General features: G+C 37.0%; 2 protein-coding genes across 8 annotated transcripts in view; one reads left to right on the top strand and one right to left on the bottom strand.

Annotated features, from left to right (window-relative positions):
* Nucleotides 1–44,954: 44,954 nt before the first annotated feature.
* On the top strand, nucleotides 44,955–56,121 carry lgals8b (galectin 8b). Of its 3 annotated transcripts, XM_073927695.1 has the most exons (8): nucleotides 44,955–45,148; nucleotides 45,350–45,438; nucleotides 49,175–49,385; nucleotides 49,568–49,687; nucleotides 51,584–51,610; nucleotides 51,747–51,835; nucleotides 51,908–52,073; nucleotides 54,240–56,121. In XM_073927695.1, exons 1-8 carry the CDS (start codon nucleotides 45,110–45,112, stop codon nucleotides 54,387–54,389), a joined length of 891 nt encoding a protein of 296 aa, XP_073783796.1. In that variant the 5' UTR covers nucleotides 44,955–45,109; the 3' UTR covers nucleotides 54,390–56,121. The 3 variants fall into 3 exon arrangements, with proteins under 3 accessions (XP_073783796.1, XP_073783798.1, XP_073783797.1); XM_073927697.1 differs by lacking the exon at nucleotides 45,350–45,438; XM_073927696.1 differs by lacking the exon at nucleotides 49,568–49,687.
* A 7,444-nt stretch (nucleotides 56,122–63,565) lies between these two features.
* daam2 (dishevelled associated activator of morphogenesis 2) overlaps nucleotides 63,566–72,089 on the bottom strand; it is an 80,592-nt gene continuing 72,068 nt past the window's right edge. For 2 of the 5 annotated variants that reach the window (XR_012392912.1, XR_012392913.1), the window contains 3 exons: nucleotides 70,050–70,220; nucleotides 66,959–68,057; nucleotides 63,566–66,647 (listed from right to left, as the gene is read on the bottom strand). Coding sequence is in view for 2 of the 5 variants with exons in the window: in XM_073927663.1 (XP_073783764.1) it covers nucleotides 67,842–68,057; nucleotides 70,050–70,220 (387 nt within the window). In the remaining 3 variants the exon portion in view is untranslated. Of the gene's footprint in view, nucleotides 68,592–68,749; nucleotides 70,221–72,089 lie in introns of all 5 variants that reach the window. The other 3 variants (XM_073927663.1, XM_001338872.10, XR_012392914.1) reach the window with 2 other exon arrangements.

Below are 72,089 nucleotides of genomic sequence, written 5' to 3'. Positions count from 1 at the left end.
CATACATACACACACGATACAATCTATACACACACGATACAATCTACATTCCATATACATGCACATGATACAATCTACACACACTACACATATACACATATGATACAATCTATACACACACTATACTCCACGCCATATACATGATACAATCTATACACACACTACACACCATATATACACATGATACAATCTACACACACGACACAATTTACACACACTGCAGTCCATATAGATACATGATACAATCTACACACACACGCTACACATATGATACAATCTATACACACAGTACACTTCATTTACATACATACATACACATGATATCTATATACACACTACATAGTCCCTACATATACACTGTATACATACAGATTTCACCAGTGTCAATGTCCGAATGCTTTACCACCGAGCCACAGGAGATTGATGGCATAGGCAACTATACACACACTACATTCCATATACACACATGAAACAATCTATACACACACACAACACTTCATGCATATAAATACACACGCAACACTCTATACAGATACACACATGATAAAATCTATACACACATACAAACTCCATACATATACACACGTGAAACAATCTATACATACACACACAACACTCCATACACACATGATACAATCTATACACACAAAACAATCAATACACACACACTACACATATAATACACTATTCTCAATATCCATGAGATATCTACACACGCGCACACTTCATTCCATATATACACATGATACAATTTACACACAACATTCATGTGATATTTATTTATACATACACACATTACATTCTATATACACACATGATACCATCTCTACACAAACATTACAATCTATATATACACATAATACAATCTACACACACAAACAATTCAAACTATACAAACATTACATTTCATCTATGTATACATATGATACAATCTATACACTCAGTACATTCCATATACATATTATACAATCTATACACACAGCATACTTTATATACATACATGACATCTATATTCACACTACATAGTCCATACATATATATATATGTATACTGTCAGAGACGAGCCTTAAACCCAGATCTCTGGCGTCAGAATCTGAATGTTTTACCACAGAGCCACAGGAGACTGATGGCATAGGCTCTGTATATACACATATACACACACACACACACCATAAATATACACATGATGCAATCTATACACACACTACATCCATACATATACAAACATGATACAATCTATACACACACTAAACTCCATACATATACACACATAATACACTACACTCCATACATATACACACATGATGCAATCTATACACACACTTCACTCCATACATATACACAGATGATACAATCGATACACACAAACACTCCATACATATACACACGTTATAATCTATACACACACTACACTCACGATACAATCTATACACACATGATACAATTTACAAACACTGCAGTCCATATACACACGATAAAATCTACAAACACACACGATACAATCTACATCCCATATACACACACTACATTCCATATACACACACACTACACATATGATACAATCTATACACACACTATATTCCACATGATACAATTTATACACACTACACACGATACAATCTATACACACTGCAGTCCATATACATACATGATACAATCGATACACACTCTACACTTCATATAAACATGATACAATCGATACACACACTACACTCCATACATATACACACATGATATAATCTATACACACACTACACAATCTATATCCCATATACACACACACACTACAATCTATACATACACTATATTCCACATGATACAATTTATACACACGATACAATCTATACACACATGATACAATTTTCTCACACTGCAGTCCATACATATACACACATGCTATAATCTATACACACACGACACAATCAATACACACTACACTCACGATTCAGTTTATACACACATGATACAATTTACTCACAGTGCAGTCCATATACACACATGATACAATCTACAATCCATATACATACATGATACAATCTATACACATACTATATTCCACATGACACAATTTATAAACACACTACACACATGATACATTTACACACACTGCAGTCCACATACATATGATACAATCTATACACACAGTACACTTCATATACATACACATGATATCTATATACACACTACATAGTCCCTACATTTACACTGTAGACATGAGCTTTGAACCCGGATTTCCAGTGTCAGTATGGTTTACCACAGAGCCACAGGAGATTGATGGCATTGGCATCTATACACACACTACATTCCATACATATATACACATGATGCAATCTATACACTCCATACATATACACACATGATGCAATCTATACACACATGATATAATCTATACTCACACACTACATTCACGATGCAATTTATACACACATGATACAATTTACACACACTGCAGTCCATATACACACATGATACAATCTACAAACACACACGATACAATTTACATCCCATATACATATGATACAATCTATACACACAGTATAGTATACATACATACATACATTTACACTGTAGACATACACTGTCAGAGATGAGCTTTGAACCCGGGTCTCCAGTGTCAGAGTCCGAATGCTTTACCACAGAGCCACAGGAGATTGATGGCATAGGTATGTATACACACACTACATTCCATATACACACATGAAACAATCTATACATACACACACAACACTTCATGCATATACATACACACACAACACTCCATACAGATACACACAATACAATCTATACACACATTCTAAACTCCATACCTATACACACATGAAACAATCTATACATACACACACAACACTCCATACACATACACACATGATACAATCTATACACACACTACACTCCATACACATACACACATGATACACTACACTCCATACACACATGATGCAATCTATACACACACACTTCACTCCATACATATACACACATGATATAATCTATACACACATGATACAATTTACACTGCACTACAATCTACACATACGCTACACTCCATACAGATACAACCTATAGACACACTACACATATACACACAAAACAATCTATACCTACACAACACTCCATGCATATACACACAAACAACACTCCATACAAGATACACACATGATACAATCTATACACACACACTACACTCACAATTCAATCTATACACACATGATACAATTTACTCACAGTGCAGTCCATATACACACATGATACAATCTACAACCCATATACATATACATTACAATCTATATTCCACATGATACAATTTATAAACACACTACACACATGATACAATTTACACACACTGCAGTCCATATACGATACAATTTACACACATTGTAGTCCATATACATACATGATACAATCTATACACACACTACTTTTCATATACATATGATACAATCTATACACACAGTACACTTCATATACATACACACTACGTAATCCCTACATTTACACTGTAGACATACACTGTCAGAGATGAGCCTTGAACCAGGGTCTTCAGGGTCAGTGTCCATATGCATTACCACAGAGCCACAGGAGATTGATGGCATAGGCATCTATACACACACTACAATCCATACACACATGATGCAATCTATACACAGACTTCACTCCATACATATACACACATGATACAATCGATACACCCACTACACTCCATACATATACACACATGTTATAATCTATACACACACACTACACTCAAGATACAATCTATACACAAATGATACAATTTACACTGCACTACAATCTACACACGCTTCACTCCATACAGATACACACATGATACAACCTATAGACACACTACACATATACACACACGATACATATTCACACATGAAACAATCTATACCTACACAACACTCCATGTATATACACACAAACAACACTCCATACAGATACAATCTATACACACACACACACACTACAATCTATACACACGACACTCCATACAGATACACACACTACACAATTTATACAATTTACTCACAGTGCAGTCCATATACACATGATACAATTTACAACCCATATACACACACTACACATATGATACAATCTAAACACACACTATATTCCACATGATACAATTTATAAACACACTACACACATGATACAATTTACACACACTGCAGTCCATATACATACATGATACAATTTACATACACTGCAGTCCATCTACATGCATGATACAATCTATAGACACAATACATTTCATATACATATAATACAATCTATACACACAGTACACTTCATTTACATACATACATACACATGATATCTATATACACACTACATAGTCCCTACATTTACACTGTAGACATACACCGTCAGAGATGAGCCTTGAACCAGTGTCAGTGTCTGTATGCTTTACCACAGAGCCACAGGAGATTGATGGCATAGGCATCTATACACACACTACATTCTATACACACACTACATTCCATACACACACACTACATTCCATACACACACTACATACATATATATATATATATATATATATATATACACATGATGCAATCTATACACACACTTCACACATATACACACACACTACATTCCATACACACACTACATACATATATATATACACACATGATGCAATCTATACACACACTTCACACATATACACACATGATATAATCTATACACACACACACACACACACACACACACACACACTACACTCACGATACAATCTATACACACATGATACAATTTACACACACTGCAGTCCATATACACACACATGATACAATCTACAAACACACACGATACAATCTACATCCCATATACACACACACTACATTTCATATACACACACACTTCATTCCATATACATATAATATAATCTATACACACAGTATACTTCATATACATACATACATACATAAAATATCTATATACACACTACATAGTCCCTACGTTTACACTGTAGACATACACTGTCAGAGATGAGCTTTGAACCCGGGTCTCCAGTGTCAGAATCCGAATGCTGTACCACAGAGCCACAGGAGATTAATGGCAAAGGCAACTATACACACACTACACTCCATACACACACATGATGCAATCTATACACACACACACACACACACACTTCACTCCATACATATACACACACACACACACACACACACACACTTCACTCCATACACACACACACACACACACACACACACACACAATACAATCGATACACACACACACACTACACTCCATACATATACACACACACACATGATATAATCTATACACACACTACACTCACGATACAATCTATACACACATGATACAATTTACACTGCACTACAACCTACACATACACACACGCTACACTCCATACAGATACACACGATACAACCTATAGACACACTACACATATACACACATGAAACAATCTATACCTACACAACACTGCATGCATATACACACAAACAACACTCCATACAGATACACACATGATACAATCTATACACACATACTACATACACATAATACAATCTATACATACACACTGTCACGTTAGGCGTGATCAAAACAGCAACAAAACGGGAACAAAAGAAAGCGGATTCAAGTGCAGATTTTAATATATTAAAGTGCAAAAACAGTGAACAAAAATCCAAAAATATCAAAGTGCAAAGTAACAAATAAACAACAAAACAAGAAACTAAGACAGATAAACATGAACTAGACTAAAGCAAGATACGAGGCAGGATCAGGAACAACAACTAGGAAATACAGACTTACTGGTTACAAGAAAGACAAACGACGCGATGACAAACTGTGGTTGAATGACTGAATATATAGTCCTGGTAATCACGGAGAATGGAGACAGCTGTGGTTGTAATCAATGTAAATGACAGACCGGGTGTGTGCACGAAAGAATGTATGGAAATGTAGTCTTTATGGGCGCTGTAGTTTCACTCAGTGTCCACTGAACTACAGCGCCCTCAGGTGGTCACTGACAGATGTGACACACACAACACTTCATGCTTATACATACACACACACGCTATACAGATACACACATGATACAATCTATACACACATACTACATACACATAATACAATCTATACATACACACAACACTTCATGCTTATACATACACACACACGCTATACAGATACACACATGATACAATCTATACACACACATTATTCTCAATATCCATGTGATATCTATTTATAGATACACACACAATATCATTTCAACACACACTACATGATATATACATATGATACAATCTATACACACAAACAATATATTCCATAAATATACACATGATGCAATCTATACACACACTAACCTCCATACATATACACACATGTTACAATCGATACACTACATTCCATACATAAACACACATGATACAATCTATACACACACTAACCTCCATGCATATACACACATGATACAATCTATACACACACATCACTCCATACATATACACACACGATACAATCGATACAATTTAAACACACTCTACATTTCATACACATACGATACAATCTATACACACACTATTCTCAATATTCATGTGATATCTATCTATACACAAACACTACATTACATTACATATATGCACATGATACAATTAACACACACTACTCTCAATATCCATGTAATATCTATTTATATACACATACACATTACATTCTATATACACACACGATACCATTTCTACACACACACTACAATCCATATATACACATGATACAATCTACACACACGATACAAACTATACACACATTCCATTTCATCTATGGATAGATATGATACAATCCATACACACAGTACACATCATATACATACATATGATATCTATATACACACTACATAGTCCCTACACAAACACTGTCAGAGATGAACCTTGAACCCGGGTCTCCGGCGTCAGTGTCCGAATGCTTTACCACAGAGCCACAGGAGTATGATGGCATAGGCCTCTTTACACACACTACATCCCATATACACACACAAGAAACAGTCTATACACACACACACACAACCAAAACTCATGATACAATCTATACACACTACACTCCATACATATACACACATGATACACTACACTCCATACACACACATGATGCAATCTATACACAATCTAAACTCCATACATATACACACATGATACACTACACTCCATACACACATGATGCAATCTATACACACACACTTCACTCCATACATATACACACATGATATAATCTATACACACATGATACAATTTACACTGCACTACAATCTACACATACGCTACACTCCATACAGATACAACCTATAGACACACTACACATATACACACAAAACAATCTATACCTACACAACACTCCATGCATATACACACAAACAACACTCCATACAAGATACACATATGATACAATCTATACACACACTACACTCACAATTCAATCTATACACACATGATACAATTTACTCACAGTGCAGTCCATATACACACATGATACAATCTACAACCCATATACATATACATTACAATCTATACACAAACTATATTCCACATGATACAATTTATAAACACACTACACACATGATACAATTTACACACACTGCAGTCCATATACGATACAATTTACACACATTGTAGTCCATATACATACATGATACAATCTATACACACACTACTTTTCATATACATATGATACAATCTATACACACAGTACACTTCATATACATACACACTACGTAATCCCTACATTTACACTGTAGACATACACTGTCAGAGATGAGCCTTGAACCCGGGTCTTCAGGGTCAGTGTCCGTATGCATTACCACAGAGCCACAGGAGATTGATGGCATAGGCATCTATACACACACTACAATCCATACACACATGATGCAATCTATACACAGACTTCACTCCATACATATACACACACATGATACAATCAATACACCCACTACACTCCATACATATACACACACATGTTATAATCTATACACACACACTACACTCAAGATACAATCTATACACAAATGATACAATTTACACTGCACTACAATCTACACACGCTTCACTCCATACAGATACACACATGATACAACCTATAGACACACTACACATATACACACACGATACATATTCACACATGAAACAATCTATACCTACACAACACTCCATGTATATACACACAAACAACACTCCATACAGATACAATCTATACACACACACTACAATCTATACACACGACACTCCATACAGATACACACACTACACAATTTATACAATTTACTCACAGTGCAGTCCATATACACATGATACAATTTACAACCCATATACACACACACTACACATATGATACAATCTAAACACACACTATATTCCACATGATACAATTTATAAACACACTACACACATGATACAATTTACACACACTGCAGTCCATATACATACATGATACAATTTACATACACTGCAGTCCATCTACATGCATGATACAATCTATAGACACAATACATTTCATATACATATTATACAATCTATACACACACAGTACACTTCATTTACATACATACATACACATGATATCTATATACACACTACATAGTCCCTACATTTACACTGTAGACATACACCGTCAGAGATGAGCCTTGAACCAGTGTCAGTGTCTGTATGCTTTACCACAGAGCCACAGGAGATTGATGGCATAGGCATCTATACACACACTACATTCCATACACACACTACATTCCATACACACACTACATACATATATATATATACACACATGATGCAATCTATACACACACTTCACACATGATATAATCTATACACACACACACACACACTACACTCACGATACAATCTATACACACATGATACAATTTACACACACTGCAGTCCATATACACACACACGATACAATCTACAAACACACACGATACAATCTACATCCCATATACACACACACTACATTTCATATACACACACACACACACACACTTCATTCCATATACATATAATATAATCTATACACACAGTATACTTCATATACATACATACATAAAATATCTATATACACACTACATAGTCCCTACGTTTACACTGTAGACATACACTGTCAGAGATGAGCTTTGAACCCGGGTCTCCTGTGTCAGAATCCGAATGCTGTACCACAGAGCCACAGGAGATTAATGGCAAAGGCAACTATACACACACACTACATTGCATATATACACATGAAACAATCTATACATACACACACACACTCCATACAGATACACACAATACAATCTATACACACACACACTCTAAACTCCATACCTATACACACACACACACATGAAACAATCTATACATACACACACACACACACACACACACAACACTCCATACACATGATACAATCTATACACACACTACATACACACACACACTTCACTCCATACATATACACACGATACAATCGATACACACACACACACACACTACACTCCATACATATACACACATGATATAATCTATACACACACACTACACTCACGATATAATCTATACACACACATGATACAATTTACACTGCACTACAACCTACACATACACACACGCTACACTCCATACAGATACACACGATACAACCTATAGACACACGATACATATTCACACATGAAACAATCTATACCTACACAACACTGCATGCATATACACACAAACAACACTCCATACAGATACACACATAATACAATCTATACATACACACTGTCACGTTAGGCGTGATCAAAACAGCAACAAAACGGGAACAAAAGAAAGCGGATTCAAGTGCAGATTTTAATATATTAAAGTGCAAAAACAGTGAACAAAAATCCAAAAATATCAAAGTGCAAAGTAACAAATAAACAACAAAACAAGAAACTAAGACAGATAAACATGAACTAGACTAAAGCAAGATACGAGGCAGGATCAGGAACAACAACTAGGAAATACAGACTTACTGGTTACAAGAAAGACAAACGACGCGATGACAAACTGTGGTTGAATGACTGAATATATAGTCCTGGTAATCACGGAGAATGGAGACAGCTGTGGTTGTAATCAATGTAAATGACAGACCGGGTGTGTGCACGAAAGAATGTATGGAAATGTAGTCTTTATGGGCGCTGTAGTTTCACTCAGTGTCCACTGAACTACAGCGCCCTCAGGTGGTCACTGACAGATGTGACACACACAACACTTCATGCTTATACATACACACACGCTATACAGATACACACATGATACAATCTATACACACATACTACATACACATAATACAATCTATACATACACACAACACTTCATGCTTATACATACTCACACACGCTATACAGATACACACATGATACAATCTATACACACACATTATTCTCAATATCCATGTGATATCTATTTATAGATACACACACAATATCATTTCAACACACACTACATGATATATACATATGATACAATCTATACACACAAACAATATATTCCATAAACATACACATGATGCAATCTATACACACACTAACCTCCATACATATACACACATGTTACAATCGATACACTACATTCCATACATAAACACACATGATACAATCTATACACACACTAACCTCCATGCATATACACACATGATACAATCTATACACACACATCACTCCATACATATACACACACGATACAATCGATACAATTTAAACACACTCTACATTTCATACACATACGATACAATCTATACACACACTATTCTCATGTGCCATTCTCAAGTCCCATGTGATATCTATCTATACACAAACACTACATTACATTACATATATGCACATGATACAACTAACACACACTACTCTCAATATCCATGTAATATCTATTTATATACACATTACATTCTATATACACACGATACCATTTCTACACACACACTACAATCCATATATACACATGATACAATCTACACACACGATACAAACTATACACACATTCCATTTCATCTATGGATACATATGATACAATCCATACACACAGTACACATCATATACATACATACATACACATGATATCTATATACACACTACATAGTCCCTACACAAACACTGTCAGAGATGAACCTTGAACCCGGGTCTCCGGCGTGTCCGAATGCTTTACCACAGAGCCACAGGAGTATGATGGCATAGGCCTCTTTACACACACTACATCCGATACACACACACACAACCAAAACTCATGATACAATCTATACACACTACACTCCATTCATATACACACATGAAACAATCTATACATACACACAACACTTCATGCATACACACACACACACACACACACAACACTCCATACAGATACACACATGATACAATCTATACACACACTACACTCCACGCCATACACATGATACCATCTATACATACACACTCTGCATTCCATATACACACACGATACCATCTCTACACACAAACATACACACACACACACACACACACACTATGATACAATCTATACACACACTACACTCCATACATATACATACATGCCCTCATCCAAATGCCCTCATCTTTGACAGCTCGCGACTTCACCAGACGTTCTGAGTACATTTACTTAAGACACCAATACTCCGATTTTAATATGATTAAGATTATACTCTTATTAAAAGTCTACCGTGTAGCCTTAAAAATAACCTTACCTTAAAAGAACACCGAGTCACGAAATGCGGAGGATTTTCTTTCTGTTCGCCATGCGGTATCAACTTACAACAGAAGTCGAAAGTTAAAAATGAAACACCTGAAATTGCATGAAACTCTGGATAACTTGTGATGCAACTAATTGTTTTTTTTACTGGAACTTGCCTTCAAAAAGTGCTTCCTTGGTCTTATCCACATTTATTGCATGTTGAACACACGTCCACCACAACAGGAAGTAAAAAAACCCTGAACTGCGTTAATTTTTTTAACGCGTTATTTAAAATTAATCGCATTCGTTAACACGTTAATTTTGACAGCACTATATATATATATACATCCACTGTCAGAAACGAGCCTTGAACCCGGGTCTCTGGTGTCAGAGTCCGAATGTTTTACCACAGAGCCACAGGAGACTGATGGCATGAGCTCCGTATATACACATACACACACACACACACAATATACTCCATAAATATACACATGATGCAATCTATACACACACTACACTCCATACATATATACACACATGATGCAATCTATACACACACTTCATTCCATACATATACACACATGATACAATCGATACACACACTACACTCACGATACAATCTATACACACATGATACAATCTACAAACACACACGATACAATCTACATTCCATATACACACACACACTACATTCCATATATACACACATTACACATGATACAATCTATACACACTTTACTCCACATGATATCATTTATACACACACTACACAATCTATACACACACTGCAGTCCATACACATACATGATACAATCTATACACACTCTACACTTCATATGATACAAATTATACACACAGTACACTTCATATACATACATACACATGTTATCTATATACACACTACATAGTCCCTACATATACACTGTAGACATACTGTCAGAGATGAGCTTTGAACCCGGGTTTGCCACTGTCAGTGTCCGAATGCTTTACCACAGAGCCACAAGAGATTGATGGCATAGGTATCTATACACACACTACATTCCATATACACACATGAAACAATCTATACATACACACACAACACTCTATACACATACGATACAATCTATACACACACTACACTCCACACACATAAAACAATCAGTACACTGTATACACACAGTATTCTCAATATCTATCTATACACACACTACAATCCATATATACATATGATACAATCTATACACACAGTACATTCCATATACATATGATATAATCTATACACACATCATACACTTACATACACCCTGTATACATACACTGTCAGACGAGCCTTGAACCCGGGTCTCCACTGTCAGAGTCCGAACACTTTACCACAGAGCCACAGGAGACTTATGGCATAGGCTCCAATTATACACACACACACACACACACACAATATACTCTATAAATATACACATGATGCAATCTATACACACACTACACTCCATACATACACACACGATACAATCTATACACACACTACACTCCATACATATACACATTATATAATCTATACACACACTACACTCACGATACAATCTATACACACATGATACAATTTACACACACTGCAGTCCATATACACACACGATACAATCTACATTCCATATACATGCACTACATTCCATATACACACACATGATACAATCTACACACACTACACATATACACATATGATACAATCTATACACACACTATACTCCACGCCATATACATGATACAATCTATACACACACTACACACCATATATACACATGATACAATCTACACACACGACACAATTTACACACACTTCAGTCCATATAGATGCATGATACAATCTACACACACACGCTACACATATGATACAATCTATACACACAGTACACTTCATTTACATACATACATACACATGATATCTATATACACACTACATAGTCCCTACATATACACTGTATACATACAGATTTCACCAGTGTCAATGTCCGAATGCTTTACCACCGAGCCACAGGAGATTGATGGCATAGGCAACTATACACACACTACATTCCATATACACACATGAAACAATCTATACACACACACAACACTTCATGAATATAAATACACACGCAACACTCTATACAGATACACACATGATAAAATCTATACACACATACAAACTCCATACATATACACACATGAAACAATCTATACATACACACACAACACTCCATACACACTTGATACAATCTATACACACAAAACATTCAATACACACACACTACACATATAATACACTATTCTCAATATCCATGAGATATCTACAGACGCGCACACTTCATTCCATATATACACATGATACAATTTACACACAACATCCATGTGATATTTATTTATACATACACACATGATACCATCTCTACACAAACATTACAATCTATATATACACATAATACAATCTACACACACACACAAACAATTCAAACTATACAAACATTACATTTCATCTATGTATACATATGATACAATCTATACACTCAGTACATTCCATATACATATTATACAATCTATACACACAGCATACTTTATATACATACATGACATCTATATACACACTACATAGTCCATACATATATATATATGTAAACTGTCAGAGACGAGCCTTGAACCCAGATCTCTGGCGTCAGAATCTGAATGTTTTACCACAGAGCCACAGGAGACTGATGGCATAGGCTCTGTATATACACATATACACACACACACACACACCATAAATATACACATGATGCAATCTATACACACACTACATCCATACATATACAAACATGATACAATCTATACACACACTAAACTCCATACATATACACACATAATACACTACACTCCATACATATACACACATGATGCAATCTATACACACACTTCACTCCATACATATACACAGATGATACAATCGATACACACAAACACTCCATACATATACACGCGTTATAATCTATACACACACTACACTCACGATACAATCTATACACACATGATACAATTTACACACACTGCAGTCCATATACACACGATAAAATCTACAAACACACACGATACAATCTACATCCCATATACACACACTACATTCCATATACACACACACTACACATATGATACAATCTATACACACACTATATTCCACATGATACAATTTATACACACTACACACGATACAATCTATACACACTGCAGTCCATATACATACATGATACAATCGATACACACTCTACACTTCATATAAACATGATACAATCGATACACACACTACACTCCATACATATACACACATGATATAATCTATACACACACTACACAATCTATATCCCATATACACACACACACTACAATCTATACATACACTATATTCCACATGATACAATTATTCACACGATACAATCTATACACACATGATACAATTTTCTCACACTGCAGTCCATACATATACACACATGCTATAATCTATACACACACGACACAATCAATACACACTACACTCACGATTCAGTTTATACACACATGATACAATTTACTCACAGTGCAGTCCATATACACACATGATACAATCTACAATCCATATACATACATGATACAATCTATACACATACTATATTCCACATGACACAATTTATAAACACACTACACACATGATACATTTACATACACTGCAGTCCACATACATATGATACAATCTATACACACAGTACACTTCATGTACATACACATGATATCTATATACACACTACATAGTCCCTACATTTACACTGTAGACATACACTGTCAGAGATGAGCTTTGAACCCGGGTTTCCAGTGTCAGTGTCCGTATGGTTTACCACAGAGCCACAGGAGATTGATGGCATTGGCATCTATACACACACTACATTCCATACATACATACATACATACATACATACATACATACATACATACATACATACTGTAAGGTCCACCCAGTTGGCCCAATGCCGGTGTCCACTGGTGGATGAAGGTTCACTGCATGTTCGGTCTTTCCAGTGCACAATGTTGATTTATATTAAACTTAACTCATATCTGACTCCAATTTTAGTATGAGGTGGTTTAGAATATTAATATATTTATCCTCGTTTTATCTGACTCCAATTATAAAACATTAAGAAGATTATATCAATATGTAATTTAGATAAATGTTTGAACCGTTTGTCTTCACTAGTAACTATTACATCCGTTCATTCGGGTGCTCATGTCGCTCAGAGAAATCGCCTCGGCCGAAGGCGTCCCTCACGGTCACACTCCGGTCAGTCTTGAATATTAAACAGAGGTAAATTGACTAATACTTTAGATGGCCGCTACCAGCGCGCTCGTTCTAAAATACTTTAGTTAGTCCCGCTTAGATGTACACCTTTGAGTTAAGACAATCATCATTTCTAATTAGAGGTTAGGGCATTAATATAAATGTACCCGACTACTGGACTCTATAGTAACTTTGGTTTTCACCAAGCCCATGGTTTCCCATATGAACTTAATTTAGAATAATATTACCTTCAAACAAAGGTCGGGTACCCAATCTAGGTTAGTCGTGCAACACCTTGTTGACCTAGACGGAAGTTATCGCCCTTTCCACCTAAGTACACATGAATCAATATCAAGAGTCAGCCGGATCGCTAAAACACAATTAGTGTGCCAATGCTCCATCTCAATTGGATTTTAGTCCGTCTACTGACCTGACGCAAGACGTGCGGAAACAAGGATACAGCGTAATCTACTTGAATTAATAATTACAGAGTAAGCAAAATATGGTCAAACATTACAATTTATTAGTCAGGTAAATGTATTATGCCAATTCAATCAGTCAATTCATAAATGATCAATACAAAACATCAAATTATCAAAGATAAATCCAAGATGAAAAAGATGCATTCCTGACTTTGTAATATACATAACATGGGGCAGACCCCATGTTATGGGCTGATCTGGTTAGGCAGAATCGCCCTGAGTCCTTCTTAGGCCTTACCTTAAATAATCCAAGAATTCCCTCAAGGAAGGGGGTGTGAATAACAAAGAAGGCATTCACACTTAGTGTTACACCTCTCACAGTGGTTCAAAAGATGCCTGAAGTTATATATTTATTGTTCTGATTATGTCTATTTCTGAGAGAATGAGACCATTGTACCAATCGCACTGAGACATTTCAAATGATATCAAACATGATAGTTAAAGTCAGTTTGGTTAATTTAAAACATTCAAACATTGAAATGACCATATGCGTGAATTGGGGGGATGAAGCTGAGTCTCAGATGCAAATGCAGCAGGAACTGGTTTTTCCCGCATACCCCTTGCTGAGTTGTGAAGTTACCAGTCTCTGTTTTCAGCTCATGTTTTGAATTGTCAAAGATATCAGAATATTTGCAATATTTCAATTCTTACAATACATACATACATACATACATACATACATACATACATACACACTGTAGACATACACTGTCAGAGATGAGCTTTGAACCCGGGTCTACAGTGTCAGAGTCCGAATGCTTTACCACAGAGCCACAGGAGATTGATGGCATAGGTATCTATACACACACTACATTCCATATACACACATGAAACAATCTATACATACACACACAACACTTCATGCATATACATACACACACAACACTCCATACAGATACACACAATACAATCTATACACACATTCTAAACTCCATACCTATACACACATGAAACAATCTATACATACACACACAACACTCCATACACATACACACATGATACAATCTATACACACACTACACTCCATACATATACACACATGATACACTACACTCCATACACACACATGATGCAATCTATACACACACTAAACTCCATACATATACACACATGATACACTACACTCCATACACACATGATGCAATCTATACACACACTTCACTCCATACATATACACACATGATACAATCGATACACACACTACACTCCATACATATACACACATAATATAATCTATACACACATGATACAATTTACACTGCACTACAATCTACACATACGCTACACTCCATACAGATACACACATGATACAACCTATAGACACTCTACACTCACTCACAATTCAATCTATACACACATGATACAATTTACTCAGTGCAGTCCATATACACACATGATACAATCTACAACCCATATACACACACACACTACACATATGATACAATCTATACACACACCATATTCCACATGATACAATTTATAAACACACTACACACATGATACAATTTACACACACTGCATTCCATATACATACATGATACAATTTACACACACTGTAGTCTATATACTACAGTGAATCTATACACACACTACATTTCATATACATATGATACAATCTATACACACAGTACACTTCATATACATACATACATATTACGTAATCCCTACATTTACACTGTAGACCTACACTGTCAGAGATGAGCCTTGAACCCGGGTCTTCAGGGTCAGTATGCTTTACAACAGAGCCACAGGAGATTGATGGCATAGGCATCTATACACACACTACATTCCATACACACGATGCAATTTATACACAGACTTCACTCCATACATATACACACATGATACAATCGATACACCCACTACTTTCCATACATATACACACACACGATGCAATCTATACACACACTTCACTCCATACATATACACACGTTATAATCTATACACACACACTACACTCAAGATACAATCTATACACACATGATACAATCTATACACACAGTATACTTCACATACATACATACATACAATATCTATATACACACTAAATAGTCCCTACGTTTACACTGTAGACATACACTGCCAGAGATGAGCTTTGAACCTGGATCTCCAGTGTCAGAATCCGAATGCTGTACCACAGAGCCACAGCAGATTGATGGCATAGGCAACTATACACACACTACATTCCATATACACACATGAAACAATCTATACACACACACACAACACTTCATGCATATACATACACACACAACACTCCATACAGATACACACAATACAATCTATACACACATTCTAAACTCCATACCTATACACACATGAAACAATCTATACATACACACACACAACACTCCATACATGATACAATCTATACACACACTACACTCCATACATATACACACATGATACACTACACTCCATACACACATGATGTAATCTATACACACACTAAACACTACATACATGATGCAATCTATACACACACTTCACTCCATACATATACACACATGATATAATCTATACACACATGATACAATTTACACTGCACTATAATCTACAAATACGCTACACACATGACACAACCTATAGACACACTACACACGAAACAATCTATACCTACACAACACTCCATGCATATACACACAAACAACACTCCATACAAGATACACACATGATACAATCTATACACACTCATGATACAATCTATACACACACGACACTCCATACAGATACACACATGATACAATCTATACGCACTCTACACTCACAATTCAATCTATACACACATGATACAATTTACTCACAGAGCAGTCCATATACAAACATGAAACAATCTACAACTCATATATACACACACACACACACATTACAATCTATATTCCACATGATACAATTTATAAACACACTACACACATGATACAATTTACACACACTGCAGTCCATATACATACATGATACAATTTACACACTCTGTAGTCCATATACATACATGATACAATCTATATACACATTACTTTTCATATACATATAATACAATCGATACACACAGTACACTTCATATACATACACACTACGTAATCTCTACATTTACACTGTAGACATACACTGTCAGAGATGAGGCTTGAACCCGGGTCTTCAGGGTCAGTGTCCGTATGCATTACCACAGAGCCACAGCAGATTAATGGCATAGGCATCTATACACACACTACAATCCATACACACATGATGCAATCGATACACCCACTACACTCCATACATATACACACACGTTATAATCTATACACACACACTACACTCAAGATACAATCTATACACACATGATACAATCTATACACACAGTATACTTCACATACATACATACAATATCTATATACACACTACATAGTCCCTACGTTTACACTGTAGACATACACTGTCAGAGATGAGATTTGAACCTGGATCTCCAGTGTCAGAATCTGAATGCTTTACCACAGAGCCACAGCAGATTGATGGCATAGGCAACTATACACACACTACATTCCATATACACACATGAAACAATCTATACATAGACACACAACACTCCATACACATACGATACAATCTATACACACACTACACTCCATACATATACACACATGATACACTACACTCCATACACACACATGATGCAATCTATACACACACTTCACACATATACACACATGATACAATCTATACACACACTACACAATCTATACACAAATGATACAATTTACACTGCACTACAATCTACACACGCTTCACTCCATACAGATACACACATGATACAACCTATAGACACACTACACACGATACCTACACAACACTCCATGTATATACACACAAACAACACTCCATACAGATACAATCTATACACACACTTCAATCTATACACACATGACACTCCATACAGATACACACACACTACACAATTTATTCACAGCGCAGTCCATATACACACACACTACACATATGATACAATCTAAACACACACTATATTCCACATGATACAATTTATAAACACACTACACACATGATACAATTTACACACACTGCAGTCCATCTACATGCATGATACAATCTATAGACTCAATACATTTGATACAATCTATACACACAGTGCACTTCATGTACATACATACATACACATGATATCTATATACACTCTACATAGTCCCTACGTTTACACTGTAGACATACTGTCAGAGATGAGCTTTGAACCCGGGTCTCCAGTGTCAGTGTCTGTATGCTTTACCACAGAGCCACAGGAGATTGATGGTATAGGCAACTATACACACACTACATTCCATACACACACAACACTCCATACATATATACACATGATGCAATCTATACACAGACTTCACTCCATACATATACACACATGATACAATCAATACACACACTACACATACACACATGATGCAATCTATACACACACTTCACACATATACACACACATGATATAATCTATACACACACACACACACACACACACACACTACACTCACGATACAATCTATACACACATGATACAATTTACACACACTGCAGTCCATATACACACATGATACAATCTACAAACACACACGATACAATCTACATCCCATATACACACACTTCATTCCATATACATATAATATAATCTATACACACAGTATACTTCATATACATACATACATACATAAAATATCTATATACACACTACATAGTCCCTACGTTTACACTGTAGACATACACTGTCAGAGATGAGCTTTGAACCCGGGTCTCCAGTGTCAGAATCCGAATGCTGTACCACAGAGCCACAGGAGATTGATGGCATAGGCAACTATACACACACACACTACATTCCATATATACACATGAAACAATCTATACATACACACACACACACACAACACTCCATACAGATACACACAATACAATCTATACACACATTCTAAACTCCATACCTATACACACACATGAAACAATCTATACATACACACACACACAACACTCCATACACATACACATGATACAATCTATACACACACTACACTCCATACACACACATGATGCAATCTATACACACACTTCACTCCATACATATACACACATGATACAATCGATACACACACTACACTCCATACATACACACATGATATAATCTATACACACACTACACTCACGATACAATCTATACACACATGATACAATTTACACTGCACTACAACCTACACATACACACACGCTACACTCCATACAGATACACACACGATACAACCTATAGACACACTACACATATACACACGATACATATTCACACATGAAACAATCTATACCTACACAACACTGCATGCATATACACACAAACAACACTCCATACAGATACACACATGATACAATCTATACACACATACACATAATACAATCTATACATACACACTGTCACGTTAGGCGTGATCAAAAAAAAAGAAAGCGGATTCAAGTGCAGATTTTAATATATTAAAGTGCAAAAACAGTGAACAAAAATCCAAAAATATCAAAGTGCAAAGTAACAAATAAACAACAAAACAAGAAACTAAGACAGATAAACATGAACTAGACTAAAGCAAGATACGAGGCAGGATCAGGAACAACAACTAGGAAATACAGACTTACTGGTTACAAGAAAGACAAACGACGCGATGACAAACTGTGGTTGAATGACTGAATATATAGTCCTGGTAATCACGGAGAATGGAGACAGCTGTGGTTGTAATCAATGTAAATGACAGACCGGGTGTGTGCACGAAAGAATGTATGGAAATGTAGTCTTTATGGGCGCTGTAGTTTCACTCAGTGTCCACTGAACTACAGCGCCCTCAGGTGGTCACTGACAGATGTGACACACACAACACTTCATGCTTATACATACACACACGCTATACAGATACACACATGATACAATCTATACACACATACTACATACACATAATACAATCTATACATACACACAACACTTCATGCTTATACATACTCACACACGCTATACAGATACACACATGATACAATCTATACACACACATTATTCTCAATATCCATGTGATATCTATTTATAGATACACACACAATATCATTTCAACACACACTACATGATATATACATATGATACAATCTATACACACAAACAATATATTCCATAAATATACACATGATGCAATCTATACACACACTAACCTCCATACATATACACACATGTTACAATCGATACACTACATTCCATACATAAACACACATGATACAATCTATACACACACTAACCTCCATGCATATACACACATGATACAATCTATACACACACATCACTCCATACATATACACACACGATACAATCGATACAATTTAAACACACTCTACATTTCATACACATACGATACAATCTATACACACATTATTCTCATGTGCCATTCTCAAGTCCCATGTGATATCTATCTATACACAAACACTACATTACATTACATATATGCACATGATACAACTAACACACACTACTCTCAATATCCATGTAATATCTATTTATATACACATTACATTCTATATACACACGATACCATTTCTACACACACACTACAATCCATATATACACATGATACAATCTACACACACGATACAAACTATACACACATTCCATTTCATCTATGGATACATATGATACAATCCATACACACAGTACACATCATATACATACATACATACACATGATATCTATATACACACTACATAGTCCCTACACAAACACTGTCAGAGATGAACCTTGAACCCGGGTCTCCGGCGTGTCCGAATGCTTTACCACAGAGCCACAGGAGTATGATGGCATAGGCCTCTTTACACACACTACATCCGATACACACACACACAACCAAAACTCATGATACAATCTATACACACTACACTCCATTCATATACACACATGAAACAATCTATACATACACACAACACTTCATGCATACACACACACACACACACACACAACACTCCATACAGATACACACATGATACAATCTATACACACACTACACTCCACGCCATACACATGATACCATCTATACATACACACTCTGCATTCCATATACACACACGATACCATCTCTACACACAAACATACACACACACACACACACACACACTATGATACAATCTATACACACACTACACTCCATACATATACATACATGCCCTCATCCAAATGCCCTCATCTTTGACAGCTCGCGACTTCACCAGACGTTCTGAGTACATTTACTTAAGACACCAATACTCCGATTTTAATATGATTAAGATTATACTCTTATTAAAAGTCTACCGTGTAGCCTTAAAAATAACCTTACCTTAAAAGAACACCGAGTCACGAAATGCGGAGGATTTTCTTTCTGTTCGCCATGCGGTATCAACTTACAACAGAAGTCGAAAGTTAAAAATGAAACACCTGAAATTGCATGAAACTCTGGATAACTTGTGATGCAACTAATTGTTTTTTTTACTGGAACTTGCCTTCAAAAAGTGCTTCCTTGGTCTTATCCACATTTATTGCATGTTGAACACACGTCCACCACAACAGGAAGTAAAAAAACCCTGAACTGCGTTAATTTTTTTAACGCGTTATTTAAAATTAATCGCATTCGTTAACACGTTAATTTTGACAGCACTATATATATATATACATCCACTGTCAGAAACGAGCCTTGAACCCGGGTCTCTGGTGTCAGAGTCCGAATGTTTTACCACAGAGCCACAGGAGACTGATGGCATGAGCTCCGTATATACACATACACACACACACACACAATATACTCCATAAATATACACATGATGCAATCTATACACACACTACACTCCATACATATATACACACATGATGCAATCTATACACACACTTCATTCCATACATATACACACATGATACAATCGATACACACACTACACTCACGATACAATCTATACACACATGATACAATCTACAAACACACACGATACAATCTACATTCCATATACACACACACACTACATTCCATATATACACACATTACACATGATACAATCTATACACACTTTACTCCACATGATATCATTTATACACACACTACACAATCTATACACACACTGCAGTCCATACACATACATGATACAATCTATACACACTCTACACTTCATATGATACAAATTATACACACAGTACACTTCATATACATACATACACATGTTATCTATATACACACTACATAGTCCCTACATATACACTGTAGACATACTGTCAGAGATGAGCTTTGAACCCGGGTTTGCCACTGTCAGTGTCCGAATGCTTTACCACAGAGCCACAAGAGATTGATGGCATAGGTATCTATACACACACTACATTCCATATACACACATGAAACAATCTATACATACACACACAACACTCTATACACATACGATACAATCTATACACACACTACACTCCACACACATAAAACAATCAGTACACTGTATACACACAGTATTCTCAATATCTATCTATACACACACTACAATCCATATATACATATGATACAATCTATACACACAGTACATTCCATATACATATGATATAATCTATACACACATCATACACTTACATACACCCTGTATACATACACTGTCAGACGAGCCTTGAACCCGGGTCTCCACTGTCAGAGTCCGAACACTTTACCACAGAGCCACAGGAGACTTATGGCATAGGCTCCAATTATACACACACACACACACACACACAATATACTCTATAAATATACACATGATGCAATCTATACACACACTACACTCCATACATACACACACGATACAATCTATACACACACTACACTCCATACATATACACATTATATAATCTATACACACACTACACTCACGATACAATCTATACACACATGATACAATTTACACACACTGCAGTCCATATACACACACGATACAATCTACATTCCATATACATGCACTACATTCCATATACACACACATGATACAATCTACACACACTACACATATACACATATGATACAATCTATACACACACTATACTCCACGCCATATACATGATACAATCTATACACACACTACACACCATATATACACATGATACAATCTACACACACGACACAATTTACACACACTTCAGTCCATATAGATGCATGATACAATCTACACACACACGCTACACATATGATACAATCTATACACACAGTACACTTCATTTACATACATACATACACATGATATCTATATACACACTACATAGTCCCTACATATACACTGTATACATACAGATTTCACCAGTGTCAATGTCCGAATGCTTTACCACCGAGCCACAGGAGATTGATGGCATAGGCAACTATACACACACTACATTCCATATACACACATGAAACAATCTATACACACACACAACACTTCATGAATATAAATACACACGCAACACTCTATACAGATACACACATGATAAAATCTATACACACATACAAACTCCATACATATACACACATGAAACAATCTATACATACACACACAACACTCCATACACACTTGATACAATCTATACACACAAAACATTCAATACACACACACTACACATATAATACACTATTCTCAATATCCATGAGATATCTACAGACGCGCACACTTCATTCCATATATACACATGATACAATTTACACACAACATCCATGTGATATTTATTTATACATACACACATGATACCATCTCTACACAAACATTACAATCTATATATACACATAATACAATCTACACACACACACAAACAATTCAAACTATACAAACATTACATTTCATCTATGTATACATATGATACAATCTATACACTCAGTACATTCCATATACATATTATACAATCTATACACACAGCATACTTTATATACATACATGACATCTATATACACACTACATAGTCCATACATATATATATATGTATACTGTCAGAGACGAGCCTTGAACCCAGATCTCTGGCGTCAGAATCTGAATGTTTTACCACAGAGCCACAGGAGACTGATGGCATAGGCTCTGTATATACACATATACACACACACACACACACCATAAATATACACATGATGCAATCTATACACACACTACATCCATACATATACAAACATGATACAATCTATACACACACTAAACTCCATACATATACACACATAATACACTACACTCCATACATATACACACATGATGCAATCTATACACACACTTCACTCCATACATATACACAGATGATACAATCGATACACACAAACACTCCATACATATACACGCGTTATAATCTATACACACACTACACTCACGATACAATCTATACACACATGATACAATTTACACACACTGCAGTCCATATACACACGATAAAATCTACAAACACACACGATACAATCTACATCCCATATACACACACTACATTCCATATACACACACACTACACATATGATACAATCTATACACACACTATATTCCACATGATACAATTTATACACACTACACACGATACAATCTATACACACTGCAGTCCATATACATACATGATACAATCGATACACACTCTACACTTCATATAAACATGATACAATCGATACACACACTACACTCCATACATATACACACATGATATAATCTATACACACACTACACAATCTATATCCCATATACACACACACACTACAATCTATACATACACTATATTCCACATGATACAATTATTCACACGATACAATCTATACACACATGATACAATTTTCTCACACTGCAGTCCATACATATACACACATGCTATAATCTATACACACACGACACAATCAATACACACTACACTCACGATTCAGTTTATACACACATGATACAATTTACTCACAGTGCAGTCCATATACACACATGATACAATCTACAATCCATATACATACATGATACAATCTATACACATACTATATTCCACATGACACAATTTATAAACACACTACACACATGATACATTTACATACACTGCAGTCCACATACATATGATACAATCTATACACACAGTACACTTCATGTACATACACATGATATCTATATACACACTACATAGTCCCTACATTTACACTGTAGACATACACTGTCAGAGATGAGCTTTGAACCCGGGTTTCCAGTGTCAGTGTCCGTATGGTTTACCACAGAGCCACAGGAGATTGATGGCATTGGCATCTATACACACACTACATTCCATACATACATACATACATACATACATACATACATACATACATACATACATACATACATACATACTGTAAGGTCCACCCAGTTGGCCCAATGCCGGTGTCCACTGGTGGATGAAGGTTCACTGCATGTTCGGTCTTTCCAGTGCACAATGTTGATTTATATTAAACTTAACTCATATCTGACTCCAATTTTAGTATGAGGTGGTTTAGAATATTAATATATTTATCCTCGTTTTATCTGACTCCAATTATAAAACATTAAGAAGATTATATCAATATGTAATTTAGATAAATGTTTGAACCGTTTGTCTTCACTAGTAACTATTACATCCGTTCATTCGGGTGCTCATGTCGCTCAGAGAAATCGCCTCGGCCGAAGGCGTCCCTCACGGTCACACTCCGGTCAGTCTTGAATATTAAACAGAGGTAAATTGACTAATACTTTAGATGGCCGCTACCAGCGCGCTCGTTCTAAAATACTTTAGTTAGTCCCGCTTAGATGTACACCTTTGAGTTAAGACAATCATCATTTCTAATTAGAGGTTAGGGCATTAATATAAATGTACCCGACTACTGGACTCTATAGTAACTTTGGTTTTCACCAAGCCCATGGTTTCCCATATGAACTTAATTTAGAATAATATTACCTTCAAACAAAGGTCGGGTACCCAATCTAGGTTAGTCGTGCAACACCTTGTTGACCTAGACGGAAGTTATCGCCCTTTCCACCTAAGTACACATGAATCAATATCAAGAGTCAGCCGGATCGCTAAAACACAATTAGTGTGCCAATGCTCCATCTCAATTGGATTTTAGTCCGTCTACTGACCTGACGCAAGACGTGCGGAAACAAGGATACAGCGTAATCTACTTGAATTAATAATTACAGAGTAAGCAAAATATGGTCAAACATTACAATTTATTAGTCAGGTAAATGTATTATGCCAATTCAATCAGTCAATTCATAAATGATCAATACAAAACATCAAATTATCAAAGATAAATCCAAGATGAAAAAGATGCATTCCTGACTTTGTAATATACATAACATGGGGCAGACCCCATGTTATGGGCTGATCTGGTTAGGCAGAATCGCCCTGAGTCCTTCTTAGGCCTTACCTTAAATAATCCAAGAATTCCCTCAAGGAAGGGGGTGTGAATAACAAAGAAGGCATTCACACTTAGTGTTACACCTCTCACAGTGGTTCAAAAGATGCCTGAAGTTATATATTTATTGTTCTGATTATGTCTATTTCTGAGAGAATGAGACCATTGTACCAATCGCACTGAGACATTTCAAATGATATCAAACATGATAGTTAAAGTCAGTTTGGTTAATTTAAAACATTCAAACATTGAAATGACCATATGCGTGAATTGGGGGGATGAAGCTGAGTCTCAGATGCAAATGCAGCAGGAACTGGTTTTTCCCGCATACCCCTTGCTGAGTTGTGAAGTTACCAGTCTCTGTTTTCAGCTCATGTTTTGAATTGTCAAAGATATCAGAATATTTGCAATATTTCAATTCTTACAATACATACATACATACATACATACATACATACATACATACACACTGTAGACATACACTGTCAGAGATGAGCTTTGAACCCGGGTCTACAGTGTCAGAGTCCGAATGCTTTACCACAGAGCCACAGGAGATTGATGGCATAGGTATCTATACACACACTACATTCCATATACACACATGAAACAATCTATACATACACACACAACACTTCATGCATATACATACACACACAACACTCCATACAGATACACACAATACAATCTATACACACATTCTAAACTCCATACCTATACACACATGAAACAATCTATACATACACACACAACACTCCATACACATACACACATGATACAATCTATACACACACTACACTCCATACATATACACACATGATACACTACACTCCATACACACACATGATGCAATCTATACACACACTAAACTCCATACATATACACACATGATACACTACACTCCATACACACATGATGCAATCTATACACACACTTCACTCCATACATATACACACATGATACAATCGATACACACACTACACTCCATACATATACACACATAATATAATCTATACACACATGATACAATTTACACTGCACTACAATCTACACATACGCTACACTCCATACAGATACACACATGATACAACCTATAGACACTCTACACTCACTCACAATTCAATCTATACACACATGATACAATTTACTCAGTGCAGTCCATATACACACATGATACAATCTACAACCCATATACACACACACACTACACATATGATACAATCTATACACACACCATATTCCACATGATACAATTTATAAACACACTACACACATGATACAATTTACACACACTGCATTCCATATACATACATGATACAATTTACACACACTGTAGTCTATATACTACAGTGAATCTATACACACACTACATTTCATATACATATGATACAATCTATACACACAGTACACTTCATATACATACATACATATTACGTAATCCCTACATTTACACTGTAGACCTACACTGTCAGAGATGAGCCTTGAACCCGGGTCTTCAGGGTCAGTATGCTTTACAACAGAGCCACAGGAGATTGATGGCATAGGCATCTATACACACACTACATTCCATACACACGATGCAATTTATACACAGACTTCACTCCATACATATACACACATGATACAATCGATACACCCACTACTTTCCATACATATACACACACACGATGCAATCTATACACACACTTCACTCCATACATATACACACGTTATAATCTATACACACACACTACACTCAAGATACAATCTATACACACATGATACAATCTATACACACAGTATACTTCACATACATACATACATACAATATCTATATACACACTAAATAGTCCCTACGTTTACACTGTAGACATACACTGCCAGAGATGAGCTTTGAACCTGGATCTCCAGTGTCAGAATCCGAATGCTGTACCACAGAGCCACAGCAGATTGATGGCATAGGCAACTATACACACACTACATTCCATATACACACATGAAACAATCTATACACACACACACAACACTTCATGCATATACATACACACACAACACTCCATACAGATACACACAATACAATCTATACACACATTCTAAACTCCATACCTATACACACATGAAACAATCTATACATACACACACACAACACTCCATACATGATACAATCTATACACACACTACACTCCATACATATACACACATGATACACTACACTCCATACACACATGATGTAATCTATACACACACTAAACACTACATACATGATGCAATCTATACACACACTTCACTCCATACATATACACACATGATATAATCTATACACACATGATACAATTTACACTGCACTATAATCTACAAATACGCTACACACATGACACAACCTATAGACACACTACACACGAAACAATCTATACCTACACAACACTCCATGCATATACACACAAACAACACTCCATACAAGATACACACATGATACAATCTATACACACTCATGATACAATCTATACACACACGACACTCCATACAGATACACACATGATACAATCTATACGCACTCTACACTCACAATTCAATCTATACACACATGATACAATTTACTCACAGAGCAGTCCATATACAAACATGAAACAATCTACAACTCATATATACACACACACACACACATTACAATCTATATTCCACATGATACAATTTATAAACACACTACACACATGATACAATTTACACACACTGCAGTCCATATACATACATGATACAATTTACACACTCTGTAGTCCATATACATACATGATACAATCTATATACACATTACTTTTCATATACATATAATACAATCGATACACACAGTACACTTCATATACATACACACTACGTAATCTCTACATTTACACTGTAGACATACACTGTCAGAGATGAGGCTTGAACCCGGGTCTTCAGGGTCAGTGTCCGTATGCATTACCACAGAGCCACAGCAGATTAATGGCATAGGCATCTATACACACACTACAATCCATACACACATGATGCAATCGATACACCCACTACACTCCATACATATACACACACGTTATAATCTATACACACACACTACACTCAAGATACAATCTATACACACATGATACAATCTATACACACAGTATACTTCACATACATACATACAATATCTATATACACACTACATAGTCCCTACGTTTACACTGTAGACATACACTGTCAGAGATGAGATTTGAACCTGGATCTCCAGTGTCAGAATCTGAATGCTTTACCACAGAGCCACAGCAGATTGATGGCATAGGCAACTATACACACACTACATTCCATATACACACATGAAACAATCTATACATAGACACACAACACTCCATACACATACGATACAATCTATACACACACTACACTCCATACATATACACACATGATACACTACACTCCATACACCAAATGATGCAATCTATACACACACTTCACACATATACACACATGATACAATCTATACACACACTACACAATCTATACACAAATGATACAATTTACACTGCACTACAATCTACACACGCTTCACTCCATACAGATACACACATGATACAACCTATAGACACACTACACACGATACCTACACAACACTCCATGTATATACACACAAACAACACTCCATACAGATACAATCTATACACACACTTCAATCTATACACACATGACACTCCATACAGATACACACACACTACACAATTTATTCACAGCGCAGTCCATATACACACACACTACACATATGATACAATCTAAACACACACTATATTCCACATGATACAATTTATAAACACACTACACACATGATACAATTTACACACACTGCAGTCCATCTACATGCATGATACAATCTATAGACTCAATACATTTGATACAATCTATACACACAGTGCACTTCATGTACATACATACATACACATGATATCTATATACACTCTACATAGTCCCTACGTTTACACTGTAGACATACTGTCAGAGATGAGCTTTGAACCCGGGTCTCCAGTGTCAGTGTCTGTATGCTTTACCACAGAGCCACAGGAGATTGATGGTATAGGCAACTATACACACACTACATTCCATACACACACAACACTCCATACATATATACACATGATGCAATCTATACACAGACTTCACTCCATACATATACACACATGATACAATCAATACACACACTACACATACACACATGATGCAATCTATACACACACTTCACACATATACACACACATGATATAATCTATACACACACACACACACACACACACACACACACACTACACTCACGATACAATCTATACACACATGATACAATTTACACACACTGCAGTCCATATACACACATGATACAATCTACAAACACACACGATACAATCTACATCCCATATACACACACTTCATTCCATATACATATAATATAATCTATACACACAGTATACTTCATATACATACATACATACATAAAATATCTATATACACACTACATAGTCCCTACGTTTACACTGTAGACATACACTGTCAGAGATGAGCTTTGAACCCGGGTCTCCAGTGTCAGAATCCGAATGCTGTACCACAGAGCCACAGGAGATTGATGGCATAGGCAACTATACACACACACACTACATTCCATATATACACATGAAACAATCTATACATACACACACACACACACACACAACACTCCATACAGATACACACAATACAATCTATACACACATTCTAAACTCCATACCTATACACACACATGAAACAATCTATACATACACACACACACACACACACAACACTCCATACACATACACATGATACAATCTATACACACACTACACTCCATACACACACATGATGCAATCTATACACACACTTCACTCCATACATATACACACATGATACAATCGATACACACACTACACTCCATACATACACACATGATATAATCTATACACACACTACACTCACGATACAATCTATACACACATGATACAATTTACACTGCACTACAACCTACACATACACACACGCTACACTCCATACAGATACACACACGATACAACCTATAGACACACTACACATATACACACGATACATATTCACACATGAAACAATCTATACCTACACAACACTGCATGCATATACACACAAACAACACTCCATACAGATACACACATGATACAATCTATACACACATACACATAATACAATCTATACATACACACTGTCACGTTAGGCGTGATCAAAAAAAAAGAAAGCGGATTCAAGTGCAGATTTTAATATATTAAAGTGCAAAAACAGTGAACAAAAATCCAAAAATATCAAAGTGCAAAGTAACAAATAAACAACAAAACAAGAAACTAAGACAGATAAACATGAACTAGACTAAAGCAAGATACGAGGCAGGATCAGGAACAACAACTAGGAAATACAGACTTACTGGTTACAAGAAAGACAAACGACGCGATGACAAACTGTGGTTGAATGACTGAATATATAGTCCTGGTAATCACGGAGAATGGAGACAGCTGTGGTTGTAATCAATGTAAATGACAGACCGGGTGTGTGCACGAAAGAATGTATGGAAATGTAGTCTTTATGGGCGCTGTAGTTTCACTCAGTGTCCACTGAACTACAGCGCCCTCAGGTGGTCACTGACAGATGTGACACACACAACACTTCATGCTTATACATACACACACACACTATACAGATACACACATGATACAATCTATACACACACATTATTCTCAATATCCATGTGATATCTATTTATAGATACACACACAATATCATTTCAACACACACTACATGATATATACATATGATACAATCTATACACACAAACAATATATTCCATAAATATACACATGATGCAATCTATACACACACTAACCTCCATACATATACACACATGTTACAATCGATACACTACATTCCATACATAAACACACATGATACAATCTATACACACACTAACCTCCATGCATATACACACATGATACAATCTATACACACACATCACTCCATACATATACACACACGATACAATCGATACAATTTAAACACACTCTACATTTCATACACATACGATACAATCTATACACACACTGTTCTCAATATCCATGTGATATCTATCTATACACAAACACTACATTACATTACATATATGCACATGATACAACTAACACACACTACTCTCAATATCCATGTAATATCTATTTATATACACATACACATTACATTCTATATACACACGATACCATTTCTACACACACACTACAATCCATATATACACATGATACAATCTACACACACATTCCATTTCATCTATGGATACATATGATACAATCCATACACACAGTACACATCATATACATACATACATACACATGATATCTATATACACACTACATAGTCCCTACACAAACACTGTCAGAGATGAACCTTGAACCCGGGTCTCCGGCGTCTGTGTCCGAATGCTTTACCACAGAGCCACAGGAGTATGATGGCATAGGCTTCTTTACACACACTACATCCTATATACACACACAAGAAACAGTCTATACACACACACACAACCAAAACTCATGATACAATCTATACACACTACACTCCATTCATATACACACATGAAACAATCTATACATACACACAACACTCCATGCATACAAACACACACACACACACAACACTCCATACAGATACACACATGATACAATCTATACACACACTACACTCCACGCCATACACATGATACCATCTATACATACACACTCTGCATTCCATATACACACACACGATACCATCTCTACACACAAACATACACACACACACACACACACACACACACTATGATACAATCTATACACACACTACACTCCATACATATACATACATGCCCTCATCCAAATGCCCTCATCTTTGACAGCTCGCGACTTCACCAGACGTTCTGAGTACATTTACTTAAGACACCAATACTCCGATTTTAATATGATTAAGATTATACTCTTATTAAAAGTCTACCGTGAAGCCTTAAAAATAACCTTACCTTAAAAGAACACCGAGTCACGAAATGCGGAGGATTTTCTTTCTGTTCGCCATGCGGTATCAACTTACAACAGAAGTCGAAAGTTAAAAATGAAACACCTGAAATTGCATGAAACTCTGGATAACTTGTGATGCAACTAATTGTTTTATACTGGAACTTGCCTTCAAAAAGTGCTTCCTTGGTCTTATCCACATTTATTGCATGTTGAACACACGTCCACCACAACAGGAAGTAAAAAAAACCTGAACTGCGTTAATTTTTTTAACGCGTTATTTAAAATTAATCGCATTCGTTAACACGTTAATTTTGACAGTGCTAATATATATATATATATATATATATATATATACATCCACTGTCAGAAACGAGCCTTGAACCCGGGTCTCTGGCGTCAGAGTCCGAATGTTTTACCACAGAGCCACAGGAGACTGATGGCATGAGCTCCGTATATACACATACACACACACACACACAATATACTCCATAAATATACACATGATGCAATCTATACACACACTACACTCCATACATATATACACACATGATGCAATCTATACACACACTTCATTCCATACATATACACACATGATACAATCGATACACACACTACACTCACGATACAATCTATACACACATGATACAATCTACAAACACACACGATACAATCTACATTCCATATACACACACATTACACATGATACAATCTATACACACTTTACTCCACATGATATCATTTATACACACACTACACAATCTATACACACACTGCAGTCCATACACATACATGATACAATCTATACACACTCTACACTTCATATGATACAAATTATACACACAGTACACTTCATATACATACATACACATGTTATCTATATACACACTACATAGTCCCTACATATACACTGTAGACATACACTGTCAGAGATGAGCTTTGAACCCGGGTTTGCCACTGTCAGTGTCCGAATGCTTTACCACAGAGCCACAAGAGATTGATGGCATAGGTATCTATACACACACTACCTTCCATATACACACATGAAACAATCTATACATACACACACAACACTCTATACACATACGATACAATCTATACACACACTACACTCCACACACATAAAACAATCAATACACTGTATACACACAGTATTCTCAATATCTATCTATACACACACTACAATCCATATATACATATGATACAATCTATACACACAGTACATTCCATATACATATGATATAATCTATACACACATCATACACTTACATACACCCTGTATACATACACTGTCAGACGAGCCTTGAACCCGGGTTTCCAGCGTCAGAGTCCGAACACTTTACCACAGAGCCACAGGAGACTTATGGCATAGGCTCCAATTATACACACACACACACACACACACAATATACTCTATAAATATACACATGATGCAATCTATACACACACTACACTCCATACATACACACACGATACAATCTATACACACACTACACTCCATACATATACACATTATATAATCTATACACACACTACACTCACGATACAATCTATACACACATGATACAATTTACACACACTGCAGTCCATATACACACACGATACAATCTACATTCCATATACATGCACTACATTCCATATACACACACATGATACAATCTACACACACTACACATATACACATATGATACAATCTATACACACACTATACTCCACGCCATATACATGATACAATCTATACACACACTACACACCATATATACACATGATACAATCTACACACACGACACAATTTACACACACTTCAGTCCATACAGATACATGATACAATCTACACACACACGCTACACATATGATACAATCTATACACACAGTACACTTCATTTACATACATACATACACATGATATCTATATACACACTACATAGTCCCTACATATACACTGTATACATACAGATTTCACCAGTGTCAATGTCCGAATGCTTTACCACCGAGCCACAGGAGACTGATGGCATAGGCAACTATACACACACTACATTCCATATACACACATGAAACAATCTATACACACACACAACACTTCATGCATATAAATACACACGCAACACTCTATACAGATACACACATGATAAAATCTATACACACATACAAACTCCATACATATACACACGTGAAACAATCTATACATACACACACAACACTCCATACACACATGATACAATCTATACACACAAAACATTCAATACACACACACTACACATATAATACACTATTCTCAATATCCATGAGATATCTACACACGCGCACACTTCATTCCATATATACACATGATACAATTTACACACAACATCCATGTGATATTTATTTATACATACACACATGATACCATCTCTACACAAACATTACAATCTATATATACACATAATACAATCTACACACACACACACACACACACACACACACACACACACACAATCAATTCAAACTATACAAACATTACATTTCATCTATGTATACATATGATACAATCTATACACTCAGTACATTCCATATACATATTATACAATCTATACACACAGCATACTTTATATACATACATGACATCTATATACACACTACATAGTCCATACATATATATATATGTACACTGTCAGAGACGAGCCTTGAACCCAGATCTCTGGCGTCAGAATCTGAATGTTTTACCACAGAGCCACAGGAGACTGATGGCATAGGCTCTGTATATACACATATACACACACACACACACACACACCATAAATATACACATGATGCAATCTATACACACACTACATCCATACATATACAAACATGATACAATCTATACACACACTAAACTCCATACATATACACACATAATACACTACACTCCATACATATACACACATGATGCAATCTATACACACACTTCACTCCATACATATACACAGATGATACAATCGATACACACAAACACTCCATACATATACACGTGTTATAATCTATACACACACTACACTCACGATACAATCTATACACACATTCTAAACTCCATACCTATACACACATGAAACAATCTATACATACACACATGATACAATCTATACACACACTACACTCCATACATATACACACATGATACACTACACTCCATACACACACATGATGCAATCTATACACACACTAAACTCCATACATATACACACATGATACACTACACTCCATACACACATGATGCAATCTATACACACACTTCACTCCATACATATACACACATGATACAATCGATACACACACTACACTCCATACATATACACACATAATATAATCTATACACACATGATACAATTTACACTGCACTACAATCTACACATACGCTACACTCCATACAGATACACACATGATACAACCTATAGACACTCTACACTCACTCACAATTCAATCTATACACACATGATACAATTTACTCAGTGCAGTCCATATACACACATGATACAATCTACAACCCATATACACACACACACTACACATATGATACAATCTATACACACACCATATTCCACATGATACAATTTATAAACACACTACACACATGATACAATTTACACACACTGCATTCCATATACATACATGATACAATTTACACACACAGTAGTCTATATACTACAGTGAATCTATACACACACTACATTTCATATACATATGATACAATCTATACACACAGTACACTTCATATACATACATACATACATATTACGTAATCCCTACATTTACACTGTAAACCTACACTGTCAGAGATGATGCAGTCCATATACATACATGATACAATTTACACACACTGTAGTCCATATACATACATGATACAATCTATACACACACTACTTTTCATATACATATGATACAATCGATACACACAGTACACTTCATATACATACACTATGTAATCTCTACATTTTCACTGTAGACATACACTGTCAGAGATGAGCCTTGAACCCGGGTCTTCAGGGTCAGTGTCCGTATGCATTACCACAGAGCCACAGCAGATTGATGGCATAGGCATCTATACACACACTACATTCCATACACACATGAAACAATCTATACATAGAATCTATACATACAATCTACACACGCTTCACTCCATACAGATACACACATGATACAACCTATAGACACACTACACACGATACCTACACAACACTCCATGTATATACACACAAACAACACTCCATACAGATACAATCTATACACACATGACACTCCATACAGATACACACACTACACAATTTATACACACATGATACAATTTACTCACAGCGCAGTCCATATACACACACACACGATACAATCTACAACCCATATACACACACACTACACATATGATACAATCTAAACACACACTATATTCCACATGATACAATTTATAAACACACTACACACATGATACAATTTACACACACTGCAGTCCATCTACATGCATGATACAATCTATAGACTGCTTTACAACAGAGCCACAGGAGATTGATGGCATAGGCATCTATACACACACTACATTCCATACACACGATGCAATTTATACACAGACTTCACTCCATACCTATACACACATGAAACAATCTATACATACACACACAACACTTCATGCATATACATACACACACAACACTCCATACAGATACACACAATACAATCTATACACACATTCTAAACTCCATACCTATACACACATGAAACAATCTATACATACACACACACAACACTCCATACATGATACAATCTATACACACACTACACTCCATACATATACACACATGATACACTACACTCCATACACACATGATGTAATCTATACACACACTAAACACTACATACATGATGCAATCTATACACACACTTCACTCCATACATATACACACATGATATAATCTATACACACATGATACAATTTACACTGCACTATAATCTACACACATGATACAACCTATAGACACACTACACACGAAACAATCTATACCTACACAACACTATATACACACAAACAACACTCCATACAAGATACACACATGATACAATCTATACACACTCATGATACAATCTATACACACACACGACACTCCATACAGATACACACATGATACAATCTATACACACTCTACACTCACAATTCAATCTATACACACATGATACAATTTACTCACAGAGCAGTCCATATACAAACATGAAACAATCTACAACTCATATACACACACACACTACAATCTATATTCCACATGATACAAATTATAAACACACTACACACATGATACAATTTACACACACACTGCAGTCCATATACATACATGATACAATTTACACACACTGTAGTCCATATACATACATGATACAATCTATACACACACTACTTTTCATATACATATGATACAATCGATACACACAGTACACTTCATATACATACACACTATGTAATCTCTACATTTACACTGTAGACATACACTGTCAGAGATGAGCCTTGAACCCAGGTCTTCAGGGTCAGTGTCCGTATGCATTACCACAGAGCCACAGCAGATTGATGGCATAGGCATCTATACACACACTACATTCCATACACACGATGCAATTTATACACAGACTTCACTCCATACATATACACACATGTTATAATCTATACACACACACTACACTCAAGATACAATCTATACACACATGATACAATCTATACACACAGTATACTTCACATACATACATACATACAATATCTATATACACACTAAATAGTCCCTACGTTTACACTGTAGACATACACTGCCAGAGATGAGCTTTGAACCTGGATCTCCAGTGTCAGAATCCGAATGCTGTACCACAGAGCCACAGCAGATTGATGGCATAGGCAACTATACACACACTACATTCCATATACACACATGAAACAATCTATACACACACACAACACTTCATGCATATACATACACACACAACACTCCATACAGATACACACAATACAATCTATACACACATTCTAAACTCCATACCTATACACACATGAAACAATCTATACATACACACACACAACACTCCATACATGATACAATCTATACACACACTACACTCCATACATATACACACATGATACACTACACTCCATACACACATGATGTAATCTATACACACACTAAACACTACATACATGATGCAATCTATACACACACTTCACTCCATACATATACACACATGATATAATCTATACACTGCACTATAATCTACACACATGATACAACCTATAGACACACTACACACGAAACAATCTATACCTACACAACACTATATACACACAAACAACACTCCATACAAGATACACACATGATACAATCTATACACACTCATGATACAATCTATACACACACACGACACTCCATACAGATACACACATGATACAATCTATACACACTCTACACTCACAATTCAATCTATACACACATGATACAATTTACTCACAGAGCAGTCCATATACAAACATGAAACAATCTACCACTCATATACTCACACACACACACATTACAATCTATATTCCACATGATACAATTTATAATCACACTACACACATGATACAATTTACACACACTGCAGTCCATATACATACATGATACAATTTACACACACTGTAGTCCATATACATACATGATACAATCTATACACACACTACTTTTCATATACATATGATACAATCGATACACCCACTACTTTCCATACATATACACACACACGATGCAATCTATACACACACTTCACTCCATACATATACACACATGTTATAATCTATACACACACACTACACTCAAGATACAATCTATACACACATGATACAATCTATACACACAGTATACTTCACATACATACATACATACAATATCTATATACACACTAAATAGTCCCTACGTTTACACTGTAGACATACACTGCCAGAGATGAGCTTTGAACCTGGATCTCCAGTGTCAGAATCCGAATGCTGTACCACAGAGCCACAGCAGATTGATGGCATAGGCAACTATACACACACTACATTCCATATACACACATGAAACAATCTATACATAGACACACAACACTCCATACACATACGATACAATCTATACACACACTACACTCCATACATATACACACATGATACACTACACTCCATACACACACGATGCAATCTATACACACACTTCACTCCATACATATACACACATGATACAATCTATACACAAATGATACAATTTACACTGCACTACAATCTACACACGCTTCACTCCATACAGATACACACATGATACAACCTATAGACACACTACACACTACATCTACACAACACTCCATGTATATACACACAAACAACACTCCATACAGATACAATCTATACACACATGACACTCCATACAGATACACACACTACACAATTTATACACACATGATACAATTTACTCACAGCGCAGTCCATATACACACACGATACAATCTACAACCCATATACACACACACTACACATATGATACAATCTAAACACACACTATATTCCACATGATACAATTTATAAACACACTACACACATGATACAATTTACACACACTGCAGTCCATCTACATGCATGATACAATCTATAGACTCAATACATTTGATACAATCTATACACACAGTGCACTTCATTTACATACATACATACACATGATATCTATATACACTCTACATAGTCCCTACGTTTACACTGTAGACATACTGTCAGAGATGAGCTTTGAACCCGGGTCTCCACTGTCAGTGTCTGTATGCTTTACCACAGAGCCACAGGAGATTGATGGCATAGGCAACTATACACACACTACATTCCATACACACACAACACTCCATACATATATACACATGATGCAATCTATACACAGACTTCACTCCATACATATACACACATGATACAATCAATACACACACTACACATACACACATGATGCAATCTATACACACACTTCACACATATACACACATGATATAATCTATACACACACACACACACACTACACTCACGATACAATCTATACACACATGATACAATTTACACACACTGCAGTCCATATACACACATGATACAATCTACAAACACACACGATACAATCTACATCCCATATACACACACTTCATTCCATATACATATAATATAATCTATACACACAGTATACTTCATATACATACATACATACATACATACATACATAAAATATCTATATACACACTAAATAGTCCCTACGTTTACACTGTAGACATACACTGTCAGAGATGAGCTTTGAACCCGGGTCTCCAGTGTCAGAGTCCGAATGCTTTACCACAGAGCCACAGGAGATTGATGGTGTAGGCAACTATACACACACTACATTCCATATATACACATGAAACAATCTATACATACACACACAACACTCCATACAGATACACACAATACAATCTATACACACATTCTAAACTCCATACCTATACACACGTATAGAATGAAGAATCTGCACACATGAAGAATCTGGTTGGCAGAAAACAATTAGATTTAAAAAAAAAAAAAAGTTTTTTCGAATTATGATTGTATAAGAAGACAGTATTTTACATTTTGTCAAGTTACTATATTGACATCTAATAGGTAAGGAAATAAACTATAATTAATTCAACATTATAATTAATGTTATTAACTAGCAACATTCCACATTAAAAAAAGAAAATATTTACAGGACAACACAAACGAAACAGTCATGATTACACAGTAAACACCTTAATAGCAGGTTGTGAATATGAAAAGGAATGTGAATAGTTATGGCAGCAAAACTTATGATTTTAAATGCTGTTAATTTAATTTTAAACGCGCAAATAAAACACAATTACAGCAAAACAAAAGAATAATACCACAGCCAACATAAGTCATGAATATTATGAATAAAGGTGATCATTTTTGATTCCCTATAATTTGAACTGATTTACGCGAACAGAACTGAAACATTATGAAACGCAGCGCACTAAACGCGCAGCACTGAGTAGTCCGTCCTTCTCGGAACCGCAGATGGCGTGACCGCAGTAGCAGACTGCATATCTCGCGTTGCTTCATTCTTGTCCAGTCGGTACCTCTTGATGCTGAAGATGCTGTAGCAGCAGCTTTCAGGCTCAGCATATCATAACACTCTTTTAGTAGAGAAAACGGTGGTTTGACAAGGCTGCGTTATTTTGACTTACGTTCCGTTTTATTACATACCGAGAGTAAATGTCAGTGGCAAATACAAAACGGACTATTCTCAATCCGGTAAGCAACTGATTTAAATCTGAGACGTCCTTATTCAACTGACCATAATGGACAATAATAACGTTAGCTATGTGCTAATTCATCCTCTCACAAGCATTTGTCTGTGGATTTGAAGGGGTCTTGTTTTCCGCGCATATCAGTAAGCCCTTCTGCGGATGGATTTTGTTCTGAACGTTGTTTATTTGTTTTGATTTTCCCCAGACAGTCCCTTTCACTGAGATTATACCAAATGGTCTTCACACAGGAGAGATGATTATTATACAGGGGTGTGTTCAAAATAATGCTGACAGGTAAAGTCCATACATCAAAACATTCGCTGCTCTTAAATTACATAAATGCATGGTTCACAGCCAACCTTGGTAGTAAACACTCGTCTAGGCTGCTTTGGGGACTGTTTGAATGTTGCACACACAGTGCTAAAACGTAAGCAATATAATATCCTGAAAGTGCCCCTGTTATAGATTGTAAACAATAATAAAAAAAAAATTGGTTTCAGCAGTCCCCTAGAACAAGTTGACATGCGTAAAAGGTATATATATATATAAAAAATAAAAAAATTATGTATATATATATATATATATATATATATATATATATATATATATATATATATATATATATATATATATATGCATTTGTTTTTATCTTCTTAATACATTTGTTCAAACTCCTTTGAATGACACTAATCCAGTGGTGGGCAAACTATTTAGACCCGAGGGCCACATCAAGTTTTTAAACCAAGTGAAGGGCCACATGTCAAATCCTTAAAAAAATAACTTTTATTTATAGTGGCAGTATGCATGGAACATGTAATATCAGACAGAAACATGTCACATTAACATGACATTTTTAAAAAATAGTTATTATTGAGTCAAATTTACAAGTCAAATGAATTTGCACTGCTATTTATATTTACTTATCAATTATCATACAACAAAAATAATGCCTTATAAAATATAATAATAATAATAATGTCATATTTTTTACAGTGGAGAAAAGAAAATATATTGTCTGATAGAAAAAAAAATCATATTAACACATTAAAATAATTCTTAAAGTTTACTATTCAGTCAAATTTACAATAATCTAATGTGCACAGCTTTTAAAATATACAGATCAATCATTATAAAACTTGATGAAACCCCAAATCTTTAATAAAATAACTTTTTAATGTGGATGTATGCAGGGAAAATATATTAGATGACAAAAATAAACATTTAAGCAGCGATTGTTATGTAATTTGAGTCAAATTGACAATAATCTTATTTGAGCTTGTATTAATGTGCTCATATCAGTCATTATAAAAATATGAGATAAAACATAAGAAGAATCTTAGTCTTTGTTATTTAAAGTCATGTTATTATGAGTGTGTTAATGTGAACAATGAGCCTGAAAATAAAGTTATATTAATATCAACAGCAACACTCTCGCAAAATACCCAGCTGATTCAGTCGTTGCCCAGCGACATAAAGAAGTGCACCGCGCTCCTTTTTTACTTGTCAACAAAAACGCAGTTCACCAAACCTCGAGTTTTTAAAACGTAAATGCACATTCGGTGTGATCGGCCTCTTGGATTGTAGTCTTTAAAAACAGCAATACTTTCTTGGCATATTAGACATACATTACCACTTTCTGTCCGATATTGGTGAAGTATTTTGTTGTCCATTCCTCCTTAAACACACAACATTCAGAGTCAATTTTTCTTTTTCTTTTTTCAGTCATTAACGGTAGAGTGCATTTTAATATTGGAGAGTGTGTTCTAATTCTACTGGTTGCTATAACTGTAATGTGTGCTATAGTGCCATCACATGGCGTTCAATTGTATTGCATCAATAATTTATTAATTCTGAAACCAAACCGTTACTCAGAAGCAGCATTTTAAAAACTCCCTCGCGGGCTGGATGAAAGTGTTCAGCGGGCCGCATATTGGGCAACAGTGAAAAATTAATCATCTTCAATGCCGGAATAAGATTAAATTGCATTAAATAGTATTTTTCTATGCCATGTCATTGAAATATGGATATTTATCCTACCATAGTGTTTTAAACAGAGGCAGGTCATTCCGTTGTGGCGACCCAGAACTAAGCCGAAAGGAAAATGAAGTTGATGATTCAGCACTGCTGTTCCTCACGGCGATTGTGTTTAAATGGCATTTCATCTCATTTTACGCTTAACTAAGTTAATGTTTACGTCTATTTAACAGATTACATTTTAATTTAAATACATTCTCGATAAAACAACCTTACGAAATTTAAAATATCACATAAACTTTTCACCAGAAGTTAAAGTGAAAAACGCGTTCTGTGCATAGAGCTCATTCGAGTTTATCTGATGAGGAAACGTTTTTCAATAATAAAAAATGCTGCTGACTTCCTTCATTAACAACCAGCCTGTGAATCCAACATTGTATGTATTTAGGTTGCTGTATTGTAACCGGAGCAATTGACCCTTCGCTAAGCCACGCCCAAAAACCACCATCCACCAATCGTGGCTTAGCAACTGTAGCTACGCGTAGGGGCTCTGTCAAGCTTTCGAGTGAGTACATATGGATAGTGCAAATCTGATACCCGGTCTCCTTAAAGTTGGGACGGGATGGTGGATTTTTTTTTCTTTTCAAAACCTAAACCCCAAGAGGAGAAATGCCAGCGTGGATCAAACTGTGTAAGGAGCGCTAAAGGAGCGGAGCTAAGTTGGTTTTGTTTTGATATTCCTGACACATTCAGTGATAGACAGGCGGCAATAACTCACACACCTCTTACCCTAAACAGATCTAAACTGTGTTTCCTACAAAAACACAAAGCAGGTTCTGTTTCACAGCTGTCTTGTTTCTTTTTTTCACTCGATATTATGAGTAATGCTCCGTTTAAGCCTTCGCCATAACGTTAGTAACGTTGTCATACTAATAGCGAATAGATCATAATGACACGAGTTATTGATCCGAAAAATACGAATCTGCGAATCTGTTGCTAACTTTACTGAACTTAATATTTCCATATATTTCAAGCTACGAATATTTGAAATTACAAATCAACAGAACAAAGCCGATATGATCACAAACTGAGCAGCTGCGGTCAATATACTTTACCCCCAGCTGTTTTTCAGTCATTTATAAAGAGCACACAGACATACTGACAGTAATAGTTAACTTACTGTGCATTGTTATGTGTCAATGATGCTACTATTCGGCACAAATCCATCAGTTTCCCTTTCTGGCTGTTCTTTCTATGAATGAAATGTAAAAGCACTGTCATGCGTGTTTCCTCGTCGGTTAGTAACGCTATATTTCAATGTACACCAATTAATCTATCAGGCTTTTTGGCTGAAAACAGAGAAATTACAGTTTCATTTGTTATTATTAGATTATTTTTAAACGTCACCTCTCCTGCCGAGCATGAGCTAAGCTGTTGAATGGTTAGCATATGAGGCGGCTAGGCTAAGCTAGCTTCAATTTTGATTAATTTATTCTCTTATCGGTTGCTATGTGGTGAATATACCCCTGTAATGCATACTGCAGTCCTTTTTTCTCTGGCTTTCTCGGATATCTCACATGTTCGCCAAAAATGACATTATATCCCTGGCAATGTCTGAAACCGGCACACACTCATCGAAAAAGCTGTGCCAGGCACGAAAGCTTGACAGGCGTAGCAACAACAACTAAGGAGGGCGGGGCTTAGCGAAGGGTCCATTCCAATAGTTTACCAGCCTCCCAAAATATACGCTTGCACCCATCCAAGTGTATTCTTACGTTTTCCAGAATGGCTTGGTTCCTTGGTAAATCATAAGGATTAGACAAGGGAGACCTACAGGGACAGGACTGGCCACCCCTGGCATATTATTATTTGCAGATACATATTTAAAATAACCACTGTAAGTTTTTTATTATTATCCAAATTCTTATTATTCTCCAAATTACGTATTTAGTTAATAATATTCAGGGTTTTTATTTTTCAATTAAAATGACCAAACATTTTTCTTTGCTATTGACTCTATACATCTCTTAACTGTAATATGGTATGTCTTCCGTAGGTTTCAGTTTGATTTGACATGTGGCTGCAGTACAAAGCCACGGGCGGATGTGGCATTTCACTTTAATCCACGATTCAGCAGTTCTCCACGTATCGTGTGTAACTTCTTGCATCATGAAAATTGGGGAAAAGAAGAAAACGTGGACCTCATGCCATTTAAACAAGGAGCGTCATTTGAGACGATCATCATGGTACTTTGCGATGTTTTCAAAGTGAGTGTGAAATATAAGGCCTACTGTTGAAGTAGCTTGTTAAACTCAGGTTTAAAGTATTTTAGAACTGATATGAATTATTAGTTCTAGTAATTATTACAATTTAGATATAGAGATATGATTAGTTTTGTTATGATTTAGTTTTGTCAAGTAACCGTAATGTGACTCATTTACTCTTGTAGGTAGCAGTAAATGGTGTTCATATTTTGGAATATAAACACAGGATTCCTCTTGAGATGGTTAACACGTTTTCAGTATCTGGAAACGTAGAAGTGCATGCCATTGGCTTTATCCCTGACTCAGTAAGTGACATACATTTGTGGTGCAATATTTTTACACACCTAATTTTACTATTTCAAATTTGACCACTTTGCACTTGTTAGTATTCACCTTATTCTCCGCCGACGAGCGGGTGCTGCCATTTGAAACTTTATGGCTCGAGACTTCTGGTCTCATTCACTTCCATTCATTTTTTGACGTTAAAAACTGCTTGTTACACTGCTTAATGTTGCAATTTGATATTTTCTTATTATATTATTCTATTTAGTCTGTATAGTCATGCAAACATTTGTTTGTAGAGCATGCAGTTTGACCATTTTCTGCCGTTTATTATTCCTAGTCATTTCTCCCATAGGCGACTGAATCGGAAGTTCTAAGACAATCGCGATAACAGGCGCACTTCCGCATTTTAGAATAAGTTCAATATTATTAATGTCAATTTATATATTCAAAAAAGGCGGCAACACCAAAGCTCCAAAAGTGCAAATTTATTAAATTAAAACGGCTGACACAAAGCGTGTGATGTTTCATCAGACAGTTTATTTTGGCTGAGCATCCAGTTATGAGGGATGTGCGTGCTTTTGTATAGTTATTAATAATATTAATGTCACCAATGCTCAAAAATGGGAATATTCTACACTCTAAGAAAAAAAGGTACACAGTGGTACCAAATAATGTTCCTTAATCAGGTACCTTTGTAAAAATGGTACTTTATATAGTACAGAAAAGGCCTCATATGACACTGTTCTGTAACTTTTATGGTACAATTGAAATGAATTGTTCTCATAAAAAAGGTACACAAGTGTTGGACAACTCCTTTATTACACTATGAAAATAAAAACTGGAAAGGCAAAGTGATTTCATGAATAATTTCCATATTAAAACATGAATCATTTATAAGCATATGTATAAATAAACTCATAAACATTCATTATTAAGTTCTAAGATACAAAAATTGATCTTTTTATTTATGTTAAAGTATTTTTTATTCTTTATTGTAACTTCTAAATGTGTTTTCACACAAAAATAAACTTTTTTGTAAAGTAAAACATTGTTTAATAAATGTATTTGATGTTTTTATATTTATAAAACAAAAAATTTGCCACATTTTGGGTATACCAAAAAGCCTTTTAATAGTTCTTGAAGAAACACATTCGACACTGTTAAGGTACAAAGTGTCTTGTCACTGTTGCGGTACCTTCATGGACCAGATTTTTACCTTTGATGAAGGAACAATATTGTATCTGCAGGCTTTAAAAACCAAAGGTACATTTTGATTTCCCATGGTACAAATCCATTTTGAAAATGTACTTCTATATACATTTCTGGAGACTGCGAAATACGTCCAAGGGGGTACGTTTTTTTGTGCAGTTTTTGTGAATCTCAAGAGGCCGCTGTGTACGTTTTTTGAGATCTCAAATTTCTCTTGCGAGTGTCATTTGTGCCTGCTGTTCTCTGCTGTTGACTGACTGACTGAATTATTGACCATCGGAAGAACATGCACGCCAACTGACCCAGCCGAAGCTTGAACCAGCGACCCAGCGACCTTCTTGCTGTGAGGCGACAGCACTACCTGCTGTGCCACTGCGTCGCCAAATATGTATATTTTCTACCCCGTAAAGGCTTCTTTCTCATTTTGTAGTTAATAAATCAGAAGATATACTATGTGTTTTTGGTTGTGAGACATAGTTTGGACAAAGTTATCTGGGATTCTTCCTATTTTAAAGTCATACAGTGTAAAACCCCCTGTTCGTCGATCCATCTTGCAGTGTGAAGAAAGTAGAGAACACTAGCCCAGACAGTCATGCAGTGTGAAAACATCGGTGACACGACTACTTTGCAGTCTGAACTCGGCATAAGCTTGTGACGTTTCACTGTAATACTATATTTGCAATGACATATTTTCTGTTATTACACAGGCAATATTTTCCAACTCAAGTGACCTAGTAAGTTCAGCACCTCTACACCTGACATTAGCTGATTTTCAGGAATAATTCAAATACTTGATTCAGTAATGAGAAAAAAGCATTTTATGCTAATATAATGAAAACCTGGTTCATAATACATCTTGTTATTTTGCAGAGCATACCCTACAAGGGAAGTTTACTTAGAGGAGTCATTCCTGGACAACAAATAACAATCAAAGGGCATATCAGCTTATTCCCTCACAGGTAGCTATTAAACTTGTCTTTTTTTCAGTTATTTGCATTGGCACAAATTTCTTTGTTTTCTCTTTTCTCAAGTTTTACAGTTAATCTGCGGTGCGGCCAATCAAACAACATTGCTCTGCACATTTACTCACACATCAAATCTGGCAAGCTTATCAGGAACTCTCTTCTCAGCCAGTCATGGGGTCCAGAGGAACGTGAACTGCCGTACTTTCCCTTTTCAGCTGGAAACTACTTTGAGGTACCACTAGCTACTGGCAACAATGAGTAATCAGTGATATATTTGAATGATACAATATAAACTAAAAGGTATGCAATGATTTAGTTTAACTGATCTAGAATAAAATCCATAAATAGACCTTATGGACACCTTATGCGTGTGTGCTCTGTAGAATAAAGCTGTCAAACACTCTTCAAATAATTTAGACTTGACTAGTAAGAGTTCCTTTGCAAAATAATAATAATAAAAAATAAATAAAATAAAAGCAATATCTTTGGATTAGAACATCATACAGTGCATCTGGAAAGTATTCATAGAGCTTCACTTTTTCCACATTTTTTATGTTACAGCCTTATTTCAAAATTGATTAAATTCATTTATTTCCTCACTTCTTCAAATTTATTAAAAATGAAAAAACCCTGAAACATCACGTGTGCATCAGTATTCACAGCCTTTGCTCAATACTTTGTTGATGCACCTTTGGCATCAGCCTCAAGTCTTTTTAAATATGATGCCACAAGCTTGGCACACCTGTCTTTGGGAAAGGTTTCCCATACCTCTTTGCAGTACTTCTCGAGCTCCATCAGGTTGGATGGGAAGCAACGGTGTACAGACATTTTCAGATCTCTATAGAGATGTTCAATAGGATTTAGGTCTTGGCTCTGGCTGGGCCACTCAAGGACATTCGCAGAGTTGTTGTAAAGCCACTCCATTGATATTTTGGCGGTGTGCTTTGGGTCACTGTCCTGCTTGAACATGAACGGTCGCCCCAGTCTGAGGTCAAGAGCACTTTGAAGCAGGTTTTCGTTCAGGATGTCTCTGTACATTGCTGCATTCATCTTTCCCTCTATCCTGACTAGTCTTCCAGTTCCTGCTGCTGAAAAACATCCCCACAGCATGATGCTGCCACCTCCATGCTTCACTGTAGGGACGGTATTAGCCTGGTGATGAGAGGTGCCTGGTTTTCTCCAAACGTAACGCCTGGCATTCACTCCAAAGAGTTCAATTTTAGTCTCATCAGACCAGGGAATTTTGTTTCCTATGGTCTGAGAGTCCTTCAAATGCCTTTTGGCAAATTCCAGGTGGGGAGTGTCTTCCGTCTGGCCACTCTACCATACAGGCCTGATTGGTGGATTGCTGCACAGATGGTTGTCCTTCTGTAAGGTTCTCCTCCCTCCACAGAAGAACGCTGGAGCTCAGATAGAGTGACCAACGGGTTATTGATCACCTCCCTGACTAAGGCCATTCTCCCCCGATCACTCAGCTTAGATGGCCGGCCAGCTCTAGGAAGAGTCCTGGTGGTTCCAAACATCTTCCACTTATGGATGATGGAGGCCGCTGTGCTCATTGGAACTTTCAGAGCAGCAGAAATTTTTCTGTAACCTTCCCCAGCCTTGGGCCTCGTGACAATTCTGTCTCGGAGGTCTAGAGACAAGTCCTTTGCCTTCATGCTTGGTTTGTTCTTTGACATGCACTGTCAACCCTGGAGGCTTAAATAGACAGGTGTATGCCTTTTCATGTCATGTCCAATCAACTGAATTTACCACAGGTGAACATCTAAAGAATAATGAGTGGAAACAAAATGTATGTGAGCTCAATTTAGAGCTTCACGCCAAAGGCTGTGAATACTTATGTACTTGTGATTTTTCAGGTTCTTTATTTTTAATAAATTTGCAACAATTAAAAAAAAATTTTTTTTCACATTGTCATTATGGGGTATTGTGTGTACGGGAATTAAATCCATTTTGGAATAAAGCTGAAACATTAAAAAATGTGGAAAAAGTAAAGTGCTATGGATACTTTCCGGATGCACTGTAGAGACAAGCAGGTCAGATGTTGGCCTCAGAATGGAAAATGGTCTTAAAATATTACCCTAGGAACAATACAATCGCTAGCACTTTCTTATTTGGTTTAGCATGTTGCTAACCTGATTCTATTTTGTCTTAGCATATAGCCTGCATTTTTAATCTTTTGCTAACTTGTTTCTGAATTGTTCAACCATGTTGCTAACATGTTGAGATCAATCAGTCTAGGGCAGATTAATCTGAGAACAGTTGGTCTGAGAAAAATCTTAAATAACAATAATCATCTTAAAAAATGCAGTGCCAGTGATTGCATTGATAAGGATGCAAAACAAACAAACAAAAACCACTAAAACTAATTGTTTTTTAACTTGTGTCTTCTCAGATAATCATCCTATGTCAGCTTCATCAGTTTAAGATAGCAGTTAATGGATCCCATCTCCTGGATTACAACCACAGAGTGCAGGACTTAAGCTCCATTGATCAACTGGAGATTCTGGGTGACATGGAACTGCAACATGTTCAGTTGTGGTGAGATATAATGCAACATCTGGATGTTTATTTATTTATTTCTCCTTCTCGTTTCAGTGTTTCTCATCCATGTGTTGTTTTAAAGTAGATAAATGTAGTTGTGTTATAATATTTCTTGCCATTAGCACAGTGGTTCTCAGGGCCTACTCAAAATATGCCATCCGTACCGTGCCCAGGCCTGTTTCCCGGATCGTTTGAATCGGGCTCAAGCACGGTTCACTTGGCCGGCCCTGACCCGGTTGGAAGAGGTGGGCCTGAGCGCGGTTCACTTGGGCCGAAACTGAAAGCGAGACTAAGAGTAAGGGACTGTTTCATATAAATTTTTAAATCATTCTTACTGTTCAGTGAACGCAAACTGCCGCAGTTTATTAAAGACGCAAACCCCTCACTGCACGACAGCTGCGCGCCTTCAGCAGACCTCCTCATTCCTGCAGCACGAGAGCTATATGATTGTTTATGAGCGCCAAAAGTGGCGGATCTGTTCGACGAAATATCTGACTGCGTATCACGGCATCCCTAAGGACTGTTTGGCGAAATATTTGACTGCATGTCACTGCATATTAAACGACTGACACGATATAACTAGAGAAATCTCCACTGTGCTGCTCAGTGAGAGAGCGCTTCTCACTGAACAGCGCAGCAGCGATGACGTAAGCGTGCCGAAGCCCGATTGTGATGTGAGTGCGGGCCGTCGGGGGAGATGGGAGGGGGGACAAGCGTGCTTTGGACCAGTTCGAGGCAACTGTACCTAGTGTGAGTACGGCCTCAATCACATTCCTGAGCCCCCGCAGTACTGGATATTTTTCATGTATCGTTAAGCCTTGCTCACACTTTGTGATTTCAGCCACAATTTGGATGTCAGAAACAAATTTGGGTAAAAGTAAAATATTCCTTTAATGCTAGAATAAAATCTGTGGTCTGTGATCAGTTGCTTAATGTCGGCTACAGTCAAATTTCTCCTCCAAAGAAGTTCTTGCAGTATCAGAGGATTTCAGGCCCTTTCCTGCAGGGTTTCTTCAGCTATGAAGACCATAAAAAACCAAGAACCTATACTACCATTAAATCTGATGACTCAATTACGACAACTTCAAACTACCACGAGGAAAGGCAAAGATAGAAATAATTTTTTATTGATGTATTTTGTGAGCAAAATGAACGCTACATATTGTTTATGTTTGCTGTGAAGTATTATTTCAGAATGTGGGTATTGTATGCATCATAGATAAATGGCATCAAATTGAATTGATTCAGCTCATCAGCTCATTAGCAGAGACACCAGCACCTGAAATGGTAGCATGGGATGTGGTTGAGAACCACTGCATCAGCATCATGACACAGTTACAAATTTAAGGGGTTAAATAATTATTATTTTTTTTTTTACAATTAGCCAAAACTAGAAATTCAATATTTAAACCACGTTTTCTTTACTCACTCAATTTGTATATTTTGTCTTATGAATGAGGGGTTAATTAAAAAAATGGAACATTTATCTTTATCGATGAAAAGGCTTGGACACACTGATGTTATCGCTGTAATCATTGTATATGCATTTATAGGAGCCTCCTGTTCAGATGCAAAGTCTTTGGAATGTAAATAAGTATAATGTATGGTCATTTACTAAAGTTTAAAGTAGTCAGTTAACTGGTATTTACACATTTATTATATGGTCGAAAAGCCTTCTTTTTATGTTTGTAAAAAGTCTGAACTATAAAATAAACATTAAAAATCTTTCTTAACCAATTTGTACCTGTCTTAGTATATTACCTGCATTCTGTCAACTTAGCTTGGTTTGTTTGCAAAATATGCATTGATTGTGTGATTTAAAAGGTTCATTCAATGACGTTAGACAACTCACAACTTTCCTATTGATGCATCTATGAGATTTAATACTAATTTAACTATATTTCACGAGTTCACGCTCATAGATATTTGACTGAAAAGAATATGCGTATTTGGCGTGCTGTCCGGGGAGAGGGCTCTGAGCTCGAGAAGACACCCTAACTCATGTTATTCTCCTTATCAGGATAGAGAGAGATAGGGTCAGAGCGCAGTGTCTAGCCCGGCTCCAGATTGCTCCCCCCTCAGATTTAAAAAGGTTTCTGGTTTAATAGTGTGGAGTTGGGGTGGTGGAGGGATGCTGAAGTCAAGAGAAAACAGAGGTATGACGTGTTTGACTAATTATAGGGGTTTGATAACGCCTATGCTGCTGTGCGGATTGGGTTTTGGTGAGGAGGAGGTGTAGGCGAGCGTCAACTACATAGCGGACCTTTTACTGCTCACTAAGGTAACGCCTATGCTACAGTGGTGGTTGGGGTTAGGTGTAGGCAATTGTCAACTACGTAGTTGACCTTGTACCGCCTACTAAGGTAACGCCCATGCTACTGTGGTGGTTGGGTTTAGAGTAGAGGGAGGTGTAGGTGATCGTCAACTATGTAGTGGACCTTGTACCGCCCATGCTACTGTGGTGGTTAGGTTTAGAGTAGAGGGAGGTGTAGGCGATCGTCAACTACGTAGTGGACCTTGTACCGCCCTTGCTACTGTGGTGGTTGGGTTTAGACTAGAGGGAGGTGTAGGCAATCGTCAACTATGTAGTGGACCTTGTACCGCCCATGCTACTGTGGTGGTTAGGTTTAGAGTAGAGGGAGGTGTAGGCGATCGTCAACTACGTAGTGGACCTTGTACCGCCCTTGCTACTGTGGTGGTTGGGTTTAGGGTAGAAGGAGGTGTAGGCGATTGTCAGCTATGTAGCGGACCTTGTACCACCCATGATGGTAGCGCCCATGTTTCTGTAACGGTTGGGTTTAGGGTAGGGGGAGGTGTAGGTGATCATCAACTATCTAGCGGACCTTGTAGCGCCTATGAAGGTTGTACCCATGCTACTCTAACGGTTGGGTTTAAGGTAGGGTGAGGTGTAGGTGATTGTCAACTACGTAGCGGACATTGTACCACTTATGAAGCTAGCGCCCTTGCTACTGTGGCGGTTGGGTTTAGGGTAGGGGGAGGTGTAGGAGATCATCAACTACATCGCAGACCTTGTACCGCCCACGAAGGTAGCGCCCATGCTAAAGTGACGGTTGGATTTAGGGTAGGAGGAGATGTAGGCGATCGTCAACTAGAATGCAGACCTTGTAAAGCCCATGAAGCTAGCGCCTCTGCTACTGTGGTGGATAGGTTTAGGGTAGGGGGAGGTGTAGGAGATCGTCAACTACGCAGCGGACCTTTTACCACCCACGTAGGTAGCACCCATGCTACTGTTATGGTTGGCTTTAGGGTAGGGGAAGGTGTAGGCAATTGTCAACTATGTAGCGGACCTTGTAGCGCCCATGCTACTGTGACGGTTGGATTTAGGGTAGGGGGAGGTGTAGGCGATTGTCAACTACGTAGCTGATCTTGTACCGCCCACTAAGGTAACACTCATGCTACTGTGATGGTTGAGTTTAGGGTAGGGGGAGGTGTAGGGTATTGTCAAATACGAAGCAGACCTTGTACTGCCCATGAAAGTAGCGCCCATGCTACTGTGACGGTTGGGTTAGGGTACGATGAGGTGTAGGCGATTGTCAACTACGTAGCGGACCTTGTACCGCCCAGTGAGGTAGTGCCCATGCTTCTGTGATGGTTGGGTTAGGGTAGGGGGAGGTCTAGGCGATTGTCAACTACGTAGCGGACCTTGTACCGCCCATGCTACTGTGGTGGTTGGGTTTAGGGTAGAGGGAGGTGTAGGAGATCGTCAACTACATAGCAGACCTTGTCAAATACGTCATCAAGCTGCGGGCTGGAGCGAGGACGGTCTCGGGATTGCGCAATCTGACGTAAGTCACATCTCTATGCTGCTTACGTTGTAATTGAGCAGGAGATATGCAAAATACAGCAAATTTGATCATGAAAATGATTAAAATCATTTGAATCATACTGAAATTTCATTTATAGTTCAGATCAGTGGACAAATACTTATTTTATTTTTAATATACATCTCATGACTGCAGGTGAGGATGATGACAGTTAAGGCACTACCTCCCCTGACTGCACGTCCCTGATACAGTAGCACGACATTAGGAGCCAGCTGTACAGAAGTGTAACACAAATTCAAATGTTTAGATTCATTTCAGTGAAACAAGTTTATTTTACAATGAAAATTGTTACATGAAGTCAGGTAAAGGGGTTGAGGTGCAGACCATAAACAAACCATTATATATAAATGAAAGGCATGTTATTCTTATACACACCATCTGCCACGAATATCAGTTACAGTACATTTATACAGTTTTTGTTTAAATGTTGTGTATACACAAAATACCGCAAACAAAATATTGCAAATAAATACAGATTCCATTTACAGGACAAACTAAAAGTTAAACATTCAACTTGAACCTTGTCTTATTTGTCAAATGACTAAGATGGTCTACAAAATTATTTGAGAACTATGTATTTTTAGTGATGCCCTTCTCAAATCAGCTTCTAAAACCGAACTTGGCGCAATGACCAAATTCACAGATGCTGCATTCCATTAACATACAAAGTTTGTACATGATTCATGACACACAATAATAAAACAGTATGATAAAGAACCATTTATGTTCCACTCAAACCACTAAGGAAACAGTGAGTACATTATTTGGAGAAATCGAAATTGAGAGGGAAACTATTCACTTTTAAAAATATCTAGATTTAAATTGAGTGATAGCATCTTGGTTGGTGTTATTGATTCATTACAATGTTTATATATTGTGTCATGTGATATCTATATTCAATCCGCAATAATGCGAAAAAACGAAAAGTTCATTACATTTCTGAATACTTCAATAAAGGTCTAAATCCTACAAAAATATACATAATTAATCGATGCATGTATTGTTTTAAATGATCCTTTGGCTTCTTGGGTTTGTGGTGCAAGAATAAATGTTTACCTACAAAACAAAGTGCATCGAGCAACTAGCTACATCTTTTCCTTCCTCTTTTGGACAGTTAACAAATATACATACAAAAATAATACTTACAGTAATACTGAAAATCTTTAATACTCTGTGGAATTGAAAAACAAAACTTCTAGCATTTGGAATTCTATACTTCTCATGAAAAGAACAATGTAGGTATACTAGGCCAAACAAGAGGCTAAAACACCCCAATTTAATTTGGCATGAGGGAAGTAGCACTATTTTTAATATTTATATTAAAAATGCAGTAAAAATGTTTTTGCAGTAAGAAAAAAAGTAATATGTTAATGTAGTGGTGTATGTGTGTGATGTTTGATAAAATGTAAGGATGTAAGGGCTCACTAATTATCTGTTTTGTCACTGTTTTTTTAAACTGTACCATAAAAATGTCCTATGGTGTGATATAGCAAAAACTTAGAAAAACAACTTTTGATAATGTACAGATATCCGAGAGTAACTTATCTTCATTGTTGGACACATCTTCATGTAGTGCTATATATAAATATATATAAATATATATATATATATATATATATATATATATATATACAACAGTTCTGTCTGGATCTCGAATCTGATTGGCTGATAGCTGTGATATATTTAAGTAATATCAGTATCCGTACAGCCTCTTTACCCTTTGTTTATTACTCCGCCCACATACAATCAGCAACAAGCAGACGCTACAGTTTGACAAATATTACTGCTGTTACGCAACAAAATATACTTTTGAGGCTTTTTTAGTCGATAATGCAGTTGTTAAGATTGCAACTATGCAGTTTATTTGTAAGAATAGTGCCTATTTTAAAATATTTACAATTTCTGAGAGCTCATCGGAGACCAAAGACAGTTGACGTTGTCTATTCACAAGATGGAGCCAGAACTGCATAATAAGCCCTTGCTCAGTGTGTTCTCTGACTGCGAATAAAAAGCTGAAAAACAGAAGCCTCGTGGTTTTAAGGCGGACCGGATAGAGTCAATAAGAAGCTGTGAATAAGAAGCTGGATTCAGCCTTGTCCCTCCTTATCGCAAACACAACAGCAGTCTGGTGAGAAATCTCTGTAGACGGATGGCATTTCATGTCACGTTCAGCCTTATAATCTTAAAATGTCAGCAAAATTTGCCGTTTTGTCACCTTAAGGGGGTCACACACCAGAACGCTACTTCACATTACGCCATAGAGAATCATTCAAACACTAGCTCTAAAGTGACGGTGAATTAGTAATGGCTTCTGCTGTTCTGACGTCAGCTGCAGATGTGAATGAATGGCGGAAGAAAGTAGTTTCTAATACAAAAGGGTTTTAGACTGTTAGATTTAATTTTTTAAATACAAGATTGTGCCGTCGAACTGTTGTATAAACGCGATATCACACTCGTAGCAGTGCGCTATTGCTGTTTATCAGCACTGGTGGGGCGCCAACGCACGCCTCCCACCAGTGCTGATATACAGCTAAAGCACACATAGCAGACCAATGGCCGCCGACGCGCTGTCTCTAATAAATTATAAATATTTTAAAATAGGCACTATCCTTATAAATAAACTGCATAGTTGCAATCTAAACAACTACATTGTCCACTTAAAAACCTAAAAAGTACATTATAATGTTCAATAGCAGCAATATTTGTCAAACTGTAGGATGTCCGCCGCTTTAACGTTTAACCATTTACTGCATTTCAAATGATGACAATACTAATTATATTAATTTTTGTCATGTGACAGTGATAATCACCTCACCTCAAACACTCATATAGTAAGCAAAACCATATTGCTAGCTATGCATCCTCTAAATTTATTTCAGAATATAGGACTTTTCTTAAATATCTTATAAATAGAATCGCCATGGGGGAACCTACTGATGTGCAATAAAACTTAATACAGCTATTTAAAATGTTGAAAATTATTGTTTTATACTTTAGGTGCTCTAAACAATGTTTGCAACCTAAATTATTTTAATAATAATAAATTATTTTAATTTCGCTTTTGAAGGATGTACAAACCACTAATTCATGATAAGTGATTAAGCAATTAGTCTACAAATAAGTGATCTAAAATAAGCAGGACTACAACTATTTAGTATGCGTACAGCCTTGAAAGCATAAACAATACAAAAAATACATTTAACCCTTGTATGGTGTTCGGGTCTGAGAGACCCGTTTTCAGTTTTTTTCAAAATAAAAATTAAATAATGAATTATTTTTTTCAACCTGAAACTCACTAGCTTTGGCTTATTTTCTGTGAAGAACATAAATCCGAACAAATTTTCAACGACCGCTAATGTACCTCTCCCCACACATTTACATTACACACAAGGTGTTCAGGTCCACTGGACCCAGGTCTTATAAGGGTGCTTTCACATCTGTAGTTCGCTTCATTTGGGCCGAACCAAGGGTAATAAATGATACATTGTTGCATTTTCTGCCGACTTTGGGTCGTTTTCACACCACACTGTTGGCTTTGGTCCGAACCAGTTGAAACAACCCAAAATGCAGTCATCTGACAAAATCCACATCTCTCATTGGCCAGATGTTGTTAAACATATTTCCAAAACTGCTTATTGATTGGTCAGAATTCACATGCGGGAAAATGCCAATGAACTCCCGTAAGTAAACAAAACCGGCAGACACAAAATGTCGTTTTTACTCTGGAGGGACGACTGCGCTGGCTGATTGTATCCCTGCTTTAGACAAACTATACATTTCGAGAATGAAGCGCGGCTGCGGCTGGAAAACAGTGTTTAATGCATTGCTCGTCACTTTAGGAGGCAGCGTGAATTAATTTAGCTAAACTGCAACGGTCATCTTGCGGAAACATTACCAACGATCCATCAAGTAATGTTTTCGCCTCTCTCTCTCTCTCTGTTGGTAAAGCGCTGTCAACAAATATTTTTCCTCCATATCCCATAATGCACAGTGCATCAGCCTACGGCAGCTGGTTTAGTCCAAAAGGCGCAGTACTTTTTGCGGTTGGACCTGTTTTAGTACGAATCATATTCTCACCACAAACGAACCGCTCCAGAGTTCGTATGAAAGCGTACCAAGACCACCTCTTCAAGCAGGTCTCTGTATGCTTATTTTGGTGCGCACTCAAGTACGATTACTGCATTCTCACCTGCCCAAACGAACCGCACCAAAAGGGGAAACGAACTCTAGTGCGATTCAATCTAACTAAATAAGGCAGGTGTGAAAGCACCCTAAAAGTCTCTAAAGTGTAGGTCCAGTCTTCCTCTTTTCTGGTGATGCTGTTTTCTTCCCCTCCTGCTCCCGCACAAAGTTGCAACATTGTTGAAAATTCAACTATCAACAGTGTCTGCTCTTACATTCCCACACATTTTACCCTCTCTTTTGCGGGAACGAAGCTTTATTTTCCCATACGCTGTCCCATCTGTAATTTTAGGGCATAGTACTATAAATAAGGGTGCTTTCACACCTGTGAATCGATACAGTTGTTCCGAAACAGAGATAACAATTGTTACATTGTTGCTCTTTGCTCTTGGAGCGGTTCGCTTTCACACTGCAAAGTTTCTAATCGGACCAAAAGAGCTAAAACAAGTCACGTGCGAGTAAACTCTCCTCACATTAGTCAGAGTGTCAGGGTTTATTTTGCAGCGTCCCGCTAAGCTGTCAGGAGAGGTGGTGGTTTGGTGGTGATTGACAGGGTGAGCGCGCGCGACGTGTCTGAGGAGAGACGGATGAGAAGGGGTGAAGGGAGAAGGGAGGGAGGGGTGAGAAGGGTGTGCGACGATGCCTATTTGAGGACCGGAGGGAGACGCGAGATTACCGGGAGATCATCACTCGTTTGCGGGCATCCGGAGACTCGCGAAACTTCCCGCCCTACTCATAATTCTCTCTTCATATAGCCGTAAGCCTATTACATATCCATAAAACACTGTGATATAACCGCGCTCGGATCGGATCGCTTTCTCACTGCAATCGATCCGCTCCAGGGTTCGTTTCAATCGAGCCGAGACCACCTCATTCAATCGATCTCGGAGCGATTACTTTGGCACGGAACAGAGTGCGATTGCCCTGTTCACATATGCCAAACGAACCGCGCTAACTGGGAGATACGTTCCGAAACAAAAGTGTAGGTGTGAAAGCACCCTAAGACTTTGCCAGTGTGGTTCCTTATCACAACTGATCAAGATGGCCAAGAGATTATCTGCTGCGAGGGCCTTGCAATTGATTGTGGAAGAGAGAGGAGCTTCTGATGATGATGACCATGACCATGGTGGGAACAGTATAAAAAAACAAATGGGGCTGTGGGTTTTATTTTTTTCATAACATCAAAAAAAAAAAAAACGAGAAGCACATTAATTCATCAATATGGGAAGGTAAATGGGAAAAATTAACCATGTTTGCTGTGCATATGGCTTGTAATTGGATTAAGTAAACATTTGTTGAGCAATTGAACATACAATAGTTTGATAGTGTTACTTTGGAAAGCCAAAACTCTATTAGGTCCACCAAACCCATGAACACTGACCGAGTAACCAAAATACGAACACCACACAAGGGTTAAGGAGTACAAAGTGTGCTGTTGTACATGGGAAAGGACAGAATGACTGCACAACCCTTTATGGTACATGCAGCGTAGTTTGCTTTTGGAGTCCTTGCTCTGTTACAGACATCCCTTTAGTTCTTTAAGTGTCAGGGTACATAGAGCTTCACCTACAAAAATGAAAGACTAGCGCCACGTGTCCATATCAAGCCATCTACGGATATACACATATTAATGCACTGCAAAAAGTGCTTTTTTTGTCTCGTTTCTAGTCCAAATATCTAAAAATTCTTAAATCAAGAAGAATGATCTAGGTAAGAAAAAAATAATGTCTTGTTTTGAGAAATAATGAGTCAAAATTAAGTGAGTTTTTCCTTAAAAAAAAAGCTAAATAATCTGCCAATGGGGTAAGCAAAATAATCTTGTCAAACAGAAAAACAAGATTATTTTGCTCACCCCATTGGCAGATTATTTAGCTTGTTTTAAGGAATAGCTCACTTAATATTGGCATATTATTTCTCAAAACAAGACATTGTTTTGCTTGCCTTGAAAGTGCTTCTTTATGAAAGAATTTTTAGGTATTTGGACTAGAAACAAGACAAAATCTAAGTAAGAAAATCATGTTTGCAGTGTGGGTCCTTAAAAAAATGCCATTAAAGAGAAGGTGCTAAACAATACTGAAGAAAAAAGTATCACAGTGCGTCTTCAATAGTGCACAATGTCAATCTTCTGTGCTTATTTACCTTGAAAAGACATAAACCGAACTATAAACTTAATTTATTTCATTGAGTCAGTGCATTTCGAGACTTCAGGTTTCATATTACTCTCTGTATCTCTCAGTGTGAGTGCTGTTATCTCCATCCAAGAGCTACACTGCAAAAAAATGCTTTTCTTGTTTAGATTTTTTGTCTTGTTTCTAGTCCAAATATCTAAAAGTTCGTAAATCAAGAAGAATTTTCATAACAAGCAAAACATATTGCCTTGTTTTGAGAAATATTATGCCAATATTAAGTCAGTTTTTCCTTGAAACAAGCAAAATAATCTGCCAATGGGGTAAGCAAAATAATCTTATGTCAAAAGAAAGAACAAGATTAATTTGCTTACCCCATTGGCAGATTATTTTGCTTGTTTCAAAGAAAAAATGACTTAATATTGGCATATTATTTCTCAAAACAAGGCAATATGTTTTGCTTGTCTAAAAAATGCTTCTTGATATAAGAAATTTTAGATATTTAAACGAGAAAAAAGACAAAAAATCTAAGCAAGAAAAGCATTTTTTGCAGTGTAGTCCTTGAAATGCCATTAGAGTATAGGCCAGGGGTGGGCAAACTCAGTCCTGGAGGGCTGATGTCCTGCATAGTTTAGCTCCAACTCTAATCAAAAACACCTGAACATGCCAATCAGTGTCTTCAAGATCACTAGAAATCTATAAGCAGGTGTGTTTGATTAGAGTTGGAGCTAAACTGTGCAGGACACCGGCCCTCCAGGCTTTGCCCACCCCTGGTATAGGCACTTGATAAAGAAGTATCCCAACCCGTGAGGTGCCATATTTCCAACCTAATCACAACAATGTATTATTTTATATTACATTTTCCCAATTTCCAAATTGGGATCATCTCTTAACCTTGTAAAGTTAGAGCAAGGGAATAGATAGCAGGGATGAGTGAACTCGACGGGCGCAAAGCATGAAGCAAATGTATTCCTCTAGAGAAGATGCATTGTGAAACATCACACCAGGTCTTAGATTTTATTCTTGAACTAATCTCCTAGGTTGGAATACTGGTGCCAAAAACCAAGAGTAAATGTTACCATGGGTAAAGTTTTACTCTTGGATTTATGAGTGCACTTATCAATAAGGAAGTGGATGAGCCTTGTTAGGTATTAGTGGTCTGTGCAAAAGGAAAAACAGGGCAGTGAGTGGCATTTAAAGGGATAGTACATGCAAAAGACTATATTTCTGTAATCATTTACCCGCTTGTTTCTTTCTTCTGTTAAACACAAAAGAAGATATTTAAAATTTTTTGTAAAACATTAGCCCTTGACTACATAATAGTGTTTTTTTTTCTGATATGGGTGTCAGTTGACCCTTCGCTAAGCCACACTGGAAAACCGCCACACACCAATCGTAGCTACGTGCAGATCTGTCAAGCTTTCGAGTGAGGGAAACAGGCCAGAGCGTTGTGCATATGGATTGTGCAAATCTGATTCCCAGTAGGCGGTTCATTCCGCTGTGGCGACCCCTGATTAATAAAGGGAGTAAGCCGAAAAGAATATGAATGATACCCGGTCTCCTAAAAGTTTGGACAGGGTGGTGGAATTTATTTCCTATTCAAAACCTAAAAACCAAAGGGAGAAATGCCAGCATGCAATGCAAGCTCTGTGAGGGGCGCTAAAGGGGCAGAGTTAACTTGGTTTTGTTTTCGATGTTCCTGACACATTCAGTGATAGACAGAAATAACTCACACACCTCTTACCCTAAACAGATCTAAACTGTGTTTCCTACAAAAATACAAAGCAGGTTATGATTCCCAGCTGTCTTCTTTTTCTTATTTTGCTCGATATTATGAGCAATTCTCTGTTTAAGCCCTCACCATAGTAGTCATACAAACAGCAGTCATATTCCCATCTGTTTCAAGCTACGAATATTTAGATTACATATCAACAGAACAAAACTGAGATGTGATCACAAACTGAGCACTTCCAATCAATATACTTCACCCGCAGCTGTTTTTCAGTCATTTATAACCCTCATGTCCATGTCAGAGCTACAATTCACTGATGTTTTCAGCACTGTCTTAAAGTTTTATTCATTGGCGGCGACGTTATTCACCTTATTCTCAGCTGGCGAGCGGGCGCTGCCATTTGAATCTTTTTGTCTCGCGACTTCCGGTCACATTCACTTCCATTCATTTTTTGACGTTAACAACTGCTCGTTACGCTGCTTGATGTTGCAATTTAATATTTTCTTATTATATTATTCTACTTGGTCTGTGTAGTCATGCAAACATTTGTTTGTTAAGCAAGTAGTTTGGCCATTTTCTGCCATTTATTATTCCTAGTCATTTCTCCCATAGGCGACTGAATCGGAAGTTCTAAGACAATCGCGAAAACAGGCGCACTTCCGCATTTTAGAATAAGGTCAATAGCGTCTGGTTTTATAATTAGTGTCGGATGAAAATTTATTGGTAGGGAAAATCTATTTGTTTCTGCCATTTGCATTTCCATTTGTTTATTTATTTCTTCCACTTAACTGCAAATTAAAATAGAAACTGGATAAAAAGCACACAAACATACGGACAGTTATTCATTGTTATGGGTCAACAATGCTCATTTTCTGCACAAATCCATCAGTTTCACCTTTCTGGCTGCTCTTTCTATGAATGAATTATGTAGAAGCACTGTCCATGCGTGCTTCCTTGTTGGTTAGTAACGCTATATTTCCCTGCATAACATCAGGCTTTTTGGCTAAAAATAGAGAAATCACAGTTAAAATTTGTAATTATTTTACAGTATTATTATTTTTATTTACAGTAATAGATTGTTTTTAAATGTCACCTCTCCTGGTGTGCATGAACTAGCTTTTGAATGGTCAACGTATGAGGCTAGGCTAACCTAGCTTCTATTTTTCTTAAATTATTTTCAATCGGATGCCTATTATGTGGTGAATATACCCCTGCAATGCATACTGCAGTCCTTTTTTGTCTGGCTTTCTCAGATACCTCACCTGATACCTCACCTAACATTAGTTATATACCAGGCGATGTCTGACATTGGCGCATACACATTATAATAGACGTGCCAGGCACGAAAGCTTGACAGGTGTAGCAACAGTAACTAAGGAGGGCGGGGTTTAGTGAAGGATCAATTGTTATGGTTGCTTTGAAATATCCTCTTTTGAAAAAAAAAAAAAAAAAAAGAAAGTCGTAAAGGAACCAATGGTGAGTAAATAGTGAGTATTATCCTATTAATGAGAGTTCCTCATCAGTGTGCGAATATAAAAGCCTGGCCTCCTTGACTGTGTTCAATGTGGTCAATAGTTCATCTTGGTGACTGATCTTTCTCGACCTCCGGCATCAGCCAACTGGTTTACAGAGCGCTTGCGGTTGCGTTTAAGTTTAGAGTCCTTGTCGAAGACTTCACCTGAGCGAAGAGCTGACACGAGATCATCAAACTCTCCCACCTCCTCTGACACACTGCCTTTGGTGCCTTTCTTTGCTCGTCTCTCTCGTTCACGCTGGTCCTTGAGCTGCGATGGACAAATTTACAGACATAAGTCATGCGTGGCTAAAATAGTTTAACAGACCTGTCTAAAAGAAATACTTCAGCCGTGGTGTCTTCCTTCAGATCGTTGTTTTGAACTGCATAACATCATTCAACGTGAAAAAGTAATTCGGATATTGATTCAGGGTTCAGAAAAGTTTTGATGCTGCGTTTTTGGCAGAAGCCTTTTCAGAAACAATTTTTCTTTTCATGCATACAAGGCCACATTGGTCTTTTAGAAAGAAGTTCAGGTTGATGCAAAGTTTGCCTGGTGACGTCTCTCTGTCAGCGGTGGATGCGTGGTTCATGTGTGCACGAGAGTGATGTATCTGTCTGCTTAAAGACGCTGTGCAGAAATTCACTTTAAATTTGTTCACAGACAGTTTGAGATGCCTGTCGTAATTGAGTTATTTGTTGGTCCGACAATATTTAATTGGATGAACATTTTTTTTGTTTTATGCCTTATCAAGATTATAAAAATACATATAAATACATTTAGATCAAGGGTGTTCCTGGAGATCTACCTTCCTGCAGATTTCAGTTGCAACCCTTATCAAACACACCTGTCTGTAATTATCAAGTGGATTTCAGGTCCTAATTAATTGGTTCAGGTGGGTTTGATCAGGGTAGGAGCTAAACTGCACAGGAAGGTAGATCTCCAGGAACAGGATGGAGCACCCCTGCTTTAGATTATTTACTTTAATTATTACTATTGGAACGTGAAGAGACTTTCAACCAGCACAACAAAAACTGAAGACAATCACCTACTGCAGCTTTAAAGATAAGACAGCCTGTTTCTCTGCAAAAAAACATTTACCAGCAATATGCAATAAGTAAACTTCAAAGAGCATGAAACAATAATAAAAAAGCATGCTAGAAATTATTAAATCTAGCTGTTAACCAGTTAAACTCTGCTGCTATTTTGGGATTTCCGCCTGGATTTTGCCTACCCAAATTTAAAAGCTTCCCAAATCCACATGCAGAGGTGTAAATGCAAAAATTTGGTATCATTTTAAAGAAAACCCTTTGAATTTTCATAAAACACAATTGAAAGTGTTTAAAATATCTTTATATGTTGTCTGTGTTAGAAACACCTAAAAAAAGAGGCGCTTTTTGTATTTTTTTTTTATAAACTCAAATTTGAAAGTGTACCTTTTAGGTACTCTGCGGTCTAGTGTGCTGTAATTAATTTTGGTGGTTCCTGCACATGTCTGTAATCATAGGAAAACATCTACCATAATCTATGCAATAGTTATTGTATTCCAACTGATGAGAGGTGCTGTACAAGCCACAGGGAGCGATCATTGTTTTCATATTTCACTATTCTTTTGTTTGATCAAACATAATTCACTGTGTTTAGACCACGTCAGACATATAAAAGGATTACTTATGCACATCACCTCAAAACCAGAGGAGAAATGGCGCTGAAGCGCACAGCATAAGGGAAGAGATGACAGCTATCTGGGGCTGCTTATTGATCATAAATGTATTGTTTTCACTTCTGCGCCATGGAAACACTGCGGTTCATTTGACAACTGTTTGATATGTGAATATAATTCAGTAAAAAGAACGCTAGAACTGTATGAGCACCGGCGAAAGCTTTCATTTGAGCAACAACTTGTACATGTGTCATATATGAACCATATGAAAATGAACCAATGTAAAATACCAAGCTCGGATATCCAAAATACTGTGTATTTAAGTGTAAATAACTTTTGTACAGTAGAATAAAAACCAAAGTGATGCATATGTGCTTAAAATATAGATTCTACACTTTCAAACGAAACCACTTACGGGGGTCTGGTGCAATGCTAGCCCTTTAAATCTTAAAGCGAAAGTCGATGACGTCACAGACCCGCTACCAGGTCTGCAGTTTAAGTGGTTAAGATTAGAGACCACACACTTTACAGGACCTTCTGGAGACTGTGAACCTGTCTGCATGTTTGTATTTTCTGGCTACAGCAAATATGCAATTTACCATTGCCTCCAATCGTATTTTCCTCTCTTCTTCCTCTTTGCATCTCTGCATGTTCTTAAGGTCATGTCGGGCCTCGCTAAATGACTGCAGGAAGATGTCAAAGATTCCAAAAAACTCATCCGGTTGCATTCGACCTTCCTCCTCTCCAAAGTGCTTCAGAGCCATGGAAAACTGGAGTGAAAAGGAAAGAGGAGAGTAATCAGGATGGTGGACTATGGGTCTGAAACAACAACGAAACACGAATGAATGTGTAACGTCTGAGTTGGTAGCTTAAGGCTAAGGTTGAGCAATATACACTCTCAGAAATCAAAAGAACAAATATATTCCCACATAGCAAAATTTCTCTGGCCCAACTGTGGCCCACACATTCAGGTTTTGCTTGGCCCACATGCCGCAGTGAATTACGGTACATGACTGGACCAAATCTGGCTTCCAGACAAGGGCCAAACACAGACCATATCTGGGCCAAGTCTCAGCCAAGTTAATAATTCATAACTGGGCCAGGTAGGTTGGTGTGTCACGATTGCAATGAAATTGATAAACCCATAGAGTGATGCGCTTTAGGCACACTATGGGCACGCTTTTTCTCAAAGTGACCTGATTGGTAGAATTTTTTTTCTTTACTCAAAAATGATTTTAGTGTATTTTAAATGTGGGTCAAGACTGGCCAAACTCACATGGCCCACTTTCAAACTTTTAAATCTGGGCCAAATACTACGTTTTTCGTCTGGCCCAAATCTTGTGTGCCGCCTTAAAGACGGTGCCACCTCTGCCAAACCCGGGCCATGTTTGGCCCACATGCTGTATGCCAGTGCCGGATGAATGCCTGCTGTGCCAGCTTTATGCCAAATCTGGGCCAGAATTCTTTGCTACTAGGGTTATGGGGAAGTATCCTTTTAAAGGTCTCCTCTTGTACCTAAAGTGTAGATTACATAACAGACCCTAAACAGTAGCTCTTTTAAAGGGCCATTGACGCATTCATATTGCATTTTGTTTCTCTTATCAACATTAATATGCTTAACTATCCTACATCTTTAATGGATAGTTAATCCTGATCACATTTGCTACCGAATTGAACGCAGTTATTTTATTCCTCTCGTGTGTATGATTATGACTGAGGTCATGCCTTGTTTGTTGGATATATGCCCTCTTATCAGGGTCAGCTTCAACTTCATATTCTGGCAATATAGTCCAGAAACTGCTGATGTACCAGGCCTGTACCATGTGGAATGATATTACACAGTGCACTTCCGTACGTTCACACCGAAAGCGGCGAGAGCGTCAAAGTAGCCGGAAGTCATTAATTTTCAATGAGAGCCGGCGGCGATACGCGGCGATAAGCGGCGAGGAGCGGCGTGAGCGTCGAGGAGAGTTGAAATGAAGTCAACTTTATGGTAATGAGCTATGACGCGGTTCGGCGGCAAGCAACCAGAATGAAGACGTCCAACGCTTGATAGCAGTTCAGGGAACACAGACCTGTGAACTTTGGTTCCGACCACAGTTGTTCCCAAGGGTTTGATTATTGCGGTCACCGGATTTCCAATTATTTACAATTTTTTCCTACAGGAACATGCATTAAATAAGTTACTGGCGAGTTTACTGATGTTCATTAATGTTATATAAATTTATCTTAAAAAAGGGGGAATCTCACGCGATGTGACAGTACAAAACAGTACTGCTGCTTCAGGATATTTCAGACATATGGACACATATTGGATAAATAGAGCAAAGCCACATGCAACTTGATCTTCCATTGTTGTATGAATTTGATAAGAAGTGCGCAACATTTTCACGCTAGAAACATGTTTTATGCAGGAATGTAACTGATATGCTGCAACGGCTCCTTTAAATATGAGATCAATGTAGCGAGTTTTGACGCTCTCGCCGCCGGAGCTAAAGGCAGACAGCGTTGTCGCCAGGGCGGCCAGAGCGACCTTGGACGCTCTCGCCGCTTTCGGTGTGAACGTACGGTGAGAATAAGGTACTTTCAGAGAACGCCTTAAAACCTTGAAGACATGAGAGATGCACAATTTAAGGGCA

Source organism: Danio rerio, chromosome 17, assembly GCF_049306965.1.
Source record: "Danio rerio strain Tuebingen ecotype United States chromosome 17, GRCz12tu, whole genome shotgun sequence".
Lineage (NCBI taxonomy): Eukaryota > Metazoa > Chordata > Actinopteri > Cypriniformes > Danionidae > Danio > Danio rerio.
Note: the sequence above shows the minus strand (reverse complement) of the source record. Positions and strands in the feature narration are given on the sequence as shown.

What these genes read in the sequence shown, in the direction of transcription:
- lgals8b (XM_073927695.1), top strand. Translation starts at nt 45,110, where the DNA reads ATGTCAGTGGCAAATACAAAACGGACTATTCTCAATCCG. An exon ending in TACTTTGCGATGTTTTCAAA is followed by an intron (nt 49,386 to 49,567) that starts GTGAGTGTGAAA and finishes TTACTCTTGTAG; the next exon opens with GTAGCAGTAAATGGTGTTCA. An exon ending in CAGCTGGAAACTACTTTGAG is followed by an intron (nt 52,074 to 54,239) that starts GTACCACTAGCT and finishes GTGTCTTCTCAG; the next exon opens with ATAATCATCCTATGTCAGCT.